The sequence below is a fragment of the Rhinopithecus roxellana genome, chromosome 4 (assembly GCF_007565055.1).
Source record: "Rhinopithecus roxellana isolate Shanxi Qingling chromosome 4, ASM756505v1, whole genome shotgun sequence".
NCBI classification, from domain to species: Eukaryota; Metazoa; Chordata; class Mammalia; order Primates; family Cercopithecidae; genus Rhinopithecus; species Rhinopithecus roxellana.
The window spans coordinates 169,253,243-169,314,190 of NC_044552.1; the positions used below are offsets into that span (position 1 = coordinate 169,253,243).

Sequence of the window (60,948 nt, forward strand, 5' to 3'; positions counted from 1 at the left end):
GATATGAGTCAAGATTCTCCAAAGAAACTGAATGGGTAAAAAACACAGATAGATAGATGATTGATAGATTTATTTAAGGAAATTGGCTCATGGTTTTTGGGAGAATAGCATGTTTGAAATCTGTAGGGCAGGCCTGCAGGCTGGAAACTGTTGGTCAGAAGTTGATGCTTCATTCTTTAGGTAGAATTTCTTCTTCAGGGAAAGCTTAGTGTTTATTTTTCAGACTTTTTCAACAGATGGGACAGGCCCACCTACGTTATAGAGAATAGTCTTCTTTACTTAGGTTGTAACTGCCGAGTGCATTCACCTTGCCTGCTGCCTAGACAGAGCCAAATTTATCAAGACAGGGGAATTGCAATAGAGAAAGAGTAATTCACGCAGAGCCGGCTGTGTAGGATACTGGAGTTTTATTATTACTCAAATCAGTCTCCCTGAGCATTCGGTGAGTTTGTCAGGATAATTTGGTGGATGGGAGTGAGCCTGGGATAATTTGGTGGATGGGAGTGAGTCTGGGATGGGATAATTTGGTGGATGGGAGTGAGTCTGGGAGTGCTGATTGCTCAGGTCAGAGATGAAATCATAGGGAGTCAAAACTGTTTTCTTGTGCTCAGTGAGTTTCTGGGTGGGAGCCCCAAGATCAGATGAACCAATGTATTGATTCGGGTGGTGTCAGCTGATCCGTCCAGTATAGGGTCTGCCTCCTATCTCAAGCACTGATCTTAGGAGCAGTTTAAAGAGGGTCAGAATCTTGTAGCCTCCAGCTGCATGACTCCTATACCATAATTTCTAATCTTGTGGCTAATGTATTAGTCCTCCAAAAGCAGTCTAGTCCCCAGGCAAGAAAGAAATTTGTTTTAGGAAAGAGCTGTTATTGTTTTGTTTTAAACTATAAACTGAGTTCCTAACAAAGTTAGTTCATCCTATGCCCAGGAATGAACAAGGACAGTTTGGAGGTTAGAAGCAAGATAAGAGTGGGTTAGTTCAGATCTTTTTCACTATCTCAGTTACAATTTTGCAATCGTGGTTTCAAGCTGACTGCAGATGCTAACCATATCTACAAAATACCTTCACAGCAACACCTATAGTCGTGTTTAAATAACTGTACTCTAGCCTAGCCAAGATGACACATAAAACCAGCCATCAAAGTATGAATTTAAAATTAGCCATAGAGATTTCTTTCTATTAATTGTAGGAATTATAAATTCCCAAAATGGGATTAGCATAATAAATGCTTCTATAAATTCCCAAAATGAGATTAGCATAAATGCTTCTTCAAAGAAGTCAACCACACATTAATATTTTTTTGTTAAATAACTAAAAAAAAAAAATTTAAATTAGTGAACTCGTTTAAGTCTTAGCACCATATTTGAAAATAAGTTTTGTGTCTCAGAAAATTTCCAATTTTTGACACTAAACTCCTTCCCTTTCTGGAAATAAAATGAGGAAGGGTCTCTTGCACATAATCTGAGTGAGAAGAAAATTAAAAGTTGCATAGTCCTTATAGCACCTACGATTTTTTTCTTTTTATCTGCTGTGAATTCTTCACTGGTAGAAAGCTTTGGTTTAATTTTAATCACAAACAACTGTTTTAGGCAGATGCTCAGGGTTCAAAGACATTGTGTACACAATTATAAAAATGTTCATTTTTAGAAAAGAGGGAAATAATACAGGTATAGGATGCCTAGGGTTTCAAATTACATCCTTTTGTTTTATTTAAGAATCTATCTACCTAAAACAATTCTTCCCAGCAGCTAAGAAAACAACTCTGTTATTTCTGAGGGCCTGGAAAAGCCAGTGTCAGGTACACCGGAGAGGCTGACTTTGTCTTCTTTCCAGATATGCAAATTGTTTATCTCAGAACAGGGATATTTACACAACCTCCAAACAAATACTGCTTATCTTTATCATTAGCTGTCTTAACAAGAATCACCCATAGGGGCTGACTCAATTACATCTTTCAAAGTAAATTCTTGGCTACTCGCCCTGCCAATAGGCTGCCAAAAGATACTAGAAGGAATTTCTGCCTTCTGCTAACATTTCTGAACCACTTAACATCCAGCTGAGAATTCCAAGCACTTGCCCTCCTGGGATGCGAATGTTTGTCCTCCTGAGATGTGAATGTTTGTCCTGCCCAGCGGATGTGTTGTCACTTCTGTCATTTATTATGGCCTGATGGATTGGTTATTTCTGAAAAGATGACTCAACACTTATGTAACACAAGTGAAAAGGCAATATTTTTGCAATAGATTCTGTGCTTACATTTAAATAAGTTCAGATATGCATTATACAGTTTTGGTAAGCCAATAAACATTGAAACTTCTTTAATAATTTATTTTAGAAAAAAATTAGTTCAACGTTCTGGATGGGAAATAAAGCTACTTATATTCTTCCAAAATGTTATATTAATGACCATTGATAAATGACCCATGGCAAGGTCCTAGGCTGGGTGCTGCCACTGATGAGGTCTTAAAGAAGATATTTACTTCTCTAGACCTCAATTTCTTTCTCTGAAAAAGTGGAGGTGAGGCTAAATCAGCAGCTCCTAGACTTGTGGTATTAATGGATTAGTAAAATTAAAAGCAGTTGACATAGAACTGATAACTTTTGTAAATTTTGCCAAATGAGAGCATTTAAAAATGTAAACTTCTACCACTATTATCCTCATCATTTTATTAAAGAAGGATTTTGAATACTCAAAAGTATAACACTGTAATCTCAGAATACCAGTCTTTTAAATGAAGTAAATCTAGATTTAAAAAACGACTACATTGTCCTCATTTATCTTATTTCTCTACAGACTCGTAAAAAATAAATAAAAGCTGAGTACTTATCCTCCAGCAGTGTTTTGAAATCACAGGTGAAAATGATCTCCAAGACTTTCTTTCTTACTCATAACCTAAAATGCTAAATTGGTTATTATAATCTTAGAATCTCACTGGTTACTTCTTTGTCTATTTTTTGTTTTCTTTTATTTTCAATAGATTTTTCCACCACAGACACTCTTACTTACCTAAATTTCTATGTTAAGGGCATATTTATATTTCTACAGGTAAATCTATAGGTTTATAATAAGTCACTTCTTTATGTAATCGTATAAGTGCTAGATGATAATAGTTATCCACTGAGTGAGACCTTTATCATGTCATTATTGAGCGTACAAAATCTAAGAAACAGCCTTCAAGAAGGACTGATGAGATTCTCTTCTGTAAACGTTGTGTCAGACATTGGAGAATGCCATAATTTGTTTCCCATATAGAGCTATATTTCAAAAATCTATCTGATTTCTGGAGAAATAACATGCTCTTTCTAAAACCATGTTACAGGCAAATAAAATGTAGTTTTAACACTTTTTTGAAATTAAGTTTTAGAGAAAAAATGTTTCACACTTCTTTGTCATCTTAAAAGAACAATGTGCAAACTTCAACTTTTTTTTTTTTTTTTTTTTTGATAACTAAGATCATGACTATAAACGCCAAATACTATGACTCTGGGCTTCACTGAGGTGAGCAGTGTGGTTTGTTCCTCTGCTGAATGCCCTTACACAACTATACTATGCTGCTATAATGAACATTCTATGTACTAGAAACTGTACTATTTTGCAAGCATTATCTAATGAGACCTTTACAATAAACATATTAGGATATGGACATCTTTGAGGTTCATGATTCTGCCTATCACAGTTACCCAATTTTGGGTTTTTAATAAGGAGACCAGGTGAAATAATTTGCATAAACAAGAAGGTAGAAGAGTCAGACCTAAACACAGACTTTCCATTCTTAGAGCCCATCTTACTGACTACTGATTTTTCCCACAATTTTTATGGCTCTGTCTCTTCCTTCAGTATTTCTGTCTTATTCATTTCCTACTATTTTAACAATACCATATCTATGCACATACAAGTGATTTATAGCTTGTGATTTGTGCTTAGCCCCACACCAGAAAAGACTATTAGAATTAAGGTTCAAAGAAGGAAGAGGCTTTAAATCCTGGTAGGTTTCTCTGCAAATATGGTTTATGATTTGAATACTTGATTTCATGACATTTTGTGTGTCTTACAGACATTCTTGCTTATTTTCAGATTCTCTTCCATTTGAGAACACCCTTGATGTGAAGCACTAAGTGATGTGGTACTGCATTGATATAAATTTAGTGTCTATGCTATCTGTTTTATTGTCTATTGTTTTATGTATCTTCTGTTTATCTAACCACAGTCTACAGCTATATTGCACTATATTATTTCTCCCATAAAGTGAAAGACGATCAACTCCTTAGTAAGGTCCTTCAATTTCCTTCCTTTTTCCTGCATGATATCAACTTTTAACTTGTGCTATTCCCACACAAAAAGCAATGATAATCATGATAACTCAAAGCCATACTATATTTTAAAATTCAACCTTTGTTAATAATGACATACATCATGGTTTTTTGAAAACAGATTCTGAGATGAAAATTTACCTGTGGATGGTTTACTGGTGAGTGCTCTTTCTAACAGCACTTTGAAGTGTGAGAGAAGTAGTTTAAGCACAGAGAGTAGCTAAATTAAATGCAGTTGTCATGAGGCTTCAGCCAATCCCACAGAGGGCTCTGAAAGTGAGATTGCCTTTCAGAGAGGCTCCAATTTGCGGCAGGAGGACTGGGCCTTTGCACGCCTGCCTTAGGTAGTTATTGGATGCACGTTTGCCTTGGAAGAAAGCACAGTCTTGAGGAGGACTCAGCTGAAAGCCATCAACGGGCTACATTACCAACAGATGTGGAAACGACTGCCTTGACCCTTAAAGGGGACGTGGATCCCAGGGCATAGGCTCTGATAGACAAGAGCAATACTTTCAAAGGAAAGAGGGAAGCAAGAAGGATACCCAATATGTAATGCAGTTTCTACAGAAGTTCCCAGACAATTCGAAATGAGGTAAGGGAATTTGTGCCTTTATTGTTCAGTATCTAACAATCACTGGAAGTGAGCAATATCACTTCAGGTGAGTCAGCTCCCTTGGGTAGTTCACAATGCCTAGAAAGAGACTCAGCTGTGAGTCATCAGTAGGCAGTGATCTTACCAGCTAAGATCAGATCTCAGATCATTTTCGTCTGGAATAAGAACCCATGCTTACTGACCCAGTGATATCTTTCAAGGTAAATTCTTGGCTATCTGCACCTTTCAGTAGACTGCCCAAAAATATTAGAAAGAGTTTCTAACTTCTGCAACCACATTATCCATTACAAATAAATACTGATTTATAGTCTAGAAATACTTAAACCTATTATCTTCTTCAGACTCAGTCACTTATTTTTCTTTCATTCAGCAAATATTCTTAAAATAACTAATGAGTACTCATTAAGCATTGGGCTGCATGGTGGGGAAATAGCAATATATGTTACACCAAGACACAAAGACAAGACGAGATCCTTCCTTTGTGGAAATTATATTTTTATGAGGAAAGCAGGCAGTGAACCACTATTAATTCACTTAGTTAATATTTTTATTAAGCCTCTACTATTTTAATAGATCCTTCTCTAAATTCTAGATACATCACAATGAATAAGACAGTGTGTCTGTACTCTCAAAGATCCAAAGTTTTAGTGGGAGAGATGGAAAATATAAGTGACCAAGTAAAAGAATACAACACTTCCAAATAATGATAAGTGCTGTGGAGAAAACAACATCAGTTGTAATATAAAAATGCTATATAATGCTAATGTAATGTAAAAATGCTATGGAGAAAATAACACACAGTAATGTGATGGGAAATCAAAGGGATGGAGGATGGTCAAGAAAGGAATGGCTGAGCAGGTGACATTTGAGATGAGACTTGAATGATGAGACCAAGCCTGCCATGTAAAGGCCAGAGGAAAATGTGCTTAAGCATAAGTGACAAGTGAATGTCCTGAGGGAAACAGCTGACAGATGTACGGTTGGGCAGAGTGAGGAGAGGGTGTAGATGGGGAGGTTAGTAGGCAGCCCTTGTAGGCCATGGGAAAAGTTTGACTCTTTTCCTAAGCATTGGGAAACTACTGGAGGATTCGAAGTAGCTACATACTAAACCTGACAAGTTTTGGGAGAAGATTGTGGGTACAATGAAAAAATCACATATGTGAGGATGCATGTGGACGCAGGTGCTCCTGTCAGAGGGAAACTGCAGTAGCCTAGTTAGCGATGTTGGTGATGGGATGGCCTAATAACATTAGAGATGGAAATCAATGAACGTTTATGGAATAATTTTGGAGACAGAGGTGACTAGTTGATAGGCTGAGCACAGGGGGAAAGGCAGGAATCAAGGATGATTCTATTTTCACTTGAGCCTACAACAGACAAATAAAAAATGAGATCATAATAGAAGTGGTAAGTACTCTGAGGATGATGTGGTAGGGGGTAATGGGAGAGATATTACTCCACCTGGAGATAGTTTGGTCACAAAAGGATTTTTGTGAAGGTTGCATTTGAGCAGAGATCTGTGGCATGAGAAGGAGCTGGTCATTGAAAAATCTGAGGCTGGAGTGAACAGTTGAAAGGGAAAAGTCCTGATACTAGGACAAGGAATTGAAATCAACAGTAGCCCATTATGACTGGAGCACAGTGAGAGAGGGGAAATATGCTGGGATACGGTTGCAAAGCAAAGCAAGAACCATAAAATAACTACTTAGGACTTTGTTCCTAAACCTGTATACAAATCCGTAAATTCATTGATAAGACAAAAAGCTCTGAGTGGAAACTGGAAGATGATCAGCATGGCTGGGGACACAGTGAAGTTCTCAGAACTCCCAGTATTTGGCAGAGCTGGTTTGTTTTAACACTTCTTATTTCCTAGGGCCACTTAGAGATCTTTTAGTTGTGCTTAAAGATTCCATATGACCAAATAAATAAAAAATTCATTTGTGACTTTTAGTTGTAAATTTAGAATTAATTTTTGGCAGGTTTACTAACAATAATAATATAGAACACATGTAATGTTCAAAGTGATTTCTATTTTCAACATTTTTTGTAAGGCAATGCAAACGTTATTATCCTCATTTTATCAATGAGCTAAGATGAGTCATGATGTAGTTTAGTGGACTTGGCCAAAATGAATTCCTAATTAATGGAGGAATTAGGATTAGAATCCTTTGTTTCTTAGTCCAGATTCCCTGCCGGCACACCCTTTTTTCTCTGTAAATGATGAATCATCACAGAGAATAATGTTTAGCAGAACACAATTTTGGACTCTTACTTAGTGTGAGCAAGACTACAGAGAGAAGTTGCCGAAAACAACTTTCTGCACAGCAGGGAGTGCTTGAAGACAAAATGGGGAGGAAGAAGCAAACAGGAAAACTCACCAGAAACGTAAAGGAGAATATTGTTTAAGCCTTTTTTTTTTTCTACTTGTATTTCTAGTCTTTCCCTTTCCTGGAAAATGCCCATTTTTCTAATGTTGAGAAAAATAATTAAAATACTGGTCTCTCACACACCTACTTTACAACTAGGAAGTTGGTTCTTACACTATTTCTTTCTTTTTATAGTACTTCTTTACAATTTAACCATATAGAGTGACTTTAGATATGTGTGTGTGTGTGTGTGTGTGTGGTGTGTGTGTGTGTACCACTTAGATTTTAAGCATCTGGAGGGCAAAAACAGTATCATTTAGGCTTTCGGTTCATGTTACAGTACATTGTGTGAATACTTGACAATCGTTTTACCTGCCTAGGAGACTGAGCTTTTTTCTTTTAAGTAAGCAATTACAAAAGGACAGTTATTACTTATCATTGGTTCATTACCTAATAAGTGCCTGTCCAAAGAATATAGTCATCCTATCTGAAGGTGGGTCTCAATGTGTTCAAATGGGTGCATGTTCAAGCGGGCTGGAGAACTTACATTGATCATAGACTATGTCTGACTTGACAAAAAGGAGTATAGACCAAAGGCATATGCTCAAAATAAAACTTCTTGTGAAATTCTTCTTTAAAAAGCATTAGCTGGAAATTTGGTTGGATAATTCTGCAATAAGGGCATTAGATCTTTTTGTATTAACTGGCTCTTCAGTAGTAAAGGTGTAAGACCCTTACTTTAAATTAATCCAGTGTCTTGAAAATGCATTATTGGGTTCATCTAGAAAAACGACTTGACTCTTCTCAGTAGTCTATTTAAGTGTATATAGATTCTTCTGTAGTATGAACTTTTGGGACATGTGTAGATGATTGTGAGATTCTCTTATGTTTTTAGTTTTTCATTCTGAAACAGAAAACTACAATCCTTCTTCACCTTGTCAATCAGTTAACCACTACGATTAGATGAGAGAACCTAAAATCAATAATGGAAAAAAAGAGATTACTCAGAAGATTTATTATCATAGGTAGAAAAGTTAGATGTGTCTTTACAATAATATTTTTGCTTTAACAGTTTAAAATATTAACAGTAATAGCATTATCATTAAGTAGTATGAGGCTGTTTATTTTAACTATAGTTTCAAATATTAATGATAATAATATTATTAAGTAGTACGGGGCTACTTATTTTTCACGATCTCTTTGATGTGGTGGAAACAAACTCTTAAGATGAAAGCTAATTTCTTTGTTCTCCTCCCCAAACTTTTCCATTTGATCCCAGCTACTTACCTGAAACTCGCCTACGGTTCCTATTGAGAGTCCTGAGAAGATATGTTTGAAAATGTCTTCTTTAAGCAGTCCAAAGTTTCACATGCTGTATAGCTCTGTACTCTCTCTCTCTCTCTCTCTCTCTGTTTAATAAGTGTTAAAAATCAAAATTAATGTTTTGGTTATTTCAAGACCATGAAAAATATTCATCTACTAAGCTGAACATTTTTCAGATACAAGTTTTTATCAAAGAGAAATAGCATTTTTTTAAAGCTGAAAAATTGAATATAGATATCCGGGTAACAAGAAAGAAGCAAACACTTCTTTGCTTACAGCTCTCTGTTACGTCATGTGAGCATTATACATGCACTTGTACTACTTTACCCTTCCCTGCTTTGAAGATTAAAATAGTTTGCATAAATCATTTTTGGCAAATAACTATCTCAAAATATACTTTATATAAAGTGTGAACTTCAACACACTGTGGTGACACTCCAGGAAACACTTTGGAACCTCTGTAAGAAGATTTTCCGAAGTTGAGAGGGATTTGTTTCAGGCATGACATAAAATGTAAAAATTGAATTTCTTGCACAAACTTAAAACCAAAATATCATATAACCCCTCTGTGTTTTGGACCCATCGTGTCTGTCTATTTGGATAGAAACTATTGGATGCACATTTTTTGGTGAACTCTCAGCAGTGAAGCATGAAAACAGATGTGTTTCTGCTATTTTTATTATTAGGGAAATAAAAGCAGCTGTGCTGGACTGGTGTGCGAAGGAAACTCTCAGTGAGGCCTTCACACTCAAGAAGCTGGAAAACCTGGCAGCGTAGACTATTGGGGACAAATTCTGGGCATTGTTGAGGATTTCATTCCTTTCTGGAGGTGTTGGTTCAGTTTTTCTGATATCAAAGGTCTATGTGAGAATATATGCTAAAGCTAGATAAAGTCATTATGGCCTTAATTTGCATATGGCAATATGAAAGACTATTTCAGAACTGCACTTTTTCAGAATTTGAGACTCTGTCACTTTAAAAAGTGAATATTGCTTATTATATTTGTGTTGGGGGATGGTCAGTGAGAAGTACAAGCTGATGAAAGTGCTTTGATACAGTTCTGCTAAAGCTGTCTAGACAAAGAGGACCAAATATATGTTTTCTAGACACAATACACACAATGGGGGAAAAATCTAGCATATTTGGTGAAAGAAAAACAAAGTATAAAAACAGTCTTCTTTTATGCACTTGCTGACCTGACAATAACCAGATGCTAAGTTTTTTTTTGCATCAAATTGGTCTTTTTTATGCAGAGGGTCTATTTTGGGTCCAGTTTGGAAAATCTGTCACAAAAGTTTACTTGTCTCAAGCTTTTGCTTCCTTCTGTAGGTGTCTGAGGAATGGGGAGGAGGATTTTCTGTGTGCATCTGCCCGTGTGTGCGTAAGGCTACTTATATATGTGTGTATTCATCCATTCTCTTGCTGCTAATAACAACAATTCCTGATGCTGGGTAATTTATAAAGGAAACAGATTTAATTGACTCACACTTCTGCATGGCTGGGGAGATCTCAGGAACCTTACAATCATGGTGGAAAGGGAAGCAAACACATCCTTCTTCACATGGCCGCAGCAAGAAGTGCTGAGCAAAAGGGGAAAAGCCCCTTATAAAACCATCAGATCTCATGAGAACAGCATGAGGGTAACTGTTCCCGTGATTCGGTTACCTCCCACCACGTCCCTCCCAAGACGTGGGGATTATGGAAACTGCAATTCAAGATGAGATTTGGGTGGGGACACAGCCAAACCATATCAATGTGGCTATGTGCTTTTCCTGCCTTTACATAGAACAGAAGATATCTCTTGGCAAAAAGAGCAGAGACAAAATGGGAGAATAATGAAACTAGATTTCTCTATATTGATCTGAAGTTTGAACTGTTGTTATACTAATGATCAGGATAAAACATTAAAGCAAAGAGACTGATAAAAGGGAACAGTGACGTATTTCACTGTATGCAAAATTATGTAAGTACTGCATTTGTTTATAGTATCTTGAGAAATTTTCCCAAGGGGAGAAATATAAATGGACTACAGATAATCAGAAAAAGTACTGAATTTAAGAGTGCAGCTTTTGCTTTAAAATATAGATACTATGGTTTCTTTAGGTAACTATGATAATAGCTCACCACTGTAGCCTTAATTAGTCAGAATCTCCAAGTGAGATATAGCTACATGTGTTTCTAATGAGAAATGAAATTCTGTGGTGTCTTCATATTCATTTTCACAAATTGCTTGTCTGTAATAATCTACTAAAAGGTTTTGATTTGCTCCTCTTCTTTTCATATATATATGTGTATATATATATATATATATTTTTTTTTTTTTTTTTTTTTTTTTTTTGAGACAGGGTCTCACACTTTTGTCAAGGCTGGAGTGCAGTGGTGTAAACTTGGTTCACTGCAGTCTCTGACTCCTGGGCTCAAGGGATCCTCCTGCCTCAGTCTCTTGAGTAGCTACAGTAGTTCACCACTGCACCTAGATAATTATATATATATATATATTTTTTTTTTTTTTTTTGTAAAGATAGGGTCTCCATATGTTTCCCAGGCTGTCTCAAACTTCTGGCCTCAAGCAATCGATTCTCCCACCTCAACCCCCAAAGTGCTGGGATTATAGGTGTGAGTCACCACACTGGGCCGTAAATTTTAAAAGGCTGTTTATGAAGCAATTTTAAGAGAAGAGTAAGGAAGAAGAGCAAATTTAGGTATGGATTTCAAAAAGCCTTGGCATGATCTCTAAAACTTCCACCCACACAAGCAATTGTAGAGAGCTACTCAGAGTCTTTCTTTCCCAGGTGAGTGTTTCCGATGCTACAAATTTAGCTCAAATATTAATTTTTATTTTCATAACATTCCCATTCTCTCCTCTTTCAGTCTTTCTCTCTCTTTCCCCTATTATATCTGCCTTTAAATTTGTATTGCTACTAGCTATACTTGACCAAGCTTAGAACAACCCAGTGTGAGAAAATGGTTTAAACATAACAGTTATGGAATGGTTATTAGGAATGCTGGTTCAAACATGCTGCTTATCTGATCAACTCTCAATGAAGGGCTTTTTAAAATTTTAACACAAATTTTGTAGCATTCTATTGATTCATATTTTGATTCTGAAAAATAACTATTTCCAGGTTGTCACTACTGAGTATTTTGGACTCACATATTGAATGGAAACTCAGGGAACACCATTCTGTAATAGCAGGAGGTAAAGGCAGATGCCGAGGGAGGGAGGGAGGGAAAGTAGCAGCCTCGGGTTCTCCATTCTCCAGGAAGAACCCCCAGAGATATAAATGCCCACCAAACCAACAGCAAGGCCTTCTGGGAGTAAATTCTAAGTTTTTGTCTCTCTCACTTTCATATTCCTACCTTCTCATAGGGCATTCACTCCCCTTTTATTTGAAATCTATAATGTTGGGATCAACCTAAACTTCGTATAGGTGTTCAAACCTATTGTAAAATTCACTGTTTAACCTATTGCCATCTGGGCTCTTTCTCTTCCCCTCAGGGTAATTCTCCTACACCACTCCATTCTCATCCTACTTCTCTGACTTCCCTTCTTGGTTTCCTGAGGAGCTTCTTTTTTTGTGTCTTATAAACTTTTGATGATCCTGGTTTTTTGGTTTTTTGTTTTGTTTTGTTTTGTCTTTTGCACATACTTTATCTGAAAGATGTCATTTTATTTCAAGGTATTATCTAAAGCCTATTAAAGACTTCCACAATGGATTTCTCCAGTATAGACTTCTCCTGGGGAAAAAACCTATTTATCTCCTTTGAATATCTATGCCTGAAATTCAGTCTCTTTCATCTGAATCTCCTCAATCAGTCTCCCTTCCCTGCTCCTTCTCCTGTGACCTTCTCTACAACCTTTTCTCTTACATCATTCACTGCTGAACTACTACCAAATCGTGCAAATGTTATTTTTAAAATATTTCTTGATCCTGATATCACCCGAAGAAAATCAAAATGTCTCCTTCTAGAATATGGTTTCCTGAGGGTAATGAGTGTTTTAAATTAAAAACCCTTAGAGAGGGACAGGCATTGGAAGAGACTTTTTCCCCCATCTACATAAAAATAGGACCCATCAAGGAGAACATTTCTTCTTGTTCCCCTCCCCACATTATCTTATTATCCTTTAGAGGAAAGAAGACCAAAAAAAATGTAACTACACCTGACCAGACCCTTTTTTAAGATAATGACTGTCATCAAGGAACATTTAAATGACGAAGAGAACTATTTTCACAAGTTAATTTCTGTTCTCCCTCCAATCTTTTTCCCTAGTAATTTTTTATTGTTCCTTAATAGAATTTCTCTTCTTCCCCCCTCCCATGACCTGTTTCACCAGGCAGGATCCAAGCTCCATTCTTTCTGTAACCCCAAGATGGTGGATATGCTCATATACCACACTTGGAAAGTTGAGTCTTCATTCTAAAGGCTCCCCTGTGTATATGTTAAATAAATTGTATGCCTTTTCTCCTATTAATCTGCCATTTGCAAGCTGATTTTTTTTCCAGAGTACCTTCCGAGGGCTAATGGGAAAGCTTCTTCTCATCGCTTCTCTCATCGCTTCTTGCCTGGATTATTACAGTAACCTTCTAGCTCGTCTCCCTGTCTCGAAATGTTTGTTCTTTAAGCCCATGCCCCACACCACTATCAGAATGGGCCATCAAATATCCATTTTGCTACCATCTGATTCAAACCATAAAATTGCCCTACTTGTACCAGACACCTCTACATTTCAGTCCCCCTTCCCATCCCAGTTTGTTGCCATTGCTGCTTTTCACACTTTATTTATCTTACCTTCATACCCTTGTTCCTGCTGTTTCGTCTGTCTGAATCATCTTCCCCTCATATCTTCATCTAACTTTTGCTCACTCATCAATGTATCAACTCCTTCACAATGCCTTCCTGACTACCTTCAGGACCATCACCCTCCTGGAGGGGTAAGATTTCCTCCCGTGGTTTGGGGCCTCATGATCAAAACAACAACTGCTTCTGTGCCTTAAACTGAATCGATGGTAAGTGTAGCACTGAATCGGTGGTAATAAGCAGGCAATAAGGCTGTAGCCCCCAAGCCTCTGTATTTTTCTAAAAAACTGTAAAATAGCCAAGTGGCAAAGGTTAAATTAAGGGAAGTACATCTTCATTCAAGGCAAATATTTTAAACAGCCTCTAGGTGGCATCCATTATGTGGAAAACGTCGAGGATGGTGAGTGGGAGGGTGGGGACAGAGGTGGGCGGTGAGGCGTGTAGAAGAGAGAAAACAGTATGTAAAAAGAAGGCATGATTTCAGGTTTTAAAATTATGTCCAAAACTTTGGCTATGGTTACTCCCAAATAGAATTGAGTAAGAACAAAAACATGGGAACCTATTAAACTTTTGAAGACATTATAGTCAAAGAATCCACATGTTATGCTTACAAAGACTTCTAACTATTCAAATCCTGAATCAGATAATTCTGTAAGCCAGATTGCGAAGCTGGGCAGTCATCAAACATACATACTACTTTCAACGTGTCCAGAGAGAATGAAAGATAGACTTGAAAGGTACTTCCTAGAGGCCAAAGTCATGAGGTCATGGAAAATAGGATGCTGGAGAGCTCCTCACAGGAAACAGGGTGCTGGAGAGCTTCTCACTGAGGTAAGAATCAGTGACAGTTAGACAGGCTTTATAAGAAACTTACTCTGAGGGAAGGAATCTTTGCAGTTCATACCCAATAGCCCTTGATAATCCCTATGGACAGATGACTGACATTTCTTGTTTTTTCTTATTTAAAACTGAGATATTATGACAGTTCTCCTAATCTTAATTCACCATTGTAAACTTAGTGTGTATGTATTGGTAGAGGGGGTGAGGTGGTGGGCAACATACTTGTCCTTCATTTCATAGGTTGCCAGGTGCTGAATGGGACTTAGAGAGGCTTTAATATATTCCTTATATGACACTTAGGTAAGCAAAAGAATGAATTGTGAGAAAGATAATTTTCTTCTTATCCATGGTAATGAAATCTTACCTTTTACAAGGCCATCCAAAATAAAGAGTACATTTGTAGCATTTTTTTGCAGCTGGTTGGTTGTGTTGGTATGACTTGGTTCTGGCTTCTAGAACAAAAATAATATGTGCTTCTAGGTTTTTCTCGTAAAAGGATATCCTTCCTTTGCTCCCTTTTCCTTTCCCGGTTGTGGGAAGGTAAGAGCTGGGCATCAATTGCAAGATGGAAGCCACATATTGTGAAGGTTGGAGCACTGATATACATAGAGGATTTATTCTTGAGGCTTGTGGAACTATCATGCAAGCCAAATGACTTGTTTGGGGATTTGGGGACCTTCTTTATCCCATTATCAAACCAGTATCATAACTAATGTAAATTAAATAAAGATAAAAAGTATCCAAATAGGCCAACATAATTAATTCAACTTCATTATTAAACCATGTGTTCATTTGAAGAGTTTCATGATTTTTACTTTTTCAAAAGCAATTCCAAACTTTCTCCAAAATCTGCAATAGCAAAGTCATACATGTGTACACAGTTATTTTTCCTTTCACCCACACTCAATTTACTTGAGGGGTATAGTGAGATATAGACTGGAAGTAGGGCACCGTTGGTGGACAGATGAAAATGAGATAATCAGATTCCACCCTCTTTGGATATGTATTTTTGGCTCCTTTGAATTCAAATGGCAGATACTTATATTGCATGTTTTTGTTAAATATTAACTTATAATGGCTCAAATCACCAAGAGTTGAATGGCAAATGAACACAAAAATGATGAAAAGCGAACTTAATTTGAGACATTTAGGGAAGGGATAGGAGTAAGCACATTTATGAGAGAGCTGAAACATTGAAGGCGAGGGATTTCCTTGACTCTGGAAACAGAGAAGATTCTAAAGGCCAATTCGTTTGAGCCTGGTCCCTACATTGCCAGGGAAGTAGATATTTCTCTTCTCCCTATCTGTGTCCTCTGCTTCCTTGGCCTGAGAGATTATCCTGAATTATCTGTGTGGACTGTAAATGCCATCAAATTTTCCTCATAAGACAGAGGCATGGCCAGACATGGTGGCTCATACCTGTAATCCTGGCACTTTGAGAGGCTGAGGCAGGTAGATCACTTGAGGTTAGGAGTTCAAGACCAGCCTGGTCAACATGGTGAAACCTCATCTCTGCTAAAAAATACAAAAATTAGCTGGGCATGGTGGTGCTTGCTTATAATTCCAGATACTCTGGAGGCTGAGGCAGGAGAATCGTTTGAACCCAGGAGGCAGAGGTTGCAGTGAGCTGAGATCATGCCACTGCACTCCAGCCTGGGTGACAGAGTGAGACTGTATCCAAAAAAAAAAAAAAAAAGAGAGAGAGAGAAAGAGAGGCAGAGGGAGATTTGACACATAGGGAAGAGTATGTAAAGACAGAAGCAGATATTGCAGGGATGCAGGCACAAGCCATGGAATGCCAATGAATGCTAGCAGCCACCAGAAGCTAGAAGATGCAAGGAACAGGTTCTTCCTGAGAACCTCTATACAGAAGGTCGCTTTGCCCACACTTGATTTTGGTCGTCTGGCTTCCAGGACTGTGACAGAATACTTTTCTGTTGTTTTTAGCCACCAAGACTGTAGTGAATTTTTTTTTTTTTTTTTAAGAGCAGCTAAAGGGTATTCATACAGTGGGCAAGTTATAACTGGATAGCATACTTTGAATTGTCTTCTTTTTAAGTAAGTGTACACACCAAGGTTACTCACTAATTCATTCCATTTTCTCTGTAAGTAGACTTCTTTCCTGTAATGGACTGTGGGTGCACAGGTGTGTAAATGTAGTCATGCTGACTTTGCCCTTTCAGTGTTTAAGCAGACAGAGTGATTCTATGGCAATCTTTTCTACATGCCTCATTCTTTCTTGCTCTTTGTGACTTTAGTTTTTCTAGCCTGTTTTTGTCAAAAAAAAAAAAAAAAAAAAGAAAGAAAGTTATGAGTAAGTTCATTACTTCAAGTAGTTTCATCTATTACCCCTGCTCTTTGCTGATACATGCAAATGCAGTTACTGCTTTGCCTGGCCTGGCAGTAGGATAGACATCTGATGGATGAAATGCTTTATAAGGTATTTTACTTTTCTAAGCATTGCATAGGTTTTTCTTAGGGTCGTATCCATGATGAATAGACTATATGTTTTCAAAAGTAAACAGCTAAGATTTAGAAGTCAGCAAATTGGTCTTAGACAAGATCAGTCAGTCTTTGCTGTATTAAGCCTATGTTCTACTGGGGAAGACGTACAAGAGAGGTATGGATAATATTTGACAAATGTTAAATTACTGTGTTTGTATCTCTCCCCCGCCGTAAACCATGTTTCATCACAGTGATTTTATTGGGGTTGTGCATGGAAAGGAGGTGTTGACAAATGCTTCTTCAGGAAGAAGGAAGACATAGACATAGTAAAAGTCTATGTCACAAAGCAGGCAGCCAGAACACTCCCTTCTTTCATTGGCTTATGGGCAGAAAAAGAGGAAGAAATCATAAGATACCACGGGGAGGAAAACAGTCAGACATGGGGTTTTGATTAAGGATGTGCCCTTTGAGGAAAATCAAGGCAACGAGGGTTTTGGCCCAGCCGCCCATTAGGTCTCTGGGAGGAGCCCATGAACAGAGTGGCCCCACAAAATGAAATGGCCCACATCAGGTAAGTAGGTGGATTGGCATACACACAGAGTCAGAATTCTGTTTTTCCTCCTGAAACCCCCTTAGGTACTGTGTAATGTGAATGCTGAGTTGACAGCCCAGTCCCTGGCCAAGCCAAGCATACTCAACCACAAGCTCATCAGATATAGATGTCAGCAGCAGACACTAGCAGAAAGCCCAAGGGTGGGACTGTGCCAACCACAGCTCACTGGATCCCAGCCAAGTACACAAACAAGGCAGCACAGGATGGTGGTTAAAGACATGGGTTATGGAACAGTCTGCCTGGGTCCAATTCTTGTCTCTGTAGTAACTTTGCATAAATCATATTGCCTCTCTCTGCCTCAGTTTCTCTGATGGTAAATCAGATTAATAACGGTACAGATGCTCTTAGACTTATGATGGGATTGTGTCCCAATAAACCCATTGTAAATTGAAAATATCATAAGCTAAAAGTGCATTTAATAGGCCGCGCACGGTGGCTCATGCCTGTAATCCCAGCACTTTGGGAGGCCAAGGGTGGCGATCACCTAGGGTCAGGAGTTCAAGACTAGCTTGGCCAACATGGTGAAACCCCATCTCTACTGAAAATACAAAAATTAGCTGGGCATGGTGGTATACGCCTGTAATCTCAGCTACTCAGGAGGCTGAGGCAGGAGAATCACTTGAACCCTGAAGGCAGAGGTTGCAGTGAGCCAAGATGGCACCACTGCACTCCAGCCTGAGCAACAGAGACTCCATCTCAAAAAAAAAAAAAAAAAAGGCGTATTTAATATATCTAACCCACTGAACATTATAGCTTAGCCCAGACTACCTTAATTAAATGTGCTCAGAACACTGACATTAGCCTATGGTTGGGCAAACTCATCTAACACAAAGCCTATTTTATAATGTGTTGAATATCACATGTAATTTATTGAATAGTGAAAGTGAAAAACAGAATGGTTTTATGGTTACTCAAAGTAGGATTTCTACTGAGTGTGTATTGCGTTCACACCATTGTAAAGTCAAGAAGTTTTAAGATAAATTATCGTAGGACAGGAACTGTCTGTGTTTACCTCACAGAGTTGTGATGATTAAATTAAGCAATGCATATAATCAACTTAGAACAATTCTGGGATTACAATAATCATTCATTAAGCATGCTTGAGTTACCCAAGAACCAGCATGAGGCCAGGAAATTCCCTTTCCGTATTGCTATGATGACACATAAATACTTCCCCCTTTTCCAACTTGAGGAAAGCAAGGAGTTCAGAAGACATGTAAAAAATGAAATAATTATATCAGACAAATCTAGAGATGATTTAAATCCTTGGATTGTATTAAGTTTTAAAGTGAAATATACTACATAGAATTTCTTTTTCACTTTTCCTTGCTACTAGCTGGTGTGGTTGGGGACAGGCTCATGAGTAAGACCACATTAGTTAATAGACCAAGAAAAAAAGACTTCATTTTCTTTGCCTTTAATAAATTGTAGTGTAGGTAAAAGCCTGGTCCTGGGCCCAAGTAAATGAATGACCATTTTCTGATAGTAATGATTTGTGACAAAACTTCAAGTGAATAAAATAATGTATAATAATGGGTCAAAGCAGGAACTTTAGAGCCAGGGAAGAACTCACTGAGAAGGTAACATGGGAGTTTAGATTTGAATTTGAGAAGGAGCCACACTGACTTATATTTGGAGGAAGAGCTTTTCAGATAGATGGAGTAACAACGCAAAGGTCTGTTGGCCACAATGAATTGCTGTGTTTTAGGAACAGAGGGAGAGCCAGTGTGCCCAGAATGATGGAGGTGGAGGCACATGGCATTGAAGTATTTACAGGCTGTGGTAGAGAGTCTAGGTTTTATTCTAAAAGTAATGAGAAACCATAGAATATTTTTAATCAAAGAGTAAGATGACAGATGTACAATTTTACAAGTCACTTATATGCATGGAATATGGATTCTAAAGGGACATTAGTGGAAGAGATGTAGACTGTCCACTGTAGGTAATCCAGACAAGTGAACATGATTTGAACTAGGGTGATGGCAGTGGATATGGGAGAAAGTGGATGGATACAGAATATATTTGAGTAGTAGAGACAGCAGTGTGTGCTGATGCATTAGTTGTGAAGTTGAGAAATTAAATACCCCTTACTGAGGTGAGAAAGAATGGTTTTTGGGGTTTGTGGCCACAAGGCAGAACAGGCATCAGATAGTCTGTTTTGAATGTATTTAATTTAAGGTGCTTAGTACCTAGCCAAGTATAAATGCCAAATAAGTAACCAGTATGAGTAAGTCTAGAGCTCTCAGTAAAATTCATGGCTTTAACATCTAAATTTAGGTGTCACCATCCATATAGAAAGATTTGGCATCATGGGACCATAAGCAATCATCTATTTGGAAAATGTAGATAAAGAAGAGGAGAGTGCTCAGATCTATCTAGGATGAAGCAAAACCAAAACACAACACATAAAGAACAAAAATGTTTCTTTATCTGTCTTTTTTGTATCTGCCAATACAGTGGAAAAGTGCACAGAGGATAGAAGCTAAACTTGGAACACTGACTCTGACATGGTTGTGGGATTGGAGGAAGTTGAAGGAAAATGTTATATTTTTGCTGTATGCATTCTGTATTGTTTGAAGACACATGGCTTCAAACATGGAAAGTATCATAACTAATACATGTATATTATAGACAATTTAGAAGATAATACCAACCCCCAAAATAAAAGAAACTTTATTCATAACCCCACACTCAGAAGCAACTACTGCTAACATTTTAACATATAGTCCTCTGGATTTTTCTTGTACAAACATATTTAGATATAGAACTTTAAGTATTTTATTGTTAGTATTTCACACACAAAAAAAAGTTCCCCAGAGTTTGTGTCATCAGTTTTCATTCTATCCCAAGTTGATTTTTCTCAATGCCTAAGTTTTGATACCATTTATACCTCTGATCCAGAGTTTAATTCTGCTTATTCTACTTTTGTATCCTTTGACTACCTGTAGTTCCACTTGTGTGCCCTCTCAGAAGCCCAGATTTAATGTATCACACTTGAAATGTAGATTTCCCTAATCTGCGCATTCTGAATTTTCCAAAGCAGAATTTTCAGGCAGGTTCTTATCCTTGACCTATTCCATTCTCTTACTTTCCATATCTGAAGAGTTAACATGTTCTATATCTTTTATACTCTGTACATCCTTTAAATCCAAATTTAGATATCCTTATTGCCACTGCTTACATTCAAGCTTTTAATTTTTTTATTGTTGTGACAGCTATTTAATTGTTTTGTTGCTGTGTTATAATCTGATTTTTCTAAAAAAGTAAACCTGAGTATGTCACTCCCTCATTTAAAGCTACCTACTGCCTTCAGGATAAAAGCTGAACTCCATAGTTTCACATAAGCCATTTCCTGATGGGGATCCTCTGCCTTGGCTGCATTGTATCTTATCACCTTCCTTCTTGCATCTTTATCTCTAGTCACAGGGAGGCACCTGCAGTTTCCAGAATATACTCCAGCCTCCAGTTTACCTACAGTTTCTGACGGACTCCCTGGAACCAAATAGTCATTCAATACATGCTTATTGAATACCAAAATATAAGTTTAAGGAGGCCTCTAAAACTTACAATGTGGACATGAGAAGTAGCCGACTGTGTAGAGATGAAAAGTCCAAGTGAAAACATGAGCCACAAATATCAAAAGGATTCAGAATCAGGAAGGAATATTTGAAACTATAGGAATGTAGTATCCAGGGATTCATATTCTAATCCAGTGCTGTCCAATAGAAATATGCTGTGAGTCACACAGCTAATTTTAAACTTCCTAGTAGCCACATTTTAAAAAGTGAAAATAAACAGGTAAAAATAACTTTATTAATGTAATTAATATAGCCAATATATTGCAAATATTTTTCAACATGCAATTAACATTTAAAAATTAATATTAAAATGACTGAGATATGTTACTTTTTGAATAGTACTCAAAATCTAGTACAGGTGTATATACGGCATTTGTTACTTTTTAAAGTTTTATTTATTTATTTATTTATTTATTTATTTATTTGGAGACAGAGTCTCGCTCTGTCACCCAGGCTGGAGTGCAGTGGCGTGATCTCGATTCACTGCAACCTCTTCCTCCTGGATTCAAGTGATTCTCCTGCCTCAGCCTCTTGATGCAACTGGGATTAGAGGCATGTGCCACCACGCCCGGCGAACTTTTGCATTTTCAGTACAGACAAGGTTTCACCATATTGGTCACACTGATCTCAAACTCCTGACCTTGTGATCCGCCTGCCTCAGCCTCTCAAAATGCTGGGATTACAGGTGTAAGCCACTGTGCCCAACCTAAAGTTTTATTTTTTTAATCAACTTGATTAATAAGGTAATTTTTCGTTAAGTTGAAACAGTAAGATTTTGTTGTTGTTCTTCTTTTGATTTTTTTTTTTTTTGAGGCAGGGTCTCACTGTGTCACCCAGGCTGAAGTGCAGTGGTGTGATCAAGGCTCACTGAAGCCTTGACCTCCCTAGGCTCAGTAATCCTCCCACCTCAGCCTCATAAATGGCTGGGACTACAGGCGTGTGCCACCATACCTAGCTAATTTTTATATTTTTGTAGAGAGAGGGTTTCAGCATGTTGCAAAGGCTGGCCTTGAACTGGGCTCAAACAATCCTCCCACCTCAGCCTCCCAAAGTGCTGGGATTACAGGCATGAGCCAGCATGCCCATCCTGATATATAGTTCTATAAATTTAACATATGTATAGAATCATGTAATCATCCATAAATGAAGGATACAGAACAGCTGTATCACTCCAAAAAATTCTTTTTAAAAAATTGGCATGTAATAATTATACATATTTCTGAGATACATAGTGATATTTTAATACATTCACTATATAGTAATTAGGTCAGGATAAATAGTATATCCATCTCAAGCCTTTCTCATTTCTTTGTGTTGGGAGCATTCAATATCCTCCTTCTAGCTATTTGAAATTACATAATATATTATTGTTAACTATAGTCGTCCTACAACTTACAGCACATAGTAATATACTCAATATATACAATATAATTAAGCCACATTCTCAATATAGAGTAGTCACGTATATTGCATATATGTACAATAGATAGTATACACATCTAGTATACACATCATAATGCAGATTAGGGCTCCATAATTGCATGTGGCTAATGACTACTGCATTCCTATAAAATCTCCTAATCTTCTTCTACAGAGAAGAAGCTGGGGTGGGTGCAGGGGGATCTGTTGAATACCATGTTGCTGTCACTGGGGTAAGAGCAAGCATGCAGAAGTTCAAGTTTGAGGACTTTAGGAACACTAGTTCACTGTCTGTGGATGAAATTTGAGATGAGTCAGAAAAGTTGAAAGTAGTGACAAGAGTAAAAGTGTTAGGAAGAAATTTCGTGATGAAGGGTGACAATAATAACCATGATGCAGAAACGGGAAGTCCCAAATTAAAAGTTCTATGACTGTGGTACAAGAAAATAGACCTACTTCAGGTAGGCTATCAAAAAGTTTATGTGGCTGGTCATGTCATGGCAGTTCATGCATGTAAACCAAGCACATTGAGAGGATGAAGCAGGAGGATTGCTTCAAGCCAGCAGTTCAAGACCAATGGGGGCAGCATAGCGAGATCCCCGTCTCTGCAATAAATTTTTTAAAAGATTTTCCAGGCATACGGTGCATGCCTGTAGTCTCAGCTACTTGGGAGGCTGATATAGGAGTATTACTTTGACCCTGGAGGTTCAAGGCTGTGGTGAGCCATAATTGTGTCACTGCAGTCCAACCTGGGTGACAGGGCAAGATCCTGTCTCAAAAGAAAAGAAAAGAAAATATTTTTTAAAAGTTTATGTATTTAGGCTTTGCAAAAGCTGAGTGTATTTGCTATTTTTTTTTTTCTGGTTTACTTTTCATGGCCTCATAAAAACAACTGACCAAATATTTCAGAGGTTCTTATAGTTTATTATGTATTTCGCAGCACTTTTCATGTGTTGTTACTAAAAATCCAAACCAATGGTTTTCATTTTTGTCACCTTGAATATCAGTAAATCAAAATCTCTAAAATAGTACAGGGTGGCCATGATCTCTAAACCAACTTGATGACAGTACCCCACCCTGCCCTTCAATAAATATGCTGTGAGTCCAGATAGAGAAACCTAGCACCTTTATTAGATAAGGACACTAATTATAGTGAGGTAGGGCGCGTTCAGTCACATCCTCTGGTACTTCTGAAGAAGCAGGAGTAATGATGTGTCAGAACCGATAAAAGGTGCTCAGAAACATGTTGCCTGCTTTTTATCCATAGGGAATACACATCTGTGACTAAAGACATGTTAGACTTTCTGTGAAAAACTCAACATACAATCGTTATAAGGACATTTTTCACTATTAGGTTATCTATTTGCTAATAATAATACACCAGAGTTTAATTTATGTATTTTTTTTCTGATGTAATGTTTCAATTCTTGGAAAGGAAGTTTATGAAATTTTTAAAAAAGAGGTGCAAAATATTACACTAAAAGCAGAAAATCCTTTTACATATTAAATTAATTGGCTATTTGAACAATGTCCTAGTTTTCACCATATCTGCAAGCATCTTGTGATATAATATACAACAAATACCAGCAAATGTTATTCTGCTATAGAGTCTTTTCTTATGTTACTACTCCTGATTATATTACCCAAAAGGAGGAAACATTTATGGTATTATTTAGCTTTTTTGTTTTTTAACATTCAATAAGCATTTAATACGTTTCTTCTATGTCCATTTCAATAAAGAAGCTAGATTTTCTTTACTGATTTGGACTTGATTCTTTTTCTACCAAACTTAGACATCTTTTACAAGTTGGCACTAAAATAAGAACAGGAAGAACAATACTTAATTTGTATTACAAATAGCAAAGATTGATGCATGTAGACTACAGAAGCTTGGCTACAAAGCTAGACTTTTGGAGCTAGTAATATGAAGTCTCTCTAATGATGTATATGTCTTCGTGACCCATATTTGGTTCAAACTTAGCCCTTTACAGGTGGGGGAAGGTGGGGCAAAGAGTGGGGAACAAATTGGGTTCTATTAGCAGGCTGGGGAGTGAAGGGGATTCTATTAGCTGGATGTAGGAGTGAAGTAAGTCTACCAGCTATTGCACAAATAATGAGTTTTGAATATTACAGGGAAAACTGTGGTTATTTGTTGCAGGAAAATAAAGTATCTGCCATTTCTGCATTTGTTTCAGGTTAAACAAATGTTTAAATATATTTTTAAGAAAGACATGTATTCATGGAAACTAGTAATTTTAATTCTACTTGAAAAATCGTGACATAATTTTCACTTTTTTCTTCTCAAACAAACCCATGCTTCCCAGTTGATCTTAAATTGGGACCCCTTCCTCACAAGTTTTAAACAGATCTAATTCATGACAGTTCATATCCATATCTGAAATTTATGGCAGTGAATCTCTATGCCAGTGGTCACTATCACATGGCCCGATTCAGTTCCCAGAAGGACAATAGTGAGTCAAACTTCTCTAACCCCCATCATGCTTCAAGGAGAGAGAATGTTCTCATCATGGAGATCCTTGAGAACCCTGGTTTAAAGTCAGCTCCCATCACTTTGAACCTACAATTTTGCTACAGTGCATCTGCTAATTATCTTATACAATCATACACATTTATTTGATATAGAGAACTGTTTTCCTCTGCTTCTTCTAAGCTAATTTTCTAAAAATATTTTCTATAGAACCAGAAATAATTTGACCAGAGGGAATTGTCAAAGCCAGTCCATACAATAGAGGAATGAGGTTTAGATAATTTATATTGGCCCAGGATTTACTTTTACTTATAGAAAACTTTTTAAAATTGCTTTTAAAGGCTTGCTGTATTGGGCCTATTTGTTTGTTTCTCTGTTTTGCTTTTGCTTTTTAATTTTTTATTTATTTATGTATTTTTTGAGATGGAGTCTCCCTCTGTCACCCAAGCTAGAGTTAAGTGGCATGATCTCAGCTCACTGCAACCTCCAGGGTTCAAGTGATGCCAGTGCCTCAGTCTCCCTTGTAGCTGGGATTACAGATGTGTGCCACCATGCTCAGCTAATGTATGTGTTTTTAGTAGAGAGGGAGTTTTGCCATGTTCTCCAGGCAAGTCTCAGACTCCTGAGGCTCAAGCGATCCACCCACCTTAGATTTCAAAAGTGCTGGGATTACATGTGTGAGCCACTGTGCCCAGTCTGCTTCTGCTTTTTTAAAGACAAGAATATCAAGTTATTTTCTGAGGGATTAAGTAATACACTAGGTGTATTTAGGACAACTAGTTACTTCACTTGGTTAGTCACTCTGTAGCCACTAAAAGTACAAATCCAATATGTAATAAGACTTTAATAAGAAGAAATAATTAATGAAAAATTAAAATTAATTTTAAGCATTTAGACCAACTGTAGTTGAAGCATGTCTTAATAAAGCTTCTTTTAAAAAGGGATGGAGACCAGGTATAATGGCTCGTGCCTGTAATCCCAACACTGTGGTAATCCCAGCACTGTGGGAGGCCGAGGCAGGAGGATCACTTGAACCCAAGAGTCTGAGACTAGCCTGGGCAATAGATTGAGACTCTGTCTCTACAAAACAATAAAAAGATTAGCTGTGCATGGTGGCATGCACCTGCAGTTCCAGCTACATGGGAGGCTGAGGCACAAGCATCATTTGAACCCGGGAGGTCAAGACTGCAGTGAGCTGTGTTTGAGCTACTGAACTCCAGCCTGGGCAATATAATGAGATCCTGCCTCAAAAAATTAAAATAAAATAAAAAGTAAATAAAAAGGGAGAAGGAGCTATTATCAAGGCCCAAAGTAAAAATTATAGTGAGATTGACGTTCAAAGTTAATAACACCTGTAATTTTAACATGTTCTGATGTAGGCTTTATTGTCAAGTAGTTAAAAAAAAAAAAAAAAAGACTCAGTCTCCATTTATAGGACAGTCAGTGGCCTGTGGCAATCTGTAAGGATGAGAGAGAGAAAAAAGCAGGATTAACATCTCTTTTTTTTTTTTTTTTTTTTTTTTGAGACGGAGTCTTGCTCTGTCGCCCAGGCTGGAGTGCAGTGGCCGGATCTCAGCTCACTGCAAGCTCCGCCTCCCGGGTTTATGCCATTCTCCTGCCTCAGCCTCCGGAGTAGCTGGGACTACAGGCGCCCGCCACCTCGCCCGGCTATGTTTTTGTATTTTTAGTAGAGACGGGGTTTCACCGTGTTAGCCAGGATGGTCTCGATCTCCTGACCTCGTGATCCGCCCGTCTCGGCCTCCCAAAGTGCTGGGATTACAGGCTTGAGCCACCGCGTCCGGCCAGGATTAACATCTCACTCTCCTGTAGGACTGAGCCATGGGACCTGCAAATCCCAAGACAGAGGGGGACTCATACAAGGTCACTTGGGATTAGGCATGCAAACTAATGGCCTTACTAATTGTTCCAAGGGGTCCTGTGATTGGGCGTGAAGCCAGCACACTTCTGCCAACAAAGCCTTTCAATTAGGTACAGTCGCAATGCCAAGTTCCTCAGCAAGAGCATGTGAAAGGGCTGCTTTTGACTTTTGATCAAATCCATTGAAAATCTTTGCCATGGGACCCTGAAAATCACCCTTGTAAAATATGCCTGGAATGTCTCATACCTGGGAGCTAATATTAGATATTATTCTTACTATAGAGCTTATGACCAATGAATTGGTTCATAATGCTCTCAAGTAAATGGATTTCAAAACAAAATACTGCTGTAGACCAGGCTGGAGACAGGATATCAACCCGCATCTGCCAACAATGTTAGACTATCTCCTTTTGAAGGCAGGGTCCTTGTACTATACCTCTGTGCAGGTGCAGAGCCCAACATATGGTAGACATTTCATGAATTGTTTTTCTGATTGTATTGATAAGATAAACAGTGGATTTCTTGAGCTTGTAAAATATGCCTCAAACAAATAGGTGGTTTACGGTTTGGAAGACTCTTTTCTACTCTATTTTCTTGGCTACCCATGGTGAGACTTGAAATATTTGTGCTTTTAGGATAGCAGAAGAGCTTTTTTTCCTACCCTGGGAAATCCAGCCCAGTGGCAGTGTGCCGGCTTCGTGGTGGTTGTCTAATCCCTCCTGCTTTGGAATGCTCGTTTGTGCGAAATGTGAAGTCTCCTGTCTTGGATCTGATCATAGAACTATGGAGAAGGGCTTTCACTTCAGTACACTTTATTTTCTTTTCAAGTGTAAGAAAAATAAGCTTGGATCTACACGTAGTCCTGGATACTTTGTTTTCAGCTCGTCTTTGTCTTTTCTATTGAATTTTTGGTGACAATAGTGATTCACAACCAAAAGAAGGATTCAGATTTATTCTCTTCAAAAGGGATACTCCCATAATTTCAACTCTGGTGAGGTAGATACAAAAAGGGAAGTTATAGAACCCCAAAGCAAAAGAGTTAGGACAGACTGCAGCAATTTCTGTGGCCTGTGCACACAATCATCTGCCTGTTCTGCCAACCCCTATGTGGAATCAAACAAGTCGTCAGAGAAAGGAATTCAATTTGTTGTTTTTCTGGTGTGGAATGCAGGAATTTAGGAGACATTGAACACTTACATCTTAACCATGAAAGTTTGGAGAATGTAACCTGGAAAAATATACTTTTAAAAATTTCAACAATATTTGCAAATTCAAATGCCTACAGAGACCAAAAAGGTAGAAATTAATTTGTGAAGTGGGGCAGGTATTAGGTGAAAGAAGTGTTAGGGCTGTGGCAGCATGGTAAATTTATGCCTGTTCCAAAGTTATTCAAATTATTGAACATACACACACACCTTGGGCCAAACATTTCGGTGGCTATATGTAGTTTTTTGGCCATTATTTTAACCCATAGATCGTATCTGGCATTTTGTTTAGGTTTTCCATGTTAGGAAAGTTTTTCCACGAGGGACTTAAGCCTAGATTCGCTTACTGTCATGTGACACTTAAAGAGAGGTATGCTTTCAAAAGAACTAAAGATTGAGCCATGTGGAAGCAGGACCTTCTTAGCCCTTCCTAATTCACCAAAAGCTCAATCTGCTACTACAGTGACCCAGTGAGGACTGTCTGGACCCTCATTCAGTACTCCTCTCCTTGAGCTCCCCCTAGAGGTCAGAGTCCTCCATTAACAGGCCCCCTGCTGTTACCCAATATCTTCTGAAAGGTGAGATAAATACGCTGGAATAGGAGTGGTACTGGTGTTGATGCTAAGAAAAGAACAATCAAAAGAGAACTAAGAACAATATTTTTATATATTTATTCCTCATGTCCTGTTCAATAAATATTGAGGGCATACTACATGCATAAAATTATGATAGGTGTCCTGAAAAACACAGAAATCAACAATACAATACCTCGCTCTTTGGGGAAACTAAAAACCTGCATAAAGCAACCATTCTTTCTGCCATCTTAACCATTCTTTCTGACGTCTTACAATTATCTTTCACTAATTTTTCTACTATGTACTTCTTAAGTAATGATGTTCTTAAGAATTCTTTCTGAACTTTCTTTCCTCATTTTACAGACCTTTATTTAGGTACTCCTGTTCTTTCTTCTGGTTTCAGTTACCACCTATTTTCTGAAGATTTTCACCTTTATATCTCTATATCTCTAGACTGCACCTTTCCTGAGTGACAGACTTAAGTTCACAATTTTCTGCTGGAATTCTCCCTTAGAATGTTTCAAAGTCAATTCAAATCCAACATATCTCAATGAAAATTCAAGGCCATAAGTATTTGGTGCCATATGTGCAGTACTAGCAATAAGTGCTATGAATCTAGATCACTTTGAGCTGAGATGCCTGGGAAAGTCTTATGGCAGAGGTAGAAATGGGCAAGACTTCAAACAAAGGATTGTTATTGGGCAACAATGAACAAAATCAAGAGCACACCTACCATTGTTTCTTTTTTTTTTTTTTTTTTTTTTTTTTGGAGACAAAGTCTCACTCTATCATCCAGGCTGGAGTGTAGTGGTGCAATCATAGCTCACTGCAGCCTTAACCTCCTGGGCTCAAAAGATTATCCTGCCTTAGCCTCCTCAGTATTTGGGACTACAGGCCAGTGCAGCCACACCTCGATAATTTTTAAATTTTTTTGTAGAGACAAGGTCTCACTTATTGCCTAGGCTGGTCTCGATCTCCTGGTCTCAAGCAATCCTCCTGCCTTGGTCTCCCTAAGTGCTGAGATTATAGGCATGAGCCACAGTGCACAGCCTTATCCCAATACTTTGGAGGTTCAAGCTCGGTTTTGACCTCTATTACAATCCATATATATTTTTTTTAAGTGGAAACTTCCCTCATGGCAATCTTTTTCATTCTGTCTGTTTTATTTTTCCTCTTCTAATTGAGGAGACTGGAGATTGAAGACCAGATAAGCAGAAGTCCCAGCCATATTCAGCTCACCTCAAAAGTATACATATTTTCCAAACATTTGTAGATTTCTTGATGCCTAGAAAACAAAAAGGACAATCCTGAATCCCAGTTGAGAGGCAGCTTTTGAATGCCAGGCATTTTCTTTATTCACTCTCCCTCCACTTAAGAGTAGCTCTGGCTCGGCCTTTGTTTCAGCCAGTAGCTGAATGCAGCCTCTCAGGCTCCAAGCACTGCCCTGTAATCCCCTGAAAGGACTGCTGTTCTTTCTGTTCCCTCCCTTGCAGTGTGGCACTTCCAGCTTAAGCAACTCTCAGCCCAACTGAACTCTTTTATAATCCCACCAGGCAAGCTTTTGATGCTTATTTCAAAATAAAATAGATGTTTTCTTCTTTATATCTTATGCAATGTTGCTTAGAAGGAACACAGAGAGGATTTTCTGTTCCCTGAGTAATCACAGTAGTTGCTTTTCTTCCTAGAATTGTAGATAATTAAGAACATGAATTTTTTTTTTTTTTTTTGATGTACAACTGGGTACATCATGAAAATCTTAGCTGTGTTGTACTTTTTCACGAGAAAAAGTGACAGCCTCAGGGGTGAAATAAGTTATACTATGACAGCTTACAAAAAAGGCAATATACTTGTGAAAATTCACTAGAAAACAAGAGGCTCTATTGAAGAGTTTTAATGTCTTGTGGTTTTTCCTTCCACAATGACAGTTACTAAAATTTTTGAAATTTTATTAATTTTTTTGTAGCCTCTGAATAGAAAACTGTCCATTTGCAAAGCAGGTAAATAGCTTTAAACATTTATCAACCAGGGTCATGAAAGAGATCTTTTATAATTGCATCTACTGAAGTTAATTAGGCATATTATATATCATGGCTTGTTTACCATAATACTGGCTTTGTTCTTAATTGAAGTGTTATTTGGTGAGTCTGTTTAATGGAGGGTTATGTGTTTTCTTTTGTAATTCTAAAAGTCACAAAAAATTTAGCCCAGATGAATAAATGAAGTTAAGAAGCATCTGAAGAAAGAAAGGAAGTTTCCCAATTTTTGTTAGTTTATTAAGCTAGTGCTCACATTGGAAAGTAGTGAAAAATCTGTTTTGTTTTTAAAGGCAAAACCAGACAACATTGCACTTGGCTTAGGTTTTGATGGGATAGTCATTTGGCTTTTAAAAATGCATCCTACAGATACTAAGAACATGCACCGACTAGGAACCGGCATGACTTGTTTCAAAGTTAAGGACACAAATATGGTTATAATATAGTCATCTCCACCCTACCTCCACCAATTAACCATTTACTCCCCTGTACCTCTTTTTAGGAAACAAAACAACAAAACAAAATGATATCTTTCTTTAAGACCCAACTTCGCTTTCCCTGCTAGGCAAAGAAAAAAAAAAAAAAGAAGAAGAAAAAAATTCCAAGAACCCTAGGAAGGGTGACACTTGTCCTGATTCCAACACTAAGCAGAAAGGAAACTATCTGCCCAATTAGACTCCTTCTGCCACTGCTGTTCCCTGGAACACAATGTTGATGTTAGGGCCTGAGCCTATAGATTGATGGACAGTGGGTGTGTACCATCGCTGACGTATTCTTGCTGTTATATATACATGCCAGGCCATACGGGTGTCCTGTATTATGTGCCAAGGTGATAGCTCTTTTTGGTTCATATCACCATGCTCAGCTACTGTTGCTGAAAGCACATAAAATGGGAGGAAAGAATATTTCAGAGGTATAAAATAGCATGTGTTACACTTCGAGACAGAAGAGGTATGGTTATGTCTAGACAGAAATACACTGGAAAACATCACTTTCTAACAGTGAATAACTTTGGACTATAGGATCATAGATGACTTTGTTTCAACTTTCTTAGTCTTCTGCAAGAAAACCACATTAGCTTATTATTTTAAAATGTTTAAGTACCCAAAGGAGTAAAAAATCAGTGACAGAGGAAAAAACAAAACCTAGAAGTGATATTATTTTTATTTTTATTATTATTATTCTTTTTGAGATAGGTTCTCACTGTCACCCAGGCTGGAGTACAGTGGCCTAATCATAGCACTGCAGCCTTGAACTCCTGCCCTCAAACGATTCTCCCACCTCAGCCTCCTGAGTAGCTGGGACTACAGGAACACACCACCATGAATAGCTAATTTTTAATTTAATTTAATTTTTTTTTTTTTTTTTTTTTTTTTTTTTTTTTTTTTTTTTTTTTTGTAGAGATGGAGTCTCCCTTTGTTATTCAGGATGGTCTTGAACTCCTGGGCTCAGGTGGTCCTCCCACCTCAGCTTTCCAAAGTGTTGGGATTATAGGCGTGAACCACTGTGCCTGGCTAGTAATATTTTAAAAAGTGTTATGGAGCAGTACTCAAGCTATATAAGAAGAAGAAAATGAAAAAATGAATTCATCAGATTTAAGGAAAACATTGATGTAGGAATCCAGGTCTCCAATAAAGCCTGGATCTGGGCACTGGCGGATTCTGCGGAGAAGGTTATAGAGAAATAAGAAGGAATACAGGGCTGAATTCAGCATGGGAGGTTTTCTCACCTGTTTTTTTCTGTCTCAAACGTGTCACCCACAGAGATGCCTGAGAGTTTTCCTTAGTCCTTCACTCCCATCTATTTCAAGATTTTGCTTTTATGTCTTTGTTTTTGTGCATCTTGAATGTGATATACCAAAGTATAAGTATTTTTATGTTCATCCTGGTTGGTGTCCTCTGAACTTCTTAGATCTGTTGTTTTATGACTTTGAGGGGAGACAACCATCTTGCCCTGCTCAGGTGCAACAAAGCAGATAAAAACATGCAGATTATCAACTACAGTAACTAGAATCAGTCATTAACCATGCCCCTTGTCCCTCTTCCTATCTCCTTTTGGTTTTAATAGATTTTATTACTATCAAGGCATAGTAAAACCAACAGACCAGGAGATAACTGCCATTGAAAAGGTAGTTTATTATACTCTCAGATCCCAAGAGAAGGAATATAGGTCATGCCACAGAGGCTACACGGGGAAGTGCCAGGGTTGGTCCCGAAGCAGAGGGAGAGGGGAAAACCGGTGCCCATGAGGCTTCACCATGGTTTCTATGGGAAAAATGGGCAAGGCAGGGCAATCAGGCTTAGAATGGGAGAGCCTGAAAATTGCAGTAAGTTCTGGGGCATGTGGATTGTCCCTAGTTGTCTGGCATCTAGCCCTAAGGTGATTACAGCAGGTGTATAGTGGCTTGATGTGTGAGATAAGGGAGGTGGTTGAGGGTATAGACTCTGAATTAGTTCATTTGTATTTGAACAGTGTGCCACTGGGGAGGAAAAACTCCATTGAGAAGAGGAGGGACAAAAGGGGCAGGAGGCTAAGGCAAGATGACTCAGGCATATTATCAGGTTGTGGCAGAATTTGATGTGTCTGGCATATGCATGTAGGATAGTTAAAGCATCAAGCTTACAGAAGCTGGCAACATGGTTAATATACCCTTATCCCTCTCATCCTCTTTCTGTCTCCCTCTGGCTTTCATACCTCTGTGAAGAGGCTTATAACAAAGGTCCAGTGTACTTTGCTGGTGCATAGTGGGTGGAGAGCGGTGGGAAAGTTGAAAATGGGATGGGGCAACAGGATGAATCTCCACTCTTTTTTTTTTTTTTTTTTTTGAGACGGAATCTTGCTCTGTCGCCCAGGCTGGAGTGCAGTGGCCGGATCTCAGCTCACTGCAAGCTCCGCCTCCCGGGTTCCCGCTATTCTCCTGCCTCAGCCTCCCGAGTAGCTGGAGCTACAGGCGCCCGCCACCTTGCCTGGCTGATTTTTTTGTATTTTTTAGTAGAGACGGGGTTTCACCGTGTTAGCCAGGGTGGTCTCGATCTCCTGACCTCGCGATCTGCCCGTCTCGGCCTCCCAAAGTGCTGGGATTACAGGCTTGAGCCACCGCGCCCGGCCGAATCTCCACTCTTGGGTACCTCACAGCATCCCCAGTTACCTAAAGAACTTCACTTTATTGAAGTCTTTGGAAGAATTTTGTGTGTAAAATCATAGCTAAGAAAGATGTAACATTAAACTAGTGATAGCTCTGTTGTAAAAAATTACCTTAATGATGAATAATTTTAAAATCATTAAAATGCCTTTATGCATAATTTTTACTCCAAATTTGAATATTTATTAAGCTATGTATGTGTATATGTGTGTGTGTGTGTGTGTGTGTGTGTGTGTGTATGGTTTAGAAAATACATATTTAGAAAATATAAAGTATATATTTTACAATCTTGGTTGTAAAATATAAATATAAACCCTATATTGTGTGTTTTATATTACAAATATATTTATACATATATAAATGTATAAATATTATAAGAATTAAAATGACAATGCATTTATTATACATGGTGTTGACCATTGTTACCAACCTCCAACTTTCTAAATCACGAGTCTTCTTTAAAACCTGTTTAAAGTACCATATCCTTGGGGAACTTGGGAGTAAGCTTTGCTCCCTAACAGGTTCATCCTGCTCATGGTATTGCAGGATTACACTTGCTAATCTACCCCAGGATATGGCCAGTCCTGGCCACTGGACTGCCACAGTGTTCTACAAATAAAGGCTTTTTTCTGAATATTTCTGATAACAGTACTCCTAAACCTGAGTTTTTATCTTGAGTGTCATTATCTCTCTCTTCTCCAACTCCCCATGTCCTCACATTCTGTATGCTCAATTCCTAGAATTCTATCTTGACCTGTGTTTTGAGTTTTTGCAATGGTATCCTGCCTTGCTGCTTGGCTCTGCTGAAGGGTTTCTGCCAGTACAGAATCCCAGTCTTTGTACATCATAGATTTCCTAGATGGTGATGACAAGCCCTGTCTCTACTGCCAAGTATCTCCTACTGTTATTATGTGTCTTGCCACCCCAAACCTGCAATTTACTAACAGATGAGTCTATTTCTAAATCTTGGACATTATCTTAAATTAAACCTTACCTTGAGTAACTAGCCATGTCTGGATGATGAGTTATAAAATAATATACTAAGCATTCCAGCTAGTTTTGCTCTCTTCTCACACACTTTATATCAAACATATTTACTTGTTTTGCAGCCAACTGGATTTAGGGAATCAATTCTCCTGTTACATTTAGAGGAGCTGTACTTCCTCCTGTCTATAATTCATCCTTCCACTTGAGCTTTGAATTCTCCCTGCTCCCTGCTTCTGAGACCTCTCACATGTGATTATTTGATAAATGTCTACCTCCCACAGTAGGCTGTAATTTTTAGGAGATCAGTGATCTTATTCTATTTTTGATTCCTATTGCACCCCTAATGCCTGGCAGACTGCCTGGCACATAGTAAGTGCTCAATAAATATCTGTTGAATAAACAAATGAAAATGCTAAGGCCCTTGAAGTATGGGACTGTATAATGTAAACTCCATCTTAGAATCTACTGTTATGTTACTCAGACTCTCAAAATGTATGCAAATGATGAATGAAGACACTCTTGAAGAAATATATAATTTAATGCTGTGTTAGAATTCATAGACTTCAGAAGATTAATCTTCAATTTCAGATAAAATTATTCTGCATAGAAGTTTGGACCTAAATGAAAGAGAACATATCCCTAGATAAAAGTTCAGACCAGCTCTCAATGATATGGTGTATTCCTAGGCTCATTTTGATGGTCAATATCCACATTCCTATTTTGAAATCTGTTTAGATAATTTTCTCCTTTTCATATTGGCAACAAAACAGAATTGGTTTGATCAAAAGACTCAATGCAGTTTCTAACCATTGCATAGGCCAACAAAGGCTCACTCTGGTTCATTGTTAGTCCACATCTCCATCATTTTTTATGGAATGTAACTGGTATTTCCTGCTTTCAAAAAGAAACTCAAACCCCAATTGAAATATCAAGAACTCAAAAGGATGGAGCTGTGTTTTCTCCATTCGTAAAACAAGGAGTCCTCCCTCCACAAAAATCCCAAGTAAGACCTGAGGGCCTAACAACAGCAGTCCCAATTCTGTTTGCTCTGTAGCTGTCCAGTAGAAACTTAATGCCAGTTTCTTAAATATAAGCCACATGTATAATTTAAAATTTTCTAGTATCCACACTTAAAAAACAGTAAGAGAAACGTTGAAAATGATTTTAGTAATGTATTATTAAAACGTAATGCTGTTTATTTAATTTCAAAAATATTTCAGCATTCTAAACATACAAAAAAGAAAAAAACAGAATGTTGGCAATCATGTTTAAGTACAGGAGGTTCTTCTTGAACCAATTTCATTGATGCAGTGGGTCTTCGCTTTGTTAACAATGAAAAGTTCTACAGTTTAAAAACAAATGGTTTAAAAACTACCACACTTAACTGAAAACAAAAACAAAAACAAAAACAGAAAATAAACACTTCTGAAGCCAGCTGACCATCTTTTGTTCACAGCTAGGAATGGTAGCAGAATGCTATGTCATTAGATACAGAAACAAGACAACCTGAAGCTAAATGAATGCACAGTGCAGTCAACAGGCCCAGCCTCATAGTGCACAGCCTCAGCTAGGGCCACTCCCAAAGCCATCTTCCACCACAGCCTGAACGTCAAACAAAGAACATCAAGAGTTTGTCTTGGTTGTTTTGTTCTTTTTACAAACTATAGATATATGCAGTTGATAACTCAGGATTTCCAGCCAATAACCATGTAGTTAACACTACCTTCCAAATGAAAAAAAAAAAAATGCCAGAAGCACCTTTGAATGCCTGATCACACTAACAACAAAGCACACAGAGTAAGGGGAGCATGCCTTTTCATTTTAAAAATATTTGGAAATATGTACAACTTTGATACAGTTTCAGGGTGCTCTAGACCCACTTGGCCACTTCATGTGAACAGTTTCTAGTTTGAGAGACAACAATATGATTGTAATCGAACTTTGTAATTAAAACTAATAAGGGCAACAGACACTTGTCAAATAGGAGATGTGTCAATTACAACTCTCCCCTACTTTAAGGCAGGGGTCCCCAACCCCTGGGCCATAGATAGATAATAGTCAATGGCCTGTTAAGAACCAGGCACACAGCAGGAGGTGAGTGGCAAGTGAGCAAACTTCATCTGTATTTACAACCACTCCCCGTGTCTCACATTACTATCTGAGCTCCGCTTCCTGTCAGATCAGCGGCAGCATTAGATTCTCACAGGAGAGTAAACTGTGTTGTGAACCGTGCATATGAGGGATCTAGGTTGTCTGCTCTTTATGAGAATCTAACTAATGCCTGATGATCTGTCACTGCCTCCCATCACCCCCAGAAAGACTGTCTAGTTGCAGGAAAACAAGCTCTCGGCTCCCACTGATTCTACGTTATGGTGAGTCATATCATTATTTCATTATGTATTACAGTGTAATAATAATAGAAATGAAGTGCACAATAAACGTTATGTGTGTGAATCATCCCAAAGACCATCCCCCCACCCATCCGTGGAAAAATTGTCTTCCACAAAACTGGTCCCTGGTTCCAAAAAGGTTGGAGACTGCTGCTCTAAGGTATTCACCAGGAGACAAACAGTGTTTTAAATTTTTTACTCCTCCTCTTCCTCTTCCTTTTCTTCCTCCTCATTTTCTTTGTTGTCCTCTTCCACCTTTTTCCAGACAACTTTAGTGGAACCCTTTGGGCCATCACACTTTCCTTTAGACTTACCGTAAGCAACATCCTTCTGACACTTCTTCAGCTGTGACACCTTAGTGATGTAAGGCTGCTTTTTACTGTCATTTAAGTTATTCCACATCTCACCCGGCTTTTTGACACGTCTCCAATAGAGATGTCAGGGTTTGTGGATTTGGTCTTGTGGCAGAATTCTGAACAGAACAGGAAGAATCCAGATGGTGGCCTTTTGGGGGCATTAGGGTTCTTCTTACCTCCCTTAACTGGTTCATAATTCTTCATTTCCCAATCATAGTGTACTTTATCTGCCTTTGCCATTTCGTCAAATTTAGACTTCTCTTTCCCAGACATTGTCTTCCACCTCTCAGAGCAATTCTTGGAAAATTCTGTAAAATGAATAGGGAACTCTAGATTTTTCTTTTCATGTTCTTCTCTGCCCATCTGCACAAAGAAGGCATAGGTAGACATCTTGCCCTTAGCTTTCTTCAGGTCAACTTTGTCCATCCTGACTGTATTGTTCCAATATATTTTATTTAGCTTAAAATATCAAAAAAGTCATTTCAACATGTAATCAATATGAAAATTATTGAGATATTTTACATGTTTTTCCTATGCTAAGTCTTTGCAATCTGATGTGTACTTTACACTTCAATTCAAACTAGCCAAAATTTGAGATCTTAATCGCAAGGTGTGGCTAATGGTTACACATTGGGCAGCATAGTTCTAGAATATGCTTCTGTGCTATTGTTTCCCATACAGTTGAAAGAGATGTCCACATTTATTTCTACTGCAGTCGTTGGTACTATAATGAGGAAAGGCCAGCTGTTGAAATCTCTGAAAAGTTTTAATAGATTCAGTAAGCAAGATCTATCCAAGTGCTTCAGTTCTCTCCAAACCTCTGCTCACTGCAGCTGCAGTGGCTAGATTAAGCTCAGCTTTGATACAATGTGACTGGGTTCATGCTGCTGCTCTGATTGCTGCCATCATTATACAACCTTGACCAGGCTCACTGTGGCCAGACACAGGAAGAACTCTTTTCCCTTTCATGTCAAGTACAGCCAAGTGTGCTCAAGCCAAAACTGACTTGACATCTCAGTCCCACAGCTTTTGTCAGATTCACTCACATGTATTCCTTCTGTTTTTCTTGCTCTGGGTAACTCTAACGATCAGGAAGCATCCTTTTAGACCAAGTACCTATAAATGCTAATACCTAGAATAATATATATATGAATTTTTAAATTTATTTATTTATTTATTTATTATTATTTTTTTGAGACGGAGTCTTGCTCTGCCGCCCAGGTTCGAGTGCAGTGGCGTGATCGCCACTCACTGCAAGCTCCGCCTCCCGGTCTCACGCCATTCTCCTGCCTCAGCCTCCCGAGTAGCTGGGACTACAGGCGCCCGCCACCACGTCCGGCTAATTTTTGTATTTTTAGTAGAGACGGGGTTTCACCGTGTTAATCAGGATGGTCTCGATCTCCTGACCTCGTGATCCACCCGTCTCGGCCTCCCAAAGTGCTAGGATTACAGGCGTGAGCCACCGCACCCGGCCTTTTAAATTTATTTTTATGAGACAGGGTGTCACCATTGCCCAGGCTAGAATGCAGTGGTGTGATTATAGTCCACTGCAGCCTCAAATTCCTGTACTCCAGCAATCCTCCCTCCCACCTCAGTCTCCTGAGTACCAGGGACCACAGGTGCACACCACCATGTCTGGCTAATTTTTTAATTTTTTGTAGAGATGGGGTCTATGTTGCCCAGACCGTTTTTGAACTCCTGGACTCAAGCAGTCCTTCTGCCTTGGCCTCTCAAAGTGTTGGGAATACAGATGTAAGCCACCCCACCACGCCCAGCTGAATACTTTTTTTTTTTTTTTTGAGATGAAGTCTTGCTCTTGTCACCCAGGCTGGAGTGCAATGGCACGATCTTGGCTCACTGCAACATCTGTCTCCTGGGTTTAAGTGATTCTCCTGCCTCAGCCTCCCGAGTAGCTGGATTTACAAGTGCATGCCACCATGCCTGGCTAATTTTTGTATTTTTAGTCGAGATGGGGTTTTACCATGTTGGCCAGGCTGGTCTCGAACTCCTGACCTCAGGCAATCCATCTGCCTTGGCCTCCCAAAGTGCTGGGATTACAGGCGTGCTCCACTGCATCCGGCCCCGAATAGTATTTTTTAAATAAGGTTTTAACAGACAGGACGAATAAATTTGTGGAGAATTAATAAACCAAGCTTTAGTGTCATGAGAGTAGCATAAGTTTTCTTAAATTTTCATATGTAGTAAACCACAAAGATTATACTGTGGATTCTGATAATTTCCAGCTCATCTTTAATAAGGAGTGACTGATAGTAGATCTAACCTAAGATGATGTTGTTGATTTTTCAAATTGTGTTGCTTGGACCTAATGTATCTGCCGAGTCTGCTGCTGGGAGCCCTGGGGCAGAGGAAAGAGGCAGGTGTGGATAAAGGGTGGCAGGCAGCAGGGCATTGGCTTCTCATTCTCCTCTTTTCAAACCCCCATCATTGTCTTCCATTGTTTTTCTTTCAATGCCTCTGGGCAAGATCTGGTATGAATAAATGAAAGCTTATTAACATGCATTACTTCACATATTTATTTGTGATCAGAACACTTAACATCCACTTTCTTAGAAACTTTCAAGTATACAATACATTGTTATCAACTATAATCACCATGTTATACATTAGACCTCTTAAACTTATTCCTCTTGTGGTGTAATTGAAATTATGTATCTTTTGACCATCATCTCCTCAATCTCTTTGCTTTCCCCACCACCAGCCCCTGATAGCCACCACCCTTCTCTCTCCTAGCATGAGTTAGACTTTTTTAGATTCCGCATATAAGCAACATCATATAGTGTTAGTATTTCCGGGCCTGGCTTTTTTCATTTAATATAATGTCTTCCAGGTTTATCCATGTTGTTGGGAATCTATGGAATGGGAGAAAGTATTTGCAAACCATACATCTGATAAAGAGTTAATATCTAAAATATATGGGAAATCACATTGTTCAATAGCAAGAGAACAAATAACCCAGTTGAAAATGGGCAAAGGATTTGAATAGACATTTCCCAAAAGAAGACAAATATGTCCAACTGGTATATGAAAAAAATGCTCATATCAGAGAGATATAAAATAAAACCACAATGAGATATTACTTCACACGTGTTAGAATAGCTGTTTTGAAAAAGGTAACACGTAGGTGAGAATGTGAAGAAAAGGGAACTCTAGTACACTATTGGTGATCATGTAAATGAGTAGAGCCATTGTGGAAGACAGGATGGAGGTTCCTCAAAAAATTAAAAATGTAACTATCATATGATCCAGCAACCCCACACTGGGTATGTATTCAAAAGAAATGAAATCAGTATGTCAAAGAATATCTGCACTGTCATGTTCATTGCTACATTATTCATAGTAGCTAAAATGTGGAATAAACCTAAGTGTCCATCCCTGGATGAATGGATAAAGAAAATGGATACATACAAAATACTATTCAGCCTTAAAAATAAAAATAGTTAAAACAGAATTCTTGTTTAAATTCTGCTTTGGTCACATCCCATGTTTTTTGACATGTAAGATTTCATTGTTTGAATTTTAAAACTGACCTGCATTAGCATCTTGATTTTTATTTTAATCTTTATGTTTTGCCAGAGAACATTTTAAAACTTAAATGTTTTTGTATTTTTGGTAGTTTGTCATTCAACTTTGTGTGTGTGGGTTAATTTTATTGTAGCCAGCTACTTTGGTCTATTCATTCTCAACTTTTGGGAATATATAGTTTTTCTTATGTCCTAGTATATGATTAACTATTGTACAAACCTTAGTATAGATATCATATCCTAATTCAACTGCATTATTTTATTCTCACTCTCTTTAAATTTAAAATACAAATAAGTATTAAATTTTTGTATTTCCTACAAATAAGTATTAAATTTAATTTGCATAAAATACAATTAAATATTAAATTTTGCTTATTTGAGATCAAAGGCTGAGAAAAGAGTGTGAAAGTCTTCCATTACAGTTGTGTTTTTCCCTACTTACCTGTATTTCTAAGTTTTGGCTTTTTATAATTTGATCCAACATCCCCATGTTTGTCATGACTCTTATAATGTTATTGTGAATTGTATATTATTTAATATATGAAAACATTCTTGATTAATAAATGCTTTTCCCTTTTCAAAATCATGTTTTTAAAAATTCAACTTTAAATTTAGGGGCACATGTGCAGGTTTGTTATATAGGTAAACCTGTGTCATGGGGGTTGTTATATAGATTATCTCATCAGCCAGGTGTTAAGCCAAGTAGTCATTAGTTATTTTTCCTGATCCTCTCCCTCATCCCAACCTCAACCCTCTGGTGGATCCCAGTGTCTGCTGTTTCTCTCTCATCATTTAGCTCCCACTTATAAGTGAGAACATACAGTATTTGGCTTTCTGTTCCTGCTAAAGATATTGACCTCCAGCTCCATTTATGTCCCTCCAAAGGACATGATCTCATTCTTTTTTATGTCTGCATAGTATTCCATGGTGTATATGTACCAAATTTTTCTTTATCCAGTCTGCCACTGATGGACATTAGATTGATTCTGTATCTTTGCTATTGTGAATAGTGCTGCAATGAACATATATGTGCATGTGTCTGATATAATAGAATGATTTATATTTCTTTGGGTATATACTCAATAATGGAATTGCTGGGTTCAGTGGTAGTTCTGTTTTTAAGTCTTTAAAGAATCACCACATTGCTTTCCACAATGGGTCAAAATCATCTTTTCCTTTTAGAATAGCTTTAGATTTTTTAAAAAGTTATTAAGATAATACGTTTCCCCACAATTTTTCCTGTTACCAATATCTTACATTACCATGATACATTTGTCACAGTAAGAAAATATTGGTACATTACTACTAACTAAACCTCAGACTTTATTCAGATTTCACAAGTTATTATTATTATTTTTTAAACTGGTATCTTTTCTCTATTCCAGAATCCCATTTAGTAATACCACATTACATGTACTTGTTGTACTTGTTGTGTCTCCTTAATCTCTTCTGGTCTGTGACAGTTTCTTAATCTTTGTGTGTGTGTGTTTGTGTGTGTGATCTTGAAAGTTTTAAGGAACAGTGATCAGTTACTTAGTAGAGAGGAAGATTTATCTGACGTTCTTCTCATGGTTAGACTGGAGACATGACTTATTACTGGTGACGTTATCCTTCATACCTGGGCAAGATAGTGTTGGATAGTTTTCTCCACTGTAAAGTTTCTTCTCCTTCTTGTCTCCCCTCTTTTTCTCTTTCTTCATGTTTGATTCTTTGGAAGCAAATCATTAAGAACAGTCCATATTTAAAGATTTAGGGAGGGAATGATTAAGTTTCACCTCCTGGAAGGGAGACATCTTTCACATTTCATTGTATTTTGAGATTTCTTTCATTTGCACTTGACTTGTGAATTTTTATCTGCCTTTAAAAAAAATTGTTAGGCCGGGCGCGGTGGCTCAAGCCTGTAATCCCAGCACTTTGGGAGGCCGAGACGGGCGGATCACAAGGTCAGGAGATCGAGACCATCCTGGCTAACCCGGTGAAACCCCGTCTCTACTAAAAAAATATAAAAAAACTAGCCGGGCGAGGTGGTGGGCGCTTGTAGTCCCAGCTACTCGGGAGGCTGAGGCAGGAGAATGGCGTAAACCCGGGAGGTGGAGCTTGCAGTGAGCTGAGGTCCGGCCACTGCACTCCAGCCTGGGCGACAGAGCCAGACTCCGTCTCAAAAAAAAAAAAAAAAAAAAAAAAATTGTTAATCTGTATCTTTTTTTCATATGTTACTTTTACAGTTGAATTCTATTTTACAAGCTAATGTGTATCTCTTTGTCTTTTATCAGAGGAATTCCTCAAGATTTTATCTTTATGGATTGATTTCTAAGGGATACTACTTTCTTCTAACATGTTAATCAGCAGTGTAGGCTCTGGCATAGCTTACCAACCCTAACAGTGGCAGGGAGTTGTTCTGTGTAATGGTGGAGTACTCAGCTGTCTTCTCCATGGTGGGTGAGTTCTCTGGATGGGATCAGCTTTCTTCACATATCATGGAAGTGAAAGGGGACAATTGAAACCTATTTTTGAAAGGATGAGTACTTTCTAAGCAAGCAATGTAACCTAAAAAGAAATCTCTTATTTTGTAATACCATAATCTTTCTGGTTCAGATTTTAATAGCTACCATTTGTACATTTGGCATTATCCAGGATGCTTTATGTGTAACGTTTTATTTCATCTTCCCAGCATTCCTAAGGGTAAGCCTTGTTCTTCCCATTTAACATGACAAACTCCTCCTAGGAAGTGGCGGAAGTTTGAAAACAAGCCCATCTTACTTCTACACCTTCTTTTCTACTGCACCAATACCCTAGTAGGCAGAAAAATCCCTGACAGCACATTCCTTCTGCTTCCTATCCTTTCCTGGAAGCTTCCAAAATGTTACTATTTATCTGATTCAGGCTCAGAATCAAATAGGCAATTTTACTGTCCTGCTCCCATTAAGTAGTGCAAAAATCAATAAGTGGTGGTCTAATGCAGACACACAACAAAGAAAACAGTAAAAGTCACAACGTGAAATTGTAAGGAGAAAAGAAAGCCGACCTTAAATAAATTCAATTCAACAAACACTAAATTAGTCCCCCACTGTATGAATTAGACACAGTATTTCTACATTAGGAACTCTCAGATTTTTATTGAAGGAAACCAAAATATTTCTCTCCAAAATAGTGAGGATTGTTAGATTACAAACACTGAAAACACAGGGGACCACTCTGTCTCGGGCTCTGCTTGCCTGATGGCAGGTCATCAATCCTTCTTTGAGACAGAGCTTGCTTATCAGCCCAGAGAAGTCACCAGGAGGCAACAGAAAAAATTGCAGACACATTTTACTGTCTTCCTACGTTTTCCTACCTTTTGAAAGACTGAAACTGCTCTCTCCTTTGTCTTTCTACTATATCAGATTGATGGTTCTTGGTTGAAATACTATTTAAGCAAGTCCCCTAAGCCACTGCCTTGAGAGAAGAATACTTTTGAACTGAGGCCTCTCCTGCATGATGGGTACAACATACATTAATAAACTTCCGCTTGTCTCTTTTGTTAATCCGATGTTTGTTTTCAGGAAACTATCTCAACAAAGAACCTAAAAAGCAAAGAAAAGAAATTATGTTTTCTGCCCTACATAATAAATAAGCAAGAGTTGCTTTTTATAAGAATGGGAGTATCCAGAACATGAGACTGTATCATGGCAATGAGGATCACAGTCAGAGAGCTTGTCTCCATTGACATTTAAGCACCATGCTCTGAGCCCCGAGTCAGTGACTCAGTTGGAAAGAATGACCTCAAGTAACATGTTGCGTTTTAGCCAAGAAATTGCAAATTTTAAAAGACTTAACAAGTTTTCTAGACCTTTCAACTTGTCCCTAGTATACAAAGGAGAGAGTATAAAAAGTATAGAAGACTTTTTTTATTTCAAAATTTTTATATTTACCTAAATTTGTGTCAAGTAGACACTTCACAGACTTTTCAGAAAGTTACTAAACATTAGCTCGGCATAGCAAAATATTTCTAATATTATTGTATTAATATTACCCACATAAATTGATTATAAATTTTTTTCTCCCACTGTGAGTAGTGTCATTTTTTAAAAACCTAATGTATTTCAAGGAAACAGAACATATTTGTGATAGATAGTTCAGTTGGTATTTGTAATGCCCAAGTTGACTTGGAAGAATTGAAACCTACCATACTATTATTCCAAATTTTGATCATAAGTGCCCAAAGTGTATGTTTGAATCTTAACTTACAAAGTGCATTTGAAACCAAAATGTTACAGATTTTTTTAAGCTCAAGACTGTCTGTACAATCTTCTATCTGATTTGAAATATTTTATTTCAGATTTCAGTGGGGTTATCTTCAAATCTGGTATTTGTTGAAATGGTGTTTGTTCAAAAGTTGGACATTGTGTTACACATTATCTAATCTGGTGACATTAGTAGTTGTATCAAGTTTCCTGTGTGCAGTCTCTGTCCCTCTGCAAAACTTGTAAAGGGAATCCTAGCCCACACTGATAGTTCAAGATTTTTAAAATCTTACTGTACTAAAGTTTAAAAATAAATAAGTTTTATTAAAGAAGGTAAGTAGAAAAGTACTGTATTTAGCTTCAGGGACATGGTATGAAGCCTTGCCTTATGATTTAACTACATTTCAAATTGCAAGAAGTCAATAAAGATAAAACTTTATGAGACTATAGTTATTTCTTGTGCAACACTTGCTAGTAAAAATTCTTCTCTGCCTTCATTTATCTTTATTTTTAGTTTAAAAGCTAAAGCCAAGTCAGGAAGAGGAAGACAAGATGAGAAACCCCAAATCAAGGTAAACATTGCTTTAGCAAAGGATAGAATTGTGAAATAAACCAGAAGGAACATTATCATGCCTGTCATCTAGGTATCTCCCCACATCTCCTCCCTTGCAAAAAAAACTTGCTTTACTTCTCTTGATATTCTTTCTATAAAACAGATACTGTTTTTTTTTTTTTTTTTTTTTTTTTTTGAGATGGAGTTTTGCCCTTGTTGCCCAGGCTGGAGTGCAATGACGTGATCTCGGCTCACCGCAACCTCTGCCTCCCAGGTTCAAGCGATTCTCTTGCCTCCACCTCCCTAGTAGCTGGGATTACAGACACCCGCCACCACGCCCGGCTAATTTTTTGTACTTTTAGTAGAGACGGGGTTTTTCCATGTTGGTCAGGCTGGTCTCGAACTCCCAACCTCAGGTGATCCGCCCGCCTGAGCTTCCCAAAATGCTGGGATTATAGGCATGAGCCACCACGCCCGGCTTAAAATAGATACTGTTAGAGAAAACATTTCTGCATTCTCATCTTGTAGAAAAATATGTTTCATACGAAATGTGTTTCTTTTTCTCATTTCCAGCTGATAGAAATATGAAAGATATTTAAGCCTTGCCTAGATGTTGAACAGATTTCTTAATTAATACTATAAAGGCTAAAACAAAAAATAAAACTTTAAAAAGGGCTTAAATTTGATAATCATCTGGACATTTTGGGCTACACCTGAGTTTCAAACTCATGTGAAAGTACTGTAAACGTTTCAGAAGATTCTCTGTTTCTTCTTATTTTCAGGTATATATACCTAAGTAGAAGGTATTGCAAGGGCTGTTTTTAAAAGATGGCATTTTGGCATCTTTGCTTTCATCAGTAGTTGGTCAAAGAGCTTCTTTAAAAATTTTATTAACCTTGCATTTCATGAAAGTGGCTAAAAAGAAGAGTTAAAACAACATTTAAAATATTTTTTATTCTAGTCAATTCTGGAAAAAAAAAATTGATGGCCTGGAAGGCAAAGATAATTACCACATGATACTAAATATAAAGCACTAAATTTCTTCAATTAAACTGAAACTTTTGATTACTTTAATGAGGGAATCAGTCAATGGATTAGTTAACACAAATAATTGACCTATTATCTATTACAGGGACAAAAAACCTGGAATTGAATAAAGAGTAGTTGTCATTGGAATACTTATAGTAGTCATAAACTTAAAGTTTTAATGTGCAAATTATTAGGATTATAAAATATTCCATTATTTTGTATTAACTGAAGATGATAAAATATGGAAAAATCACTTTTAATTTAGTAAAATTGCTACTCAAAGATAATTTTTATTTTTAAAAAAGGGTGCTTGGTAAGATAGCTTTCTTTTCTCTTCAAGTTAGCAGTATATAATAGACACAGAGTTGAAATAACTCACATTAAATTAATGTTGCAATGAGTTAAAACTTTAGGGCCTGTTGGAAGGCATGATTGGTTTTGAAATGAGAGGACATGAGATTTGGGAGGGGCAAGGAGCAGAAAGATATAGTTTGACTGTGTCCTCACCTGAATCTCACCTTGAATTGTAATAATCCCCACGTGTCATGGGAGGAACGCAGTGTGAAATAACTCACACTTACTTTACTACTGCCTCCTTCATATGCATTGCCTCTCAAATAAACCTGGTCTAGCCCATTCATGGGAAAAAAAGCCCAATAAATCAACATATCGTAACTTCGTAAATATATGAAGCTGAATTCAATTCACCCATCTGATGAACCTGACAGTTAAATTCTAAGAAAATGTCTATCATGTTCCCGTGAATTTACAATGAATGACACTGCCCAATAGTTGCATATAACCTAACTCTTGACACGTCTCCACATGCAGACACTTGGCAGTTTTGGTGTGATCAAATAAGCAACAAATTAGTTGTGTGTCCAAAAACAAAGGCAAAGAAGAAAAAAGACTTTTCTATATCAACGTAAGTCCCATAGTAGCTTAAAAAATTATAAAATACAAGAATTACAAAAGGCATAGTGGTGAACATAAACCAAAATACTGTAAAAGTTTGAAGAGTGGCTGAAGTTAGATTACTTTGGTTGGTTTCTGCCATGTGTTCCCTTCTCCGTGCTCCTGCCTGCCACCCTATCCCCTAGTGGCCACATACAGTCTGACCCAGGAGATCATAGTAGGCTAGGAAGTAGACCAGGAAGCTCAGCCCACCACTGAGTGACACTTAAAATGAAGTCATGTTACCAAGAAGACATGACGTTTTGTGTGCCTGGATTTAGCCCTATTAACTAGTGTGGGATTTTTTTTTTTTTTTTTTTTTTTTTTTTTTTTTTTTTTGAGACGGAGTCTTGCTCTGCCTCCCAGGCTGGAGTGCAGTGGCCGGCTCTCAGCTCACTGCAAGCTCCGCCTCCCGGGTTCACGCCATTCTCCTGTCTCAGCCTCCCGAGTAGCTGGGACTACAGGCGCCCGCCTCGTCGCCCGGCTAGTTTTTTGTATTTTTTAGTAGAGACGGGATTTCACCGTATTAGCCAGGATGGTCTCGATCTCCTGACCTCGTGATCCGCCCGTCTCGGCCTCCCAAAGTGCTGGGATTACAGGCTTGAGCCACCGCGCCCGGCCCTAGTGTGGGATTTTTAACATTCCCTTCTGTTCTAATTTTCCTGGATACCTGACATATTTAAAATAACAAGTCTGACTCAATCCATCTTTGTTTCCTTAGCACTGCATCTCAGTTGCTGTGTCCCTCCACTGCCTGGTGCTCTGTTGTGATTGGTCAGATTGCCCAGAAATCAGGATGGAGCATCTCACTATCACCTGAGAAATATTAAGTCAAAGGACCTTTCACTGTTGCCCCTTATGTATTCATTCTTCCAGCTGTTCATTCATTCATCCATGTATTAATTAATACATTTATATATTTATTCAGTATCTCCAATAGAAATTTTTTAAGTAGAATCATCAATAATTAGTAACTGATTGGATATACGTGGAAATAAATGGAGAAGTCTTTACCAATTCTAGTTTTGATAAAATCCAGACTTTGCCAAACAAGTATCTGGTACCAGGGAGTCAGATTACAACCCTGAATTTTGCACCCCTCTCCTTCCTGACTCCATGATACACCCTAGTAAAGGAATACCTCTGTCTATAGCCTACTATTCTCTCTCCTCTCCATGCACTTCTTTTACAGCCTGTCTTTTATGCTTCTTGGGGAGGTTGCTTCCATTTTCAATTTGACTTAAAACTTCAGAGAGATAATTTCATATTAGAAGTTAAACTTATGTAAATTGCACAACCTTATTTTTACTATTTAGTCTAAATGACAATTAAACTCCATATTCCAAAAGCTTTCCTTAAAAGGAATAGTGACTGGATAAGCTAAATATCTTTAGGTATTTATAAAGCATAGTAAAATATTTAATCAGCAAATGGAATTTGGTGTACATTTCTTATTTTCAGAAAAACTTTCTTTCTGTAGCCATTCTGTGATTTTATCATGTTACCCTTATAACGGAAAGGAAAAGCTTAATATGGAGAATTGTATTAGTCCATTCTCATGCTGCAAATAAAGACATACCCAAGACTAGGTAATATATAAAGGAAAGAGGTTTAATGGACTCATGGTCCAGTGTGGCTGGGGAGGCCTTACAATCATGGTGGAAGACAAAGGAAGAACAAAGGGATGGCTTATGTGGCAGCAGGCAAGCAGGTATGTGCAGGGGAACTCCCCTTTATAAAAGCATCAAATCTCATGAAATTTATTCACTATCATGAGAACAGCATGGGAAAAAACCCACCCCCATGATCCAATTGCCACACCCTTGGTTCCTCCCATGACACATGGGGATTATTACAATTCAAGGTGAGATTCGGGTGAGGACACAGTCAAACCATATCTTTCTGCCCCTCACCCCTCCCCAGTCTCATGTCCTCACATTTCAAAACCAATCATGCCTTCCAACAGGCCCTAAAGTTTTAACTCATTGCAATATTAACCCAAATGTGCAAGACCAAAGTCTCATCTGAGACAAGGTAAGTCCCTTCTGCCTATGAGCCTGTGAAATCAAAAGCAAGTTGGTTACTTCCTAGATACAATGGGGGTGTAGGCATTGGGTAAATACACCCGTTCCAAATGGGAGAAATTGGCCAAAGCAGAGGGGGTACAGGCCCCACACAAGTCCAAAATCTAGCAGGACAGTCAAATCTGAAAGCTCCAAAATGATCTCCTTAGACTCCATGTCTCACATCCAGGTCACACTGTTGCAAGTGGTGGGTTTCCATGGTCTTGGGCAGCTCCAACCCTGTGGCTTTGCAGGGTACAGCCCTCCTCCTGACTGCTTTCATGGGCTGGCATTTAGTGTCTGTGGCTTTTCCAGGTGCATGGTGCAAGCTGTCAGTAGGTCTACCATTCTGGGATCTAGAGAATGGTGGCCCTTTTCTCACAGCTCCACTAGGCAGCCCTCCAATGGGTACTCTGTGTAGGGGCTAGCATCCTACGTTTCCCTTCCGAACCACCCTAGTAGAGGTTGCCATGAGGGCTCTGCCCCTGCAGCACACCTCTGCCTGGACATCAAGGCATTTCTATACATCCTCTGAAATCTAAGTAGAGGTTCCCAAACTTCAATTCTTGCCTTTGTGCACCCACAGCCTCAACACCACTTGGAAGCTGCCAAGACTTGGCGCTTACACCCTTTGAAGCCACAGACTGAGCTATATCTTGGCCCCTTTTAGCTGTGGCTGAAGCAGCCAGGACACAGGCACCAAGTTCCTAGGCTGCACACAGCAGGGGCCTCTGGGTCTGACCCATGAAACTACTTTTTCCATTTAGGTCTCTGGGCCTGAGATGGGAGGGGCTTCCTTGAAGGTCTCTGACATGCCCTGGAGACAGTTTCCCCATTGTCTTGGTGATTAACATTGGGCTTCTCATTACTTATGCACATTTCTTCAGCAGGCTTGGATTTCTCCCCAGAAAATGAGTTTTTCTTTTCTGTTGCATGGTCAGGCTGCACATTTTTCAGACTTTTATGCTCTGCTTCCTTTTGAACACTTTGCCACTTCTTCCACCAGATACTCTAAACGATCTTTCTCAAGCTCAAAGTTCCACAAATCTCTAGGGCATGGGCAAAATGCCACCAGTCTCTTTGCTAAAGCATAACAAGAGTCACCTTTGCTGCAGTTATCAACAAGTTCCTCATCTCCATCTCAGACTACCTCAGCCTAGACTTCATTGTCCATATCACGAGCAACATTTTGGTCAAAACCATTCAACCAGTCTCTAGGATGTCCCAAAGTTTCCCACATTTCCTTGTCTTCTTTTGAGCCCTCCAAACTGTTCCAACCTCTGCTTGTTACCCAGTTCCAAAGTCGCTTCCACATTTTTGGGTATTTTTATAGCAGCACTCTACTCCATTGGTACCAATTTACTGTATTAGTCCATTCTCATGCTGCTAATAAAGACATACCTAGGCTGGGTAAATTATAAAGGAAAGAGATTTAGTGGACTCACAGTTCCACATGGCTGAGGAGGCCTCACAATCATGGCAGAAGACAAGGAGGAGCAAAGTGACATCTTACATGGCAGCAAGCAAGAAGACATGTGCAGGGGAACTACCCTTTATAAAACCATCAGATATCATAAGACTTACTCACTATCACGAGAACAGCATGGCAAAAACTCACCCCCATGATTCAGTTTCCTCCCACTGAGTCCCTCCCATGACATGTGCGGATGATTACGATTCAAAGTGAGATTTGGTTGGGGACACAGAGCCAAACCTTATCAATAATGAAAAAAAAATGTAATGAAGAAATTACACTTTTCAAAAATGTGAGCTACTTTTTAAGTTATCCTCAGTACACATCTTTTATTTCTATAAAGTATTTAAAGCAAATACTTTGTATGTAAAACTGCTTTCCATGGAAGATATGTGATTGATTGCCAGGCAAGTGATAAAGACTAGCTTTGACATGGTCTTTCTCTTTTTTCATACATGAGAGAACCGCATGTTTGAACTCACTAGTTCAAAGTCCACCTTGTCAGCTAACAATTGGTGATTAGAGGAGACTGAATCCCAGTGTAGCTCCCAGAGGTATGCTGGCAAAAAGAAAACACTGGTGATTCTGCACTTCCTTCACATAAAAATCTATTCTGAAGAGGTTATTGTAAGTCTTTTTTCATCCCCTGTATCTTTGAAGAAGTTAGGAATGGTAACTATTACCTTTTTGATCATGAATTTACAAATAAATACTAAGTGGAAAGTGTTCATTTTCCTGGCTTAGTTATGTACAGACAAGGCATATCTTTTTACACTGGTCTGCACAAAAGCCTAGGTCTTTCTTCTAAGATGTTGGAATATCAAGTGAAAAACCATTTTAATAGTTTCTGTTCTAATTTTCTCTAAATCTTCTTTCTTTCTTTCTGAAAACATTGAAAGCTAATAAGAAGACATAAAGAGTTTACCTTAGTTTCAGAAAAAGTAAATTCACATGCAATTTATTAGGCATCTACAATCCATTTTAATGATACCTACATTGGCCAGTGCCACCTCCTAACAATGAAATTATCCAAAATTTCTGTGTCCTCTATGTCAAAAAGATAAACTCAAACACCTGTTTAGGGCAAACATACAGTTTCCCTACAAACATATAACTATGGAAACAAACAAAGTCATTGGAAGGAAAAATGATTGATAGTGCTCAGTATACTGGAGCATGACAGCCTGGTTATCCTGGCTCCACTGTCGGATGTCTAGGATGGCTAATTTCATTCAGAACCTGATGCCCTCTTTTGAGAGAAGAACATCTCAGACAGACCCTTGCAGCCAGTGTCTTTCGCTGTAAGTCTCAGGATAACCACCAACCCAATTTCACTGATCTCTGGCCTCCAGCACTTTCTTTCTGCGGTCAGTTTCCTTGACATTCCACAAGTGAAACCAGAATTCAGATTTGTTTCATTTAGATCAAAGGTCAGCAAACTTTTTCTGTAAAAGTCCAGATAATGGGGCCGGGTGCAGTGGTTCACGCCTGTAATCCCAACACTTCGGAAGGCCGAGGCAGGCGGATCACGAGGTCAGGAGATGGAGACTATCCGGGTTAACACAGTGAAACTCTGTCTCTACTAAAAATACAAAAAATTAGCTGGGAGTGGTGCCAGGCGCCTGTAGTCCCAGCTACTCGGGAGGCTGAGGCAGGAGAATGGTGTGAACCCGGGAGGCGGCACTTGCAGTGAGCAGAGATTGAGCCACTGCACTCCAGTGTGGGTGACACAGCGAGACTCCATCTCAAAGAAAAAAAAAAAAAAAAAAAAAGAGTCCAGATAATGAATTTTTTAAGCTTTGTGGGCAAAGAGGCAAAATCATGGAAATTACATAGATGTTACATAATCAGAGAGAAAACAAATTTCCACATACTTTTTAATTGATGAAATTCAAATATAATAACAATTATAATTGAGTACTACAGCATTCAAGTTATTTTGAGTACTACAAAACAATATGTATTTTTTTTTTTTTTTTACTTTTTTACTTTGTACCCAAATGAGCTGAAATAATTTTAATACAAGTCTAATGATGAGAAGAATGGAGTTCTCTCTTTTGGGAGTTGCATGTTTGCTTAACTGAAATTCATAGTGTTTTTTCTTATCAAAATCAGTTACAAATATCATCTGTTAATGCTATCCGTAGTGAAATTTTATGTATTTCATATTCCAAAACATCTTTTAGCACAGATGGCACTGCCAAATACAGTTATCAATCCACCAGCATATGATTATAATCATAATTAAAACTTGAAAAACATTAACACACTCCTATTAGATTATTTTGATACTTGGCTTTTAGCACGTCACTACATTTTGGATGAATAAGTTCTAATTGAAGGTTAGGTGAAAGCTTCTCAATGTCTTAGTGAAATATATTTTGAAATATGAAATTTCCTTTTCATTTGCATCAAGGTCTAAAGAGTTCTGCTGAAACTGTAGTTTGAGTTCAAAGAACATATCCACTAAATATTCATATAAGGATGAAAATCTTGACTGTTGCTTTAACTTTTGCCAACACGTGGTTCAAAATTGTCATTGAAAAATATTTGTTGCAAAAATGACTTCATTGCAGTATCATTCACATATAAACTCTAAATTCTCTTGTAATTTTAGATTGAATTAAGTAATCAAGTCTGCAGTAATAGCAAATTTCCAAAGCTGTTTAATATTAAATAATACTGATTTGGGGCAATTATTCATGTTCAAGACAATGTCAAAAGCTTAGTAAAATTGTCCAAATAAGCCATTTTCTGCTCTATACTTTTTTTTCATCATTAATTATAACACATCTTAGCAGATACCACTTCAGATTTTACTGAATTGTTGCTTTCTCTTTTTTTTTTTGGAAAATACCCTCTCCTGTAATTATTCCACATGAACTGTTCATATACACTAATTCTTCAGTCATCTCAAACTTGGCATTAATTCTTCAAGTGAAAAATAACTCAGCAGTATTGGTAACCCCTGTTAACTTACCGAGAGCCAAAAATAACCACTAAACACAATTTCCTTTGTTTATTAATTGACTATTGACATTGCTCCCAATGTCCTCAACTCTTTGAACTGTTATTCTCATTAAAAGGCTAATAATCTTCTGTAGAGTTTTCTCTAGGCAGATATTAACTATAGCTGCAATCAAATGTGATTTAATTAATTCACCATTTGTAAATAAATTTCCTTGCTTAACAAATGAGCAATGTGGACATGTACTTTGGTCACAGTCTGATTTTCATTTTTTATTTTTGTGAAGAAATTCTGCTGTGACAAAATAGTCCATGTTAAATTTTTTTATTATTACCTTTTCTGTGAGTTGGAAGAATACTGTAGTGCATGCATAGTTTTTGGTGACGCTGATGTATGTTGCATTTTATCACAGCTGTAGTGTCACTGCATAATAAATATAACCTTTTGCAATTGAATTCAATAATAAAATAACCTACATTCCATTGTGCCTCAGAGGTGAAACTTTCAGAGCCCCATTTTCTCTTCTTCTTTTGACATAATAAATACCCATTGATAATTTATAAAAATTACGTTGTGGTGGAGCAATATGCATGACACATTGAAATACTGCTGAGTTACAGTTGAAATACTGTTGAGTTACAGTTGCATCACTGTGATCAGTAGCACATTGAGCAGGAGTGTGAAGTCATGAGAGTGTCATATATGGTTTCTGTTGTCGTTACTTAACTTTGCCAGTATAGCACAAAAGCAATGGTATATAGTATATGAACAAATGAGTGTGGCTGTGTTCCAATATTATTTTATGTATAGATAATGAAATTTGAATTTCATATCATTTTCAAGTGTCACCAGATATTATCTTTTAACTCAAAAAGATTAACTCAAATTTCAACCACTTAAAAATGTTGGGGAAAAAAACCATCTGGGTGCATTGGCTCATGCCTGTAATCCCAGCACTTTGGGAGGCTGAGGTGGGCAGATCACAAGATCAGGAGTTTGAGACTGGCCTGGCCAATATGGTGAAAGCCTGTCTCCACTTAGCCAGGTATGGTTGTGGGTGTCTGTATTCCCAGTTGCTCGGGAGGCTGAGGCAGGAGAATCACTTGAACCCGGGAAGTGGAGGTTGCAGTGAGCCAAGATTATACCATTGCACTCCAGCCTTGGCAACAGAGAAGACTCTGTCTCAAAAAAAAAAAAAAAAAAAAAAAAAAAAAAAAAAAAAAGTTAAAAACCATTCTTAGTTCATGGATGTACAGAAAGAGGCAAAGGGCCAGGGCCAGGTTTAATCCATGGGTCAGAGTTTGCAATCCTATTTAGATCAAAAGTTTCACATTGCTGCCATTTCTATTTTCATTCATTAAAAAGGAGGAGGAGGAGAAAGAAGAGGAGAAGGGAAAAGAGGAGGAGGAAAAGAAGGATAATTTTTAAATGTCTGAGCTACTTAATCTTACTCCTGTCCATGTTGTGGAGAGAAGGAGAGATAGAGGAGGAGAGAAAGGAGTAGGGGGAAGATTAGGTATTTATGTACATCTCACTAAAGCCAGCACCTTGTGATCATAGTTCACTTTCTATCTCTAGAATCACACTTGAGCCCTTTGTGACTCTAGTTTTATCCTGAGAATATGAAATAACTCACTTCTATAGTCCCAAAGCCATATTTAGAATAAGTGTTTTAGGACTATTAGTCATACAAATACTGACTTGTTCTCCATACCTCAATATAAACCATAAAATGAAGCAGCGAAATGTTCATAAATTTTCAAATGTCTGGGTTGCTCATTCTTACCCATGTCCACATTGTGGGTATACATTTTTGAACATGTGTTATATATAAACTGGAGCTCTCTCCATCTCTACCTCTGCTCTCAAACACATCCTTAGGAAGGAGAAATCATAAGCAATTTGATTGAAAATACTACTTTGCAGGAAGGGAAACTAGGGCTAAGCAATTTGTACTTAGTATGATGTCTTTTATAATGACACCACACTCAGTGGGGCATAAAAGAAAAAAAAGCTTCTTAGAAGAATAATGGTGGAGTCTATTGTCCTAAAAAGGACAGGACAAAATAAAGCTAAATAACCATAGCCTTTCATTTCACATGTGCATATATGTGTGTGTGTGTGTGTATATATATATCTGTTGTGATATATATATATCTGTTGTGAGATAAATATGTATATCTGTTGTGAGATATACATTTATATCTATTGTGAGAGAGATATATATATCTGTTGTGAGATATACATATATATCTGTTGTGAGATATATATATATATCTGCTGTGAGACATATATATATCTGTTGTGAGAGATATATATTATCTGTTGTGAGATAGATATCTGTTGTGATATATATATGTTGTGAGATATATATATATCTGTTGTGGGATATATATATGTGTCTGTAGTGGGATATATATATATATCTGTTGTGAGACACACACACACACACAAACATATATATACACACACACACATTTGTTTTTAATGTGAGATTTCGTTTTATAATCCTAGTGACCACTTTGATGAAGATTATCAGATGATCTAGTGTGAAAAAAAGCAAGTTTTCCTTTGGAGGATTTACTGAACCTGAACTGAAACTCATACCTACTTATAATCATGTAATTAGAATGCATCCCATCTTCCTGAACAAATGAGATTCTTATAAACATTTGAACAAAGTCAGAGGTGTCATTTGAGTTGGTAGGCATGGAATAGACCAAAAAGGGAAACTTCTACCTCCTGAGGAAAGTGATTAGATTTCCGAAAAGGGGCTAAAGGATTGAAATAAGAAACATGAAAAAGGACTTCTTTAGGAAAATGTGATTTTTCAAATTAAAGAGGGAAGTTGTGAAGGAGGAAATTTTGCGAGGACGTCTAAGTGTGGAAATATAAAGAAGTAACTACATTAACTACACTGAAAACAGTTCCAATTTCCTTCTTTCTTGTTGTATTACCACCTAGAAATTTGCCCATCTCCTTACGACCTTTGCATATCAACATGTTTAATGTGGTGGAGGCTGATAATTGAAGGTGGTGGAGGTTGGGGGATACACTGAGAAATGGACAGAAGAGACAATAGGGTATCCTTTCAGTGGAGTATGGGGTGATTTTAGACCTTTTGGGGGATAATCCAATTTAAGAGTATACGAAGATATTTTGCTACTCAATGGGGGTAGGAAACTGATCACTTATAGGAAACTACAGGTAATTCAGATGAATCTTTTCCATAACTATGCAAATGAAATTGATCCTTTAGAAATGCAATCAATTTAAAGGTTTATATTATATTTCATAGTCTCAAAGTGTGATTCACAGTCCACATGTGACCCAGAGATCCATTCCAGAGTCCTAAAAGGTCAAAACGATTTACATAATAATACTATGATATATCTGTCTTTTTCACTTGTATTCTTTCACAAGTTTACAGTGGAGTTGTCCAGCTACAGACATATGATATCACCACATATGATTGCCAAGGCAAATATGAGATTCCAGATGTTTTCTATTAAGCCAGACATTAAGGAGACTTGCAAAAATGTAAAACAGTGCCACCCTTCTCACTACATTTGTGTCAGTTTTAGAAAATATGACTAATTTTCATAAATATATTACTTAAATTATAATGTAAAGTACTATCTGCCACCTCAAGATTATATTGTCATTATATTTCTTCTAGTATTTCAGGGTTTCAATTTTCTATTATTAATTTTTAGCACATTTGCAATTTACTCTGCCATGTGCATGAGGTAGGGATCTAACTTTTTTCTTCAAGCCATTAGCCAGCTCATTTACTAAATAATCTTTTCTTTCTCAGTCATTTAAAATGGCATCTCTGTCATATATTAGAGTCTTTTATATACTTGTGTGTTTCTGGATCTTCTGGTGTATTACATTAATTTGCTTCTATCCTAATACCAGTAATAAACTTTAAAAATTATTAAGATTGGCCAAGTGCGGTGGCTCAAACCTGTAATCCTAGCACTTTGGGAGGCCAAGGTGGGCAGATCATGAGATCAGGAGATCGAGAGCATCCTGGCTAACATGGTGAAACCCTGTCTCTGCAAAAAATACAAAAAAAAAAAACAAAAAAAAAAAACAAAAAACTTAGCCAGGCGTGGTGGTGGGCCCCTGTAGCCCCAGCTACTTGGGAGGCTGAGGTGGGAGAATGGTGAACCCAGGAGGTTGAGCTTGCAGTGAGCCGAGATGGCGCCACTGCACTCCAACCTGGGTGACTGAGCAAGACTCTGTCTCAGAAAAAATAAAAATAAAAATAAGATTGTATAATATATTTTAATGTATAGTACAGCAAGAAAACCCTCACTATTATTTTTCCCATTTCTTTCCCAAAAAAAATTCCTCTTAAAGAAAGCAAATATGTTCAGAAAATTGCAAGTAAATATATGAATTATGTGTAAGCTGTTAGCAAAGCATTGAATAGTCTTTAGATGGAGTTGAAACTCAGTCTATTAAAACCCCAAAACCCATAATGAGCAACTACTATGTGCCACATAGGTGCTTTTTAAAGCTTTAAAAAGTGCTTTTTATTAACATATATGTTGGTTTTGGTATAACTAATTTTTCTTAGCATCTCAACTCATGTTTTAGTCTTGCATGGAATATAAGATATCCAAAAAGTATTAATGTGTCGTTTCAAAATTTATCTATATTTAATTTTTCCCAAATCACAAGCCACTATTTTTATAATTAACTTTTAGTTTGAAAAGAACAAGAAGTCTAATATATTTTTTATTTTCAGCAAGATTGCTTTCTGGTGTGCTAATTATAACAATTGTTGTTGTTCAAAAACAAAGCACCACAATTTTCTCTGTTCCATTTTGGGAGATTAGGTTGTCAGGGTTATGTAGAAACTTGGAAGTTTCCTCATCTATTCCTTGTAACAGCAGTGAAGAATGGCTTGATAAGAGACCACACAAATTGGCAATGTCATAAAAGATTTCATTCTCTAAAATCATATGTTAATTTTGTGTATAAAAGATGATACATATTAACAAATAACTACCTTAGGTGTAAACAAATACAGAAAAGCAGCAACAGTAATAGCTGTACCATTTTAGGAACATTTGAATGACTATTCTATAGTTCCCTGTCCTTCAAATTATTCATCCATTTATTTGTACTAAATATTTTGTTAATGTCTCTTTTAAAAGATTTCAATGGTTTTTCTCTTCTTTTTAGTTTAATTTATGTAGTAAGCTACATATATAATGTCTATATGTTTCTTTATACAAATGTTTCTTTTCTCAGTTCTTCAGGCTTTCTATATAAAATGTCTGAGCACAGCTAAGTTATTCCACATTTTACTGCCTTTGAAATTCCAAGAAGGGTTTCCTGTATTCTGTTGGCCCTTTTACACTTTCTTTCTGTTCTTTTTCCCCTCAGATTCTCCTGGGCAGTAATATCAAATAACCATGAGGACATCTGATATTTCCAGAGAGACGATTTTCTTGTTGGGGGGGAAAAAACAACAAAAGACCTTTTTGGAAACAGGAAATCATTTCAAGTTGACCACATTTAGCGTTCCAAAGCTAGAAGCTTTGGAAAATTTTATTTTATTGCTTTTTGATGTCAGCCTAATGTAGGGTTCCATACTTAGTCTGGATGTCTTTCTTAGAATTACTTTAGAAAGCAATGCATAAAAACGTTCTGCAGAATGCAGCCTTATGTATGCACCAATAGTTCTATCCACCTGTCTATCTAGTTCCTCCTAAATAAGCTTTGTATGTAAAACAAGAGTTATATATTGCAAACAAATTCAACGAGTGATAATAAGCAATGATTTATAGTATAAGATGAAGGAAACTATACTGATACTCTGTGATAATTATTTTAATATATATTTGGATTTATGGGCTTGCTTCTAGATATGTAAATTACTTCTATGAATTATAAAATGTTTAGAAGACAAGAAACATAACACAATTATAATATGCTAATTTAGTTTATATGGAGACAATTGACATTACTTTGACCCAAGTTATCCATGTTTAAGTCATAGAATCCATAGAAAATGGATTGAAATACAATTAAAGAGAGATAGATAACATCCCCTCTATATTTTGTTTGCTTCTCTCTACTCAAAATGTGAAATCTCAGACAACAGAGAAGAAAATTAGTAAATCACCTTTTTTTCCAATTTTTAAATTTTTGGTTGCAATGGGCAGCACTTTTGGAGAAAGTTGAAACACAGGCTAAGTGCTCATCATTTTTGGAAGTTCTTTTTTAATGCATTCTAGGATCACTTAAGTTCCTTTTACATGACCATATTGGGAAACTAAAGGAAAGCCAAAGATACATCAGCATTTATTTCCTATATGTGTCATGTATACATGAGGCAGATAAAGAATTACCATCTCCTCTGGTGAACTGAATTTGTACCTGCCTAAGAGAGAATGAATGACTCTACAATAAAACACTCCAAGACTTAAGCATCCTGGCATCAATAACAGTCAAGAGAGCTCACCCAAAGGGAAAGTGGAGTCCAGCACACTGTAATCTACTTCCAGCCATGAAAGGCACTGAAGAGAACATCAGGCCCTGTGTTATTACATAGGTCAAATTCCCAGTGCCAGTATGGGGAGCTCTGAACACAGTGGTTGTTTGGAGGAGCTCCAGGGGAAGTGCCTCTCCTTACCCCATTGTATGTTCTTGTCACAGAAATCCCATCTGTAGTATTCACTGTTGTATCCACAGTGTGTACAACATTGTGATGTCCAATGAATTGAGAATATAATAAATGTTATAAACTGACCCATA

At 37.6% G+C, this 60,948-nt stretch overlaps 1 long non-coding RNA gene and 1 pseudogene across 1 annotated transcript; one reads left to right on the forward strand and one right to left on the reverse strand.

Annotated features, from left to right (window-relative positions):
• The first annotated feature begins 36,967 nt into the window (after positions 1-36,967).
• On the forward strand, positions 36,968-60,034 carry LOC115896974. The gene is made up of 3 exons (XR_004056927.1): positions 36,968-36,991; positions 45,645-45,702; positions 59,575-60,034. It is a non-coding gene; the product is annotated as an uncharacterized LOC115896974 (long non-coding RNA).
• LOC104671791 lies at positions 37,205-44,141 on the reverse strand (annotated as a pseudogene).
• Positions 60,035-60,948: the final 914 nt, after the last annotated feature.